The sequence below is a fragment of the Acinonyx jubatus genome, chromosome D3, assembly GCF_027475565.1.
Source record: "Acinonyx jubatus isolate Ajub_Pintada_27869175 chromosome D3, VMU_Ajub_asm_v1.0, whole genome shotgun sequence".
Lineage (NCBI taxonomy): Eukaryota > Metazoa > Chordata > Mammalia > Carnivora > Felidae > Acinonyx > Acinonyx jubatus.
The window spans coordinates 52,231,718-52,303,806 of record NC_069392.1 but is presented as its reverse complement, the minus strand read 5'-3'; the positions used below and the strand labels follow the sequence as shown (position 1 = coordinate 52,303,806).

Sequence of the window (72,089 nt, the reverse complement as noted above, 5' to 3'; positions counted from 1 at the left end):
CTTAGAGTCAGCTGGACTATTTGCTTGAAGCCATAAAAAAAGAAGAAAAACAATTGACAAATACAGAACATTTGCTGTATTTATTTGAAAGCATTAAAGAAATCAAGGAAAACTCAGAACTTTGGTGTACTTTCTTATGCTTAACTGTAAGAATAGTGTAAACAAAAAAAAAGGTCCCAAACCTGGACTTGGGAAGAACTTTCTCCTGGGGTGAAGTTAGCACTGCTGATAAAATGCACAGGCCATCTGCTGATGAAGGTTAGTGGGACTAAGATTTGTCCCCAGAATCTAGTTCTCTACCCACCCGATGGAGTATCAGGTGCCTTATACCAATGTTGTGTTGTTTTTTTTTTTAAAGACAAAGAGAGTGAGAGAGAGAGAGAGAGAGTGTGTGTGTGTGTGTGTGTGTGTGTGACTGGGGTGGGTCAGAGACAGAGGGAGACACAGAATCCAAAGCAGGCTCCAGGTTCTGAGCTGTTAGCACAGAGCCTGACACGGGGCTCAAACCCACGAACTGTGAGCTCATGACCTGAGCCAAAGTCGGATGCTTAGCCGACTGAGCCACCCAGGCACCCCAATACCAAACTTTTTTTTCTTGATGTATTTGATCTTACAGTAATTATAAAGTGTTCTTTTTTCCTAGGGGCACCTGGGTGGCTCAGTCGGTTAAGCTTTCGACTTCAGCTCAGGTCATGATCTCACGGTTCATGAGTTCAAGCCCCGTGTCTGGCTCTCTGTTGTCAGCACGGAACCTGCTTCAGATCCTCTGTCTCCCTCTCTCTCTGCCCCTTCCCCGCTCATGCTCTTTCTCTCTCAAAATAAATAAATAAATAATAAAATATTTTTTAAACGTTCTTTTTCTATAAGATACCCCTACTGAGAGTAAATCTTTGAATGAGCCTCCTAAATGCGTCTTCCTTTGTATCTGTGATATCTGCTCATGTCTGAAAAGTTGTGATATCTGTGATATCTGCTGTTTTGTCTGAAAAGTTGTCTTTACCATTAGTATTATTTTTAATTTAAGGTAAGGGGTTGGACATTATGATCTTGCCTGGGTTTAAGATATTCAAGATTGCTGGCTTCTGTATCATTGAATTGCTTTATAATCATATATGACATACATAGATTAATTCCTCCAAAGATTATAGGCAAAAGAATTCTGCTTTAATTACATTTCCCACATAGTCTGTTAAGGCACAATACTGCTTAAGTGTAATTTTCAAAAAAGTAAAATTATGACTCTTATGTAAATATAAATGTACACATGTCTGAGATTGTATTCAGTTAAGTACTAAAGAACCAGTAAGATGCAAGAACCACTTGTAAGAAGAATTTGAAGAACAGTCATTTATAGAGACAATCAGAAATGCTGAAATAAGTATGCTAATAATATTTGCAAAACTGATGGATATTATACAGGAAAATGATGTATAATATTGAAGTTATCCTTCTAAAATTGTATCTCTACTGGACAAGAGCGTTTGCACTTCTGTTGCCAAGAGCCATTTGCATGACCACCATTTTCTACCACTTCCATTTTGCCTTCATCAATAGGAGACAATCAAAGGTATGCACCCCTACAAAATCAGAGAGTGTTCTCTTGACAGTCCCCAGAGCTCTGTTAGAAGATAACCCCATAATCTCTTTAGCCAATTCCTGAATCTTAGATCATTTTGCTTGACAAGAAACCATTTCTCAACAATTGCAGGGGTGCCTGGGACTCTTGATTTTGGCTCAGGTCATGATTTCGTGGTTCAGTTCCTGAGATTGAGCCCTGCATTGGGCTCTATGCTGAGAGCTCAGAAACTGGGATTCTCTCTCTCTCTCTCTCTCTCTCTCTCTCTCTCTCTCTCTCTCCCTCCCTTCCTTTCTCCAGCTTGTCTGCACATGCTCTCTCTCTCTCTCTAAATAAATAAATAAACATTAAAAAAACAATCGCACCATATCAAAAAATAAAGTATAGAACAAATTAATGTTGGGTGGGGACTATGAGAATTATAGCGAACAATTGTTGGCCCCTCTGCTTTCCTCTTCCTGACTTTACAGTAATAACAAAACAATACTTTCTAGAATGGCTTATAATTATAGTACAATTTCAATCTAAATCCCATTTTTTGAAGAGGGAAAAATTGAAAAATGATTCTGGAGCTCACCTGGGAAAATGAGTATCTGAAAACAGTCAAGAAAATTTTGAAAATGAATTGAGAGAAGGGGATGGGTGTCAGAGGCTATGCGGGAAGAAAGTAGAGAAGCTTGCTTTCACCTGATGATGTTAGACATGAAAAGTCATTTGAAATTTACAATAATAAAAATAGGAACATATTAATAAAACAATATAAATCCCCAAACCATACGCAAGTTTAAGAATATGCTAGATGCGACATTTAAAATCAGTGGACAGATGATTCAATAGATGATATTAAGACAACTTGATCCATAGTTGCTCAAAAAAATTTTTATCTTTATTTTTTTAGAGGTTTTGTGTTTAAGTAATCTCTACATCCAATGTAAGGCTCAAACCCACAACCCCGAGATCAAGAGTCACATGCTCTACTGACTAAAAAAAACATGTTTTTAAATTATTGAAGCATCAGTTGGGGCACCTGGGTGGCTCAGTCGGTTAAGCCTCTGACTCTTGATTTTGGCTCAGGTCATGATCTCACAATTCATGAAATTGAGCCTGACATTGGGCTCTGCATTGACAGTATGGAGCCTGCTTGGGATTCTCTTCTCCCTCTCTCTCTGTCCCTGCCCACTCATTCTCTCACTCTCTCTCTCTCTCTCTCTCTCTCTCTCTCTCTCTCTCTGTTAAAACTAAATAAATAAATGTTCTTCTAAAAAACATCATTTGCAATTAGCTAGTTGGGGATGGGGAGGGAGCTCTGATATTTTAGACAGAAGGCAGCCAGAGCAAAGGAATTACAGTTCAAGCAAGGATAAAACAGTGGGTCCAGATGGAAAGCTTAATGCCCAACAGAGTAATGGTGAGCTGAGCAGAGGAGAGTGGTAGGAACCAATCACATCAGAGCTGGGGGGTGGGGGGACAGGGGCGGTGTGGCATGAAAAACAGGCTTGAACTTGATCTTCAAACGGATGGAAAGCCTGGGAAGGTTTCAAGTGGGAAATTGTGATGATCAAATTTTCATTTCAGATCGTTTACTCTGCTATTTAGAGGATAGATTCAAAAGGTTAAGAAAAACCATTTTGGATATAGTTGCACAAGGAGAAGATTTCAGAAATATTTGGGAATGGGAGACACATTGCAAAAGTTTAAAGGAGGAATACATGGAAAAAAGATGGAAGTTATCAGGACATTCCGCATGTTAGAAAATTTGGATGGTGAGAAAAAGGAGAAAGGTAGGGAGTGACTTAAGGGAGCAGCAGGTTCTAACAAAGGTTGTTAAGCAAAGAGAGACTCAAGCACGTTAGCAGCAAGAATTGAGTAATGGTGGGAAGGGGGCAGACCTGGAAAGAATCAGAAAGGAAGGGTTAGGGGAGCCATGGGAGAGCCATCTGTCCATCTATGTAGAAAAAGAGAAGGGGGCACCTGGGTGGTTCAGTCTGTTGGGCGTCAGACTCGGCTTAGGTTATGATCTCGGGGTTCCCAGGTTCGAGCTTCACATTGGGCTCTGTGTGGACAGCTCAGAGCCTGGAGCCTGCTTTGGAGTCTGTGTCTCTCTCTCTCTTTCTCTGCCCCTCTCCTGCGTGTGCGCTCTCTCTCTCTCTCTGTCAAAAATAAATGAATAAACTTAGAAAAAAAGAAGAGGAGGCTACCACGCAGTCCTAGAATCAGCTCTCTTGTTCTCGTCTTTATCAGTTTCAGATCCACCTACTGCTCCAGAAAGCTCGTAACCATCCAGTCCACAGGTTTCCCGCCCCTATTTTACACCAGTGTTATTGGCAGCACTGGGGATAAAGCAATGAACGAAACAGATCAGGTCCTGCCCTCACGGCACTTATGTACTCATGGGAGATGAGACAACCGTCAGATACGTCACCACGGAAATCCCTGCCAGGAAGTGGTACATGCCCTCAAGAACGGTATAACTGAAGGGAAGGAGGGCTAGAGTGACTGAGGGGCACTATTCACATGAGGTGGCCAAAGGACAACTCTCTGGCCAGATGACATTTTTTCTGAAGCCAGTGGGGCAGAATTTAATGAATGATGGATAGGAAGTCAAAGTTTCAAAAGTCGAGATCCTATAAAACAACACCTTCTAGGAAAATCAATAAACAAAAGTAGCCTGGTCCAGTTATCGGTTATCCTGACAGTGGTATTTCTGGACTAAAAATTTGGGCTGTAAATCAACTTTCTGTTAATCCCAAATGTGACTCGTCTCATTATACAGTACCACTTAATATTTATTTCCGATCCCCCAAACAGGCCTATATGTTAGAGAACATAAGGACAAAACTAGCATTGTAACAGTCCAATTTCTGTTAAGATTCCACGGAAAATACCTCTAAGGAAAGCCTGAGATAAATTGCTGGGATGTCTAAAATGTCTTAAATGTCTTAAATCTCCTTGTAATTTAATTTTTCATCAAATGCATGCTATGCACCTACAAGTGCTAAGTACTAGCTTGAGCACCAGGGGCACAGATTTTGAACAACAGCCGTGTCTTCGAAGAGACCTTCTGCCAGAAGGTCTGGCTGGCTGAAAACATACTGATTATATCGCGTGACTGCAACAGAAGATGGCCAAAGAGCAGAGCTTTGGGAATCTAACCTCCAGAGCAAGGAGATACTGGGGGCAGGGGAGTTTCTCAGAGAAAATCCCTTATAACTTTCCTAAGTGCCCCATTCCTCCCTCCCACGCTGCATTCCTTCATTCATTCCCTCACCCCCTCCAGTAAATACATATGGAACAGCTAGTGAGTGCGACGCCTGTTCTGAGAGCCAGAGATACAGCAGTGAACAAAAACAAGCAAAAACCCCTACCTTGATAGAGTTTACATTCCAAGCTGGGAGACAGATCACTAAAATATGTAGCATGGTAGAAGGTGATGAGAGCAACGGAAAAAATGTCAATGGGTCTATTAGACGAGGCGCAGAGTAGCAAGTGGTGGACAGAAGCTGCTAGGACTGGCCCGAGAGAGCTAATTGCTAGCATCTCTTCCCCAGTCCCCATTTACTGATATCACATCAGTAGCTTAAAATGGTCACAGTGGGCAGGGGCGCCTGGGTGGCTCAGTCGGTTGAGGGTCTGACTTTGGCTCAGGTCATGATCTCACGGCTTGTGAGTTCGAGCCCCGCATCGGGCTGTGCTGACAGCTCGGAGCCTGGAGCCTCTTCAGATTCTGTGTCTTTCTCTCTCTCTCTGTCTCTCCCCCACTCACACTCCGTGTCTCTGTTTCTCAAAAATAAGTAAACATTAAAAAAAATTACACACACACACATGCGCACATGCATTTAGTTTTTGACTGCATGCACTTGTGGAAATGGGTCTATATGTACTGTTGCTTCTGTGCCTGGCGCTGGTGCCTGAAGTCAGCAGGGTGGGTAGCCAGCAAGGAAAGGCAGATGTGAAGTAAGGGAAGAAGATGAAACCCAGAGGATGGACTAGAATGATCAACTATCTCTCTTTGCCTCCAAACCTCTGTCTTCAGTGATGTGGCAAAGTCCTACGCGAGAAGCCAGCACCCTTCATCAGGGAGCTACACACACCCTTGACCCAGGAGTCTGAGACCCTAAAGGAAGCTCCAGCGAGAGAGAGCTGTAAGAGTTGTGAGGCCAGCCACAGCCTGGTGCCAGCCAGGTGAGCCCACAGGTAAGCAACACCACAGCTGGCTGCACCAGCACTCTGCACACTGTACCCGTCCTCTACGTGTGAAACCAGTATGGCCATTCCTTCACCACCGCCTTCCACATCTCATGCAGCCTGACAACTCTGTAGGGAAGGCACTCTGGGAAACCAGTCTGGCTAAATAATTATAATAATAATAATAATAATAATAATAATAATATAAGCTAAATTGGTAATGCAAACCCACCACGGTTAGGAAAGAGAACAAAGAGTGTTGGTGGCAATTTTCAATAGGATTTTCAGGGCAAGGTTTACCAAGGAGCTGACATTTGCATAACAATCTGAAAGAAGTGAGGGAGCGAGCTTTGGGGATTGTTATGGGAAGAGAGTTCCAGGCAGAGGGGTAGCAAATGGAAGACCCTGAGTTGACGGCACACCTGATACGTTCAAAGAACAGCAGGGATTACAGTTGGCTGGACTGAATGAGGGAGAGAGTAGAAAGAGGAGGGGTCAAGAAGGCAACTCTGTGTGTGTGTGTGTGTGTGTGTGTGTGTAGAGAGAGGGGAGGGCTTGTAAGACTTCACCAAGACCTCGGCTTCTACTCTGTGTGGGATAAGCCTTCAATGGATGATTTTGAGCAAGGAAATAACAAGATCAAATCAGTCTTAGCAGGACCATTCTGGCTGCTATACTGGGAACAGCTTGAAACGTCAGCAAATGAGGATTATTAAAGGGTTATTGCAAAAATCAACAGAGAAGCAGATGACAGCTTAGACCAGGGGAGCAGCAATGGGGATGGAGCAAAGAGGTGGGATTCTGGACGTCTTTTGAAGGTCAAGTCAACAGAATTTGGACTGGGATGTGTGGTATGGGAGAGCTGGAAGAATGAAGGATGAGTCCAAGTTCTTGGGCTGAGCAACCAGAATATTAGAGGTTGCAATGAACTGAAATTGCAAGAAATGAAAGACAATCAAGTTTGGATGGGAAGAGGGAGATCAAGAGTTTAGTCTAGACGAGTTGAGTTTGAGTTTTCCTCTAGACATCAAATCGAAGATGACAGTTGGATCTGTGAATACAGAATTTAGGGAACAGGCATTGGCTAAAGATATAATTCTGAGATTAACAACATACAGAGAGTATTTAATACCATGAGGCTGGATGAGACCAACAAGACGTAAAGTAGAAGAGCGAAGATCTGGAAGGACTGCGTGCAGGGACCCTACCCACTAAATGCTCAGGGATATGAGGAGGAATAAGCAAAAGACGCTAACAAAGAGTGACCAGAGAGGTAAGAGAAGATCCAAGGGACTGTGGTAGCCTCCAAAGCAAGTAACAAAAAGAGAGAGGGAGCAATCAACTGAGTCAGATGCTGCAGATGCGTCACATTAGAGGAGAACTGAGAGCTGATCCTTGGATTTAGTGAAACAGAGGTCTTTGGCCACTTGCTAAGGACAATTTTGGCAATAAAAGTTATATGAACTGAGTTCAAATAAGAAGGAAATAGAGAAGTTAGGGACAATGCATAGAGGCAACTCTTTTGAGGTGTAAAAGGAAGAAGAAAAAGGAGACATGAGCAAGAAAGCAGAATGGGGATCAAGAGAGAGTTTTGATTTGCCTTTCTTTGAACTGGGAGAAATCACTGTGTTTGTAGGCTGGCAAGAATGATCCAGTGGAGAGGGAAATTTTTGTGATGGATGGAGAGAGGGGACAGCTGTTGAAACAGTGTCCAAAGTGAGCAAGGATGAGATCTAGTACTTAAGCGGAGGGATTGCACTCCGAGCAGAGTGACCTTCATCCACCGCAGACCAAATACTTGAAGCCAACCGACCACGTACATGAAGCAGACAGGTAGGTTTGGGGGGAGGTTATAGAAATTATTATTCCTAATCTCTCATATCTCCATAAGTAGGGTAAAAGTATCGACTGAAAATGTTTGTGGGAAGAATCAAATAAGTTAATGCATATGAACTCCCAGAAAGTGGGTAATGAATGTTAACAGCTATTCAATATTATCACACATCAGTTTGGGTGATTTAATCTGTTCTTGTGCTTTCACTGACCTCTTATCCTTAAGCTTCAGCTCCAAGATCCAAGATGTGGACATCTCTCAAAATCAACAGGTCTAGAACTCAATTCACTTTGGTCTTCTCTGGGCAACTCCACCTTCTGCAAGCTTGTCGCAGTCAAGGGCTCCTTCCACCTGGGCACATCAACCACAGTGCTAGATTTCTGAATTTCTTCTTCTTCCTCATACTCCTTCCTCAACATCTTGGAAATCCTTTCTCTCCTCCCTTCTCTCCTCTATCATCCCTCCAACTGTGTACCCTTTCACTCTCTCAAGCATGTCTTTCTTCTGGACTTTGGCCTCCTAACTGATCCTCTCGGTCAATATGGCCTCCTGTGACTCTCTCTTCCCCATGTACAGAGTGATCTGTCCGAAATGCAAACACTGTGTCACTTTCTGGAGTAAACGCTTCCATGGTCCAGTCTATACAGCATGGCACTCAAGACCTTTCATGCTATGTTTACATCTTTAGCTGTGTCTCCTGCCCCTTTTAATCTGGTACTTTATTCACCAATTATACTAAGCATATATGGCTTCCCTGCACAGCGCTCCCCAAAACTACCCCCGCAAAACTATTGAGTACCACCATGCCGATGACTGATTACCCTTCAACTCTCAGCTTCGGCACCATGTCCTCCAGGGAACTCTCTCTGATCCAGTTTGAGCCAAGTGCCATTCCTTAGGGCTTTCACAATATCACATCCAAACACCCAGCGTGTTATCGGTGCTCAATGAATTGGTTGCCATTATATTAGATGAACTACATCTGATTGATTAAACTATGTTAGATGATATCTTGAAATCCTAGGGGCACCTGGGTGGCTCAGTCGGTTGAGCATCCGACTTCGGCTCAGGTCATGATCTCACAGCTCGTGGGTTTGAGCCCTGTGTCGGGCTCTGTGCTGATGACTCAGAGCCTGGAGCCTGCTTCGGATTCTGTGTCTCCCTCTCTCTCTGCCCCTAACCCACTCACATTCTGTTTCTGTCTCTCTCAAAAAATAAATAAACATTAAAAAAATTAAAAAAAAAAAAAAAGAAAGAAAGAAATCCTTTCCAGTACCATGGTACTGCAGCAGGCATTTTTCTTTTGGTCAGTCTTTTTTTTTTTTTTTTTAATTCCAGTATAATTAACATACAGTGTTATATTCATTTTAGGTAGACAATATAGTGGTTCAATAATTTCATACATCACTTAGTGCTCATCACAGTAAATGGACTCTTAATCTCCTTCACCTATTTCACCCATTTCCCCACCCACCTCCCCTCTGGTCACCATCTGTTCTCTACAGTGAAGAGTGGTTTTTTGGTTTGTCTCTTATTTCTTTGTTTTGTTTCTTAAATTCCACATATGAGTGGATCCATATGGCATTTTATTTCTCTGATTTATGTCATTTAGCATTATACTCTCTAGATCCATCCATGTTGTTGCAAATGGCAAGAACTCACTTATTTTCATGGCTAAGTGGTACTTCATTGTATCTATCTACCACCTCTTTATCCATTCATCTATCAATAGACGCTTGGGTTGCTTCCATATCTTGGATACTGTAAATACTGTTGCAATAAACATAGGGGTGCATATATCTTTTCAAGTTAATGTTTTTGGATTCTTTGGGTAAATACCTCGTCGTGGAATATGGTAATTCTATTTTTAATTTTTTGAGGAGCCTTTATACTGTCTTCTACAGTGGCTGCCCCAGTTTGCATTCCCACCTACAATGCACAAGTGTTCCTTTTTCTTTACATCCTCACCAACACTTGTTGCTTCTTGTGTTTTTTATTTTCGCCATTCTGATAGGGGTGAGGCTGTATCTTATTGTGGTTTTGATTCGTATTTCCCCCATGATGAGTGATGTTGAGCATCTTTGCATGTGTCTGTTGCCTTTTTTGGGTTACAGTCTTACTGAGATAAAATTCGCATGCCATATAATTCACCTTTTTGAAGTCTAGAATTCAGTGGTCTTTAGTATATTCACAGAGTTGTGTAACTGACACCACAATCAATTTTACATTTTATTACCCCCAAAAGAAACCCTGTACCTTTTAGTTGTCACTCTCCTTTTCCACACGACCCACTCGACCCTTGGAGATACTGATCTCCTTTCTGTTTCTGTTGATTTGTGGATTTGCCTATTCTGGACATTTGATATCAATGGAATGTTACAATATGTGGTCTTTTGTGTCTGGCTTCTTTCAATTAACATAACATTTTCAAGATCCATCCCTATTGTAGAATGTATCAGTATTTCAGTTCTTTATTATTAAACAATATTTCATTTATATGAATATGCCACATTTTATTATTTATCCATTCATCATTTGATAGACATTTGGGTTCTGTCCAATTTTTGTCTACTATGAATAATGTTGCTATGAACATTCTTGCACAAGTTTTTAATGTGGCTATATTTTTCATTTCTTTCGGGCATATACTAGGAGTGGAATTGTTGTGTTCATAAGGTAACTCTGTATTTAATCTTTTGATGAACTGCCAGACTATAGCAGATGTATTTTTCCATTACATAAGTGAAAATGTGGATACCACTTGTCTTTACAAAAGGTTTGTGCTGCTGGGGCACCTGGGTGGCTCAGTCGGTTAAGTGTCAGACTTCAGGTCATGATCTCGCTGTTCCTGAGTTCAAGGCTCGTGTTGGGCTGTGTGCTGACAGCTCAGAGCCTGGAACCTGTTTCAGATTCTGTGTCTCCCTCTCTGTCTCTGCCCCTCCCCCAATTGTGCTCGTGCTCTCTCTCTCTCTCTCTCTCTTAAAAATAAACATTTAAAAAAAATGGTTTGTGCTGCAGTTGGCTGGAGATCTTGGACAAGAGAACTTTTGATTCAGGTTAGCTGGCCCTTTGACACCCCATAGTGTATAGCGACCCACTGCCCTGCTGGCCACAGAAAACGCCTTTCAAAACTAAGATTCTGGTCTCAGCCCTCCAGGTAAGGTTGGCAATGTGACTTCCAAATGAAGTCATAGCCATTGTTCCTCTCATTCATCATCCACTCCCCAGTAACATCTGAATTTTAAAATACTGTATTTAAAATAACATATGATTCTCCTATTTATTTTGTGACTTAGTTATAATTGTGTAATAAATCTATTGACTATAATACATTTGAACATTTACATACACATGGCAGCTACAGATTGTATTTTATGGTGTTTGGATAATTTTTAAAAAACAAAATAAAATACCATCTAAATCTCTCATCATTCCCAAATCAACATACACCGCATAATCTTTCAAGAGTTCAGCCTCCACCGGCTCACTACCCTCTTCAAAGACCTTCAGTGCCTCTAGGATAAAGAACAGACTTCGTGAGCTTGGCCCCCAGGAAGCCTCAGCTCTGCCCCATATGTATCTCTGTCTTATCTCGTGCCACACCCTCCACGAACTTCTGTTCTGTGACTCTCGTCTCCTCACCCTCCTAAGTACACCTTCCCGAGCCTGTTCCCTGGCCCTCTGCTCCAACCATGTTCCCCGTCCTGGTATTATCTATGTCTGATTCATGTTCCAAAGTCCAGGTCAATGGCAGTCTCCTCTATGAATGCTTCAACGTCAAAAAAAAAAAAAAAAAAAAAATGACCTCTCCCTCCTCTGGGATTCTACAGCATTTATTTTTGCCATACATCATTGAATTTTTTTTTTTTAATGGACACATCATCCTCTCCCACTAAGTTATAAGTTCCTTGAAGGCAGGGTGATATGGTAACCTTTACCCTCTCTATAGACATTGCTTTTAGCCTAGTGTGTGTCTGGGGAAAGGCGACTTTGCTCAAATGTGATTGTGATTTGTTGGATACTTAACAAAAGCTATGTTTGAAGGAGTATATAAATGGTTTACCATAAATAACATTTCCTTTTCAGTCCTCCAGTAATTCCCTACATTCATGTGGTTCAGTGCTTATCTCCTGAACTTCTCTTTGGAAGGGTTGGGTTTGTAATCAGTCTTTATTAAGTACTTACTCTGTGCACAGTACTGGACACATGAGTTCAAACTGCATGCTTACCCTCAAAACTTTGCCTTCCGGTAATCAGCTTCATGGTATTCTTATTTTTACTGAAGTTTCATATTCATCTTAGAAGAACTGGTGTTCAAATCACTAGAAAGACATGTAGACATGGTGACAGTTTGAATCCAAGCAGAGGAAGAGACCCTGAGTCTCATGGCCTCCTGGATGTGGTAGTTTTGCTCTGAGAAGAGGCAGAGAAGTGGGAATTCTCTTTTTCCCCTGTTGCTTGTTTACCTGTCTACACTATGTTGAAGAGTGTATGACCCTCTGTACCGTGGCCTCTGCTCTATGACATTCGATGACTTCTACATTGTGTTGAATTTTTCCTCTGCTGCTAAGTCTGTACCTTCCTTTTCCTAGACACTTTATCTCTGTTCCCCTTCAGTTCAGTTAACATACATTGAGCACCTACTGCATGCAAGGAATGATGGAAAACATTGGTTTCCCAATTTATCATTATATGTTAGATATATTTATAACACATAAGATATATTTATGTATAATCTACATACACATTTGTAAAAGTGTATTTTCATAAGCAGAGTAGAGTAACATGTTATAAGAGGGTTAAGCTCAAAAGTAAATACGTTAGGGGTGCTTGGGTGGTTCAGTCAGTTGAGCATCCGACTCGATTTTGGCTCAGGTCATGATCCCAGGGTTGTGGGATCTAGACCCTGCTTAAGATTCTCAATCTGTCTCTCTCCCTCCCTCTCTCTCTGCTCCTCTCCCCCTCTCATGCTCTCTCTCTCTCCCTCAAACTAAAAAAAAAAAAAAAAAAAGTAAATATGTTAGGTGAAAATCAAATAAAAGCACAATTTCTCTCAGGAAGTCCTTAAATAGTCTTGAAAAATCATACCCTAAATGGTACAAAGGAAGTGACGTCCACCTGAGAAAACACGTGAGGAAACAGCCAACTCATGCATGAAACATTTCAAACTCATGTAGGGCTTCTTGAGAGTGAGGCAAGTTATCACTCATATGAGGACTTTAAGACACAGGACATAACACAAGGGAAGAGAAGCAAAAATAATATAAAACAGGGAGGGGGATAAGAGACTCTTAAATATGGAGAACAATCAGAGGGTTACTGGAGGGGGTGCGGGAGGCGAGATGGGCTAAATGAGTAAGGGGCATTAAGGAATCTACTGCTGAAGTCATTGTTGCACTATATGCTAGCTAACTTGGATGTAAACGTAAAAATAATAATAATAAAATAAATAAATAAAAGAATCTCAGAGAGCGAGGCAAGTTAAGCGTGCATTCGATGAGATTTTGCCGTGTCTGGGGGTGTGTGTGTGTGTGTGTCTGGCTTTTATTCTAGGGACACAAAATTCTAAAGATGAATGTTGTAGGTACTACAATCTCTTTCTTTCTTTTCCTTTTGGATTGCCTCAATAGACCTGCTCTCCATTCTCCGCTCTGGAGAGTGTTCAAGGTGTTCGGTCTTCGAACCTTTCAGCCGTCATGTCCTAGTTCTAGGCTGCCACCTTGTGGCTATTAAGTGGATGTGCTTTAGCCGGCCTGTTCCGTGTGCCGCTTGCCTACACCCTTAATTAGACGCCATTCCTCTTACCTTCTGCATGTTCGTCGCTACAGCTAACTCCACCTGGTATTTAGGAACAAGACGTTACTTAGGTGACAGATAAAAAGTAGAAATGCGTACTTCCTTCCCCCAGAGCTGCCAGTTTTCCTGTCACAGAATCATGAAAATGTATCACAACACTTTATATCCTTCAGGATAACTGTCCCCAAAGCTTAAAATCATGGCAAGGTTGCACATTTTTTTTGGAGTCTACACATAATTAGAGTTCTCCTCTATCCCCAGTTGCCATGTAATCTTTATTTTATTTTAATGTTTATTTATTTATTTTGAGAGAGTGTGTGTGTGCATGAGTTGGGGACAGGCAGTTTCTTCTGGGTATCCTTTTTTTTTTTTTTTATAACAGGTTTTCAAAAAAAATTTTTTAAGTTTATTTATTCTGTGAGAGAGAGAGAGAGAGCAAGCACGAGTGGGGTATGGGGCAGAGAGAGAGGAAGAGAGAATCCCAAGCAGGTTCCACATCACTGCAGAGCCCAATGCTGGGCTCAAACCCACAAACTGTGAGATCATGACCTGAGCTGAAATTGAGTCGAACATTTAACTGACTGAACCACCCGTGCGCCATTGGGATATCTTTTTCTTTTGTGCAACTTCTTCTTCTGGTTTAGGAACAATCTGCCCTTCTTCAGCAAGCATCATCTCACTGTGGCATGGAGAGCTCATGTAGGGTTAATCTGACCAGGAGCCAGCCCTGTAAGTTCTACGTCTCATCGTAGGGGCTTTGTCACCTGGATGTGCTCAATGACCACAGAATCTACATCTAAACCCTTAAGTTCAGCATTACTCTCTGCATTTTTAAGCACCTGCAGTAAAAATTCTGCACTCTTTTTGGGCCACCGACCCTGTGTCCAGCCCCACTGTTTGCCTGGGCACATGTACCAACTCTACCGTTGTAGTGATGGAATGACACACAGTGCTTCTGTAAAGTGACATCCTTTGGATACTTGGTGGCTTTTCAGATATGCATACCCTTGATGGCCTGGACAGCTTCATGTGTGTTCTCAAGGTGAACATGAAGACTTGAACCTCTTGATTTGAATCATTTTGCAGGGTCTTCTGGTCAAGTGATTAGCAAACCATTTCCAGAGATGACCTCAGGCCACTTACAGGAAGAGCTGGATATTGCCTGTTAATTTTTATTGATTATGCATCGTAATCATTACCTAAAATGAATCCAATTCCTTCAAGTCCCCTTAGAGACTATTATCTCAACATCGTAGTCCCTCAGTGAAGGGAGAGCGGTGCTATTTCTCCTTACTGCCACAAAACAGTTCAACAAACACGTGTTGATTGCCCACTGTGTGTTAGGTTGGGCAATACCAAATGAGCAACATTATCATACCCTCAAAAACTTCATAGTCTCTTCTGGTGCAGTGGTTAGTTCTCAACCCCCGGCTGTATATTAGAATCATGTGGGCCTCCCCCCACCCTCCCCCGCCAAACCAAATAAATAAAAACCTCTGGAGATGGAATCTGAGTATGATTGTTTTTCCAAAGGTCCCAGGTGGTCCTAGTGAGCAGGCAGTGTTTAAAACAACTGGTCTAGTTGGGAAAGAGACTTAATACAAATTAATTGTAATGTTCTATTAGAGGTATAAATAAATTGCTATTGAGTAATAAATTCTGCCTAAAGATCAAGCAGAATATAAGGTTCATGAAGGCAGAGATTTTTGTTTTTTTCATTGATACATCGTAAGCACTAGAACATATCTAGGTTAGTCATTTAATTTATATTGTTGAGCTATGAATGAATCAAATTTCGAAATGAGGTATGGGAAAAGAATTTAAAGGAGAGATACTATAGGGGCACTTGGGTGGCTCAGTCGGTTGAGCATCCAACTTCGGCTCAGGTCATGATCTCATGGTTTATGGGTTCAAGCCCCGCCTCGGGCTCTGTGCTGACAGCTTGCTCAGAGCTTGGAGCCTGCTTCAGATTCTGTGTCTCCTTCTGTCTCTGCCCCTCCTTCACTCGCGCTCTCTCTCTGTCTCTCAAAAATAAATAAATGTAAAAAAAAAAAAAAAAACTTAAAGGAAAGGTACTATAAAGAAAAAAGAAAAGAGACTAAGTGAAGAGTATTTGGGGAGAATTTCAAACAGTTAACTTAAACCAGATTGTAGATTGTGTAATGGAGACTAGTGGAAAATTGCATTGATTTCCATGCTAAGGAATTTATTATTTTTATAGTGTGCAGAAATTGGTAAATACCAAAGAACAAAAGAACAAAACAGTACACACAATTTATAGTTTTCAAAAATAACACTCAAATTTTAAGATTATCAAATATTTCTCCTTATGTTCTTGCATTCCTATGGACAAGAAAACGGTCTGCCACCATTTTTATAGTGGAAGAAAGTTGATGAAATTAATCTTCCTGTGTTCAAAACTTCACTAATATTTGGACCAGAGAAGCTAAACTCACAAGTGACTGGCTTCATTACAGAAGCACAAGATATGAACAGAGATTCAGTTAGAGATTCAATATTGGAAGACAGTGAAAATATGTAACATTGTTGGGAATAAATATCTCCTAAAAAAAGGCAGATTGTCAAATTATCAAGGTACAACTGAAAAGAACTTTGAGTGGAATGTGTTAATAGATTGGGAAAAAAATCTTTAAAGGAAAATTACTCATGAATTAGTGGGGGACAGAATCAGATTTCAAGAGTTCAGATAAAGGTAGCATGATCCCCAGACCAAAGACATTAAAAACAAAAAAGGTATTAGAAAGGAAATTTTAATAATGTTATCATAAACCGATCTCAGTAAGAAAGGAAAGTGGGAAATAGTTAAAGAAATCAAAGTAACTGCATGTCTGAATAACATCAATTTTTTTTAATGGGATCAGTCTTGTATATGGAATGTATAGAAGAATAAAAAGCAGTGATGGTCTAAAACTCTTAAGAATCATTTCAAGATGGTTAGTGCCCCCAAATAGCTAAGATTCTTTTAAAAATTCTGAATATTATATTTTTTAACTTTTTATTTTTATTTTTTTAAAGTTATTTATTTATTTTGAGAGAGACAGAAAGAGTGCTAGTGGGGGAGGGACAGAGAGAGAGGGAGAGAGAGAGAATCCCAAGCACTGACTCCGCAGGGTCAGTGCACGGAGCCCAACGCCAGGCTTGAACTCTGAAACCATGAGATCACGATCTGAGCTAAAATCAGGAGTCAGATGTTTAACTGACTGAGCCACCCAGGCACCCCCCCCCTTTTTTTTTTAACTTTTTAGAGATATATTTGGAACAAGGAAGAAAGAGATGGGTTTTCTGTTTGGGACACAAAGTATCACTTACTCCAGTGGTTCTATACTTTGAGGTGCATGGGAATCACCTCAAGGCTTTGTTAAGACACAGATTGCTAACCCCAACTTCAGAGTTACTATATCAGAAGTCTGGGTTAAAACTTTGCTTTTCTAGGGAGCCTGGGTGGCTCAGTTGGTTAAGCATCTGACTCTTGGTTTCAGCTCAGGTCATGATCTCATGGTTCGTGGGTTCAAGCGCCCTGCATTGGGTTCTGTGTTGACGGCGTGGAGCTTGCTTGGGATTCTCTCTCTCTGTCCCTCCTCTACTCACGCTATCTCTCTCTCTCTCAAAATAAATAAATAAACTTTTAAAAAATTGTATTCCAAAAAAGAATTTGCTTTTCTAACAGATTTCCAGATAATGTTGAGACTGCGAGGCCAGGCACCACACTCTGAGACACACTGTGAGATTTATTGCATATCTTGGTTTGAGGTTCATAAGAAGTAGACGCTGATCCAAGGACTCAAGTGTAAGTATTTAGTTTAATTGGGAAGCACAGAAAACAGCTGTCAGGGAGGTGGGACGTGAGTGCTCTGAGAGCATAGGGACATCAGGACACCTGTGAACAAATAAGGTGAGAAGTGAGCTTTCAGATAATTAGATTGTATGTAGCTAGCCGGGGAAGGGCATGAGGGGGGAGGTGTCCTATGTTGAGGAAACAGCATGTGTGAAGACTGTGTTGGGGATGCATGTGGCAACTTCAGGGGATGGGAATCTGTGGCTCTCCCACCCTGGTCTCTAGTAAGGAGGGTGGTGTTAGATGAGGCTGGGAAGGTTAAAGAAAAAGCAAACCGGGGAAGTCTGTAGCCACGTTGAGAACTTTTTTTCTTTTTCTCATGAGAACACTGGATGATTTTAAGCAGCAAATGATGACCACCTGGGGGATATGTATACTAAGGGGAGCAAAAGCAGATACAGGAAGACTGATCGCGGTCCACAAGTAGGGATGATGTCTTTGGGTAGTGGGAGGAGAGTAGACAGGAAGAAAAGCAAAGAACTATTTAGGAGATAAAATAACAGTGTTTGATAATGAATTGGATATGTGAAGTAAGGAAAAGACAAGTTCCAAGGATGATTCCCAGGCTTTTTCGGCTTAGGCAAGTGATAGAAGGTACTATGATTCTGAGTTCTGGAACACAGAAACCTCGGTGTGAGGAGAAGATAGCTATCGTGAACTTAAGGTGCCTGCAAGACAATCAGAGATGCTAAGCAAATAGACATACAGGGCCGGTGCTCAGAGGAGAGGCACAGAGGAAAATTTGAGATCGGTTAACATAAAGACGGTACCTGAAACCTGCACAAATATGATCACTGATGTGCAAAGATGAGATCTCTGATTAGGGACAAAGAATGCAGCGAGAAAAGAGGAGGGGAAAGGACTGAGCCTTCCAGAACTCTAGCATGTAAGTAAGTGCCAGGTCGAAGACGGTGAGCCAGCAGGGAAGGAGTAGGAGGGGAATCTAAGGAAAACCAAGGAGAGTTGAGTGTCACATAGGCCAAGAGAAAGCAGCATTTCAACACAGTAAAATAAAACAAGTACTAACTAGCTCTGAGACCGCCATCTAGGAAATAAGGGACTTTTCAGAATTAAGATTCTCAAGATATAAACCCTGACTTCCATCTTTTCTACTAAGGAAAATAATACTTAATATACACTTAGTTACTAGAGAAATTGAAGCTCAAGATACATGAATACAAGTAAATAATATTTCATGTGTATTCATATCTCTAGTTCCAGATAACCGAGTCTCAGTATAAGAGGGACAACCCCATGACAATGGTGACAAGGACAGCTGTTCGCTGAGAGCCTCCCATGTGAAAGCTTCATATCCAACCATCAGGTGGCATGAAAACAATGAAAGGGATGCTCGTGCTCTGAGAATCCACTTCTGCTAAGGTTCACCTGAGCCAACCCCACAGCACCGCGTGCTCAGACCTCATTCCTTCTTTTCTTGCTCAGGGTCTGCTTCCGGGACTAACATGTCCATCGCCGAACCACAGCACTGCAGTTCATCTCTTCCCTCTTGGCTCGGTGCTTTTGAACTGGTCATACATGAACTGACCTCTGGCCTCACCTCAAGATTTTGATTTTTGGACCTGGGTCCACAGATAACCCAAGATAGACAACGCCGGGGGCCTAGCCCTGTCATATTCCCAAGGTGGGTTGAATATCAATCTATGATGATCATGACAATAATCACTTTTAAATTTGTGATGTTATCAAGGAACTACCACAAATAATCCTTGAGCAATGATAAGGGCAAGACAAGAGACAAGCCTGTAAGTCCCAGGTTTCTTTTATTTTCTTGTTTTTAAGTGATCTCTATGCCCAACCCATGGGGCTTAAATTTTATTTTAATGTTTTTATTTTATTTTTGAGAGAGAGAGAGAGTTATTTTATTTTGAGAGAGGGGGAGGAGCAGAAAGAGAGGGAGGCAGGAGATCCGAAGGGAGCTCTGTGCTGAGAGCAGAGAGCCTAGGGGCTTGAACTCACAAACCGTGAGATCATGACCTGCCAGACACTTAACTGACTGAGCCACCTAGGCGCCCCATGCCCAGCGTGGGGTTTGAACTCACGACCCCGAGATCAAAGGTCAAGTGCTCCAACAACTGAGGCAGCCAGGTGCCCCCAGTAAGTCCCAGGTTTAGAATAACAAAGGGACAGGCCTTGATTTCATGTGTACATTTCCATCCCTGGATTAAATAATGTGATGTCTTAAACCCAACTCAAACTGTTATGAAATAAATATAACCTTTCCTGTATTCTAGCTTTCATTAACCTCAGATCAACTTACCTCCTTAACATCATATTTGGCTACATCACATAATAAGCTGCAGGGTCATTTATCAGAAATCTGAAAGGAATAAGCCTGACATGGAACTTCACTTCTGTTTAGACATGCTTGCACTGAAAAGTGTTGTACTCATGATATCATAGGCCCTCAATAAGCACCAACCACTCAGTACCTAAGAAACCCTATCTGGATCAAACTGCTGAATTTTGTGCAAGAAATACTTCTTCAGAACCAGAATGTCCTCCCTAATATTCAAGAATATAACAAACGGAAGAAATAAAAACCTCCAGCTCTATTGAAATCATACACCTATCACTAATGAAGAGCATACAACATCCCACATGCAGACACCTTTAAGTATTCTTAATAGAACCAACTTTCCAAAGACAGAGGCAGAGTTCTCTGGAAATTACCAGTGAGAATTATGTTGCTTGGCAAAATTCTAGAGTAGCTGGCTTGTAAGCAATTAGAAAATAGTAAAATAAAGGACCCACTGTATAGTCACTAAGTCAAATTGAACTGAATACGTTTCTTTTTTGAACACATTTACTGGACCAGTAGATTGAGAACTGTTAGGCTTGTGAACAATGTGCAAGAGCTGGAGACTAGAGGATTTAAATTTATTCATAAGTGGTTTGATAACCATACTCTATTATTAATGGATGAAACCTGACTAAAGCCATCTTTAATGGTTTGCTCCTGGGCTGGTTTCGTCCTGTGCAACAAGGTCAAGGCCTCATTTATCCAATTTGCAAATACATCTTGGAGTGATAGCTAATATGTTGAATACCAAAATTAAAATTCAAAACATGTATGCAGCAACAAGGAGCCAAAACTGAAAAAGAAAATTCACTAGTCATAAATGGAAGGTCCTAAATTATGAAAAATATTTTAGAGGTTGTAACTGATATAAATTGCTATCAATGTTCGTATACCTGAGCAATTTGGTTTTCTTTAATTTATTCTTAAGTTGGCTAACATACAGTGTAGTCTTGGCTTCAGGAGTAGATTCCAGAGATTCATCACTTACATATAACACCCAGTTCTCATCCCAACAATTGCCCTCCTTAATGCTCGTCACCCATTTTCCCCACCCCCATCAACCCTCAGTTTGTTCTCTGTATTTAAGAGTCTCTTATGGTTTGCCCCACTCTCTGGGTTTTGTTTTTTTTTTTTTTTTGACATTCATTTGTTTTTGAGGAGAGAGACAGAGAGAGATCTTATGGTTCACCCCCCACTCTGGTTTTATTATTTTTGAGAGAGAGAGAGAGAGAGAGAGAGAGAGAGAGAGAGAGAGAAAGAGAACAGGGAGGGGCAGAGAGAGGGGGAGACACAGAATCCCAAGCAGATTCCAAGTTCTGAGCTGTCAGCACAGAGCTGGACACGGTGCCCCAACCCACGGACTGCGAGATCATGACCCGAGCCGAAGTCGAAAACTTAACCAACTGAGTTACCCAGGCGCCCCTCCCCTCTGTTTTTATCTTATTTTTCCTATCCTTCCCCTATGATCATCTGTTAAGTTTCTCAAATTCCACATATGAGTGAAATCATATGATATCTGTCTTTCTCTGACTTATTTTGCTTAGCATAATACCCTCCAGTTCCATCCATGCTGTTGCAAATGGCAAGATTTCATTCTTTTTCATCACCAAGTAGTATTCCATTATATATATGAATAAAATAAAATATATAAAATGGAATACTACTTGGAGATGAAAAAGAATTCCATTATATAGTATTCCATTATATATATATATATATATATGAATAAAATAAGATATATAAAATGGAATACTGCTTGATGAAAAAGAATGTGTATAAATATATATATAATGGAACACTACTATATGTATACATATATACCACATCTTCATCAGTTGATGGACATTTGGGTTCTTTCCAATTTGGCTATTGTTGATATATTGAGCAATTCTGATTAAAATATGGTTTCTAATATAATCATACAACAGTACCAAATCGTTCTGCATTGATCAGAAAAAAACTTAAGGGGCACCTAGGTGGCTCAGTCAGTTGGGCGGCCAACTCTTGGTTTCTGCTCAGGTCGTGATTCCAAGGTCATGGGATCAAGCCCCACATCAGGCTCCTTGCTGAGTGTGGAGCCTGCTTGGGATTCTTTCTCTCCCTCTCCTTGTTCCCCTCCCCAGCTCATGCTCTCCCTCTCTCTTTCTCTCAAAATAAATAAATAAACTTAAAAAGAAAAGAAAAAAGAAAAAATTTAAAGCACTATATCCCAGTCATGGAGCCAATAATTCAGAGCATTAAAAAAACTGAACTGGGATCAGCTAATGAAGACCAAAAAGGTAAGTGACAGTAAAACCAGGTCATGAGGAATGACTGAAGAAAACGATGAAGTTTTACTTGAGATGAAGTCAAAATCTTCCTGATATTGCAAGAGTTTCTTATTTTATGAATTCAAAAGCAGAGGCACCTACATACTCAATGCTATCCTTATTGAAATTCCAATGGCATTTTCCACAGAAATAGAAACAATCCTAAAACCTACATGGAATCACAAAAGAACCTGAACAGCCAAAACAATCTTAAGAAAGAACAAAGCTGGAGGCATCACACTCCAATTTCAAACTATATCACAAAACAATAGTAATCAGAATAATATAGTATTGGCATGGAAAGAGACATAGAACAATGGAACAGAATAGAAAGCCCAGAAACAAACCCACATACATGGTCAGTTAATTTACAACGAAGGAGCCAAGAATAATACATCGTGGGGGAAAGGACAGGCTCTTCAATAAATGGTGTTGGGGAGGGGCGCCTGGATGGCTCAGTCAGTGGAGCGTCTGACTTCGTCTCAGGTCATGATTTCATGGTTCATGAGTTCCAGCCTCGCATCAGGCTCTGTGCTGACCAAGTTCAGAGCCTGGAGCTTGCTTCAAATTCTGTGTCTCCCTCTCTCTGCCCCTCTCCCACTCACATTCTGTCTGTCTCTCTCAAAAAATAAACACTAAAAATAAAAAATAAAAAATACATAAATGGTGTTGGGGAAACCGGACCACTATCTTACACCATACACAAATATTAACTCAAAATTTAAAGCACTTGAACATAAGACCTGAAACCATAAGTCTCCTGCAAGAAACCGTAAATGGAAAGTTCCTTGATATTTGTCTTGGTGATTTCTTTTATTTGATACCAAATCTGCTCCTACCTTACTCATGCTCTCTCTCTCTCTCAACATAAAAAAATAAACTTAAAAGATTTTTAAAAAAATTAGACAGGTAGGTGTTGGTGAGATGTACAGAAGAGGGAACTCTTGTGCACTGTTGGTAGGAACAAAAATCAGAGCAGCCACTGTGAAAAACAGTATGGAGTTTCCTCAAAAAATTAAAATAGAACTGCCATATGACCCAGCAACTCCACTTCTGGGTATATATCCAAAGAAAATAAAATCAGGATCTCAAAGATATATCTGCACTCCCATGTCATTGCAACATTATTATAGTAGCCAAGACATGGGACAACTTAAGTGTACACACACACACACACACAGAGGAATTATTCAGCCACAAAAAAGAAGGAAATCTTGCCGTTTGTAACAGGGATGGAACTTGAGGGCATTATGCTAAGTGAAATAGGTCAGAGAGAGACAAATGCTACATAATCTCACTTCTATGTGGAATCTAAACAAAAGCCAGGGGTGCCTGGGTGGCTCAGTTGGTTAAGCATCCAACTGTTGATTTTGCCTCAAGTCATGGTCTCATGGTTCGGGAGTTCCAGTCCTGGGTCAGGCTCTGTGCTGACAGTGTGGAGCCTGCTTGGATTCTCTCTTTGCCTCTCTCCCCGTTTCTTTCTCAAAATAAACATAAACAATCAAACGAACCAAAAACCAAACTTATAAATTGAGAACAGACTGGCGTTTGCCAGAAGAGGGGGAGATGGGCAAAACAGATGAAGGTGGTCAAATAGTACAAACTTCCAATTATAAAATGAGTAAGTCGGGGCGCGCCTGGGTGGCTCAGTCAGCAAGGCGTCTGACTCCTGATTTCAGCTCAGGTCAAGACCTCACAGTTCATGGGATTGAGCCTCATGTTGGGCTCTGCACTGACAGTGTGGAGACTGCTTGGGATTCTCTCTCTCCCCCTCTGCCCCTCCCCCGCTCTCTCTCAAAATAAATAAATGCTAAAAATAAAATGGGTAATTCATGGGGATGTAATGTACAGTATGGTGACTATAGTTAATAATATTGTATTTTATGTTTGAACTTTGCTAAAAGAATTCATCTTAAAAGTTCTCATCATAAGAAAAAAACTGGCAACTGTGTGTGGTGATGGATGTTAACTAGACTTATTGTGGTGATCATTTCACAATATATACAAATATTTCATTACTACACCTGAAACTAATGTTATGTCAATTATATCTCAAAAACACATAATCACAGGTGGTGATCCTGTTACCTTTGATCAGACTAAAATATAGAATCATGAAGTTGTCTTGTGGAGATTGCTTGGATGTGATATGCCATAGCCTGAAAATATTCTGGAAAATCTCAGTAGCTCAGAAAAGTGCTCTTCCACTCAGCTCCGCAGCACTACCTTCACAGACTTAATTCCTATTTTCTTTTTGCTAAATCATCATCTCTGTTCAGCTTAGTCTTCCCCATAAACTGCTGGAGTTCTGCAGGTTGCCAACTAAAGACATAGCTTAAGTTCCAAAAGGGAGGTTGGGAGGGAGGGAGGGAGGGAGGGAGGAAGGATGGAAGGAAGGAAGGAAGGAAGGAAGGAAGGAAGGAAGGAAGGAAGGAAGGAAAGAAGGGACGGAGGGAGGAAGAAAGGAAGTTCTTGGGAACTTATATCTCCCTAATCTGGTATACAATACTTGTTTTTCTGCAGAATCCCTAAAGCACCTTCTTGAGGTATCTAAATTTCAAAAAGCTCCAGCTAGGACACAGAAATGAAGTCCCCCACAACAAACAGGTAGAGAGTGGAAGCATGTGTGGATTGATAATTAAGACTTTAAGTACAAAGTTTTTAAAAGAAACTGCATACCAAGTTGCTTAAGAATGTTACCTTAGTAGGATGTTTTTTGGAAGCTTTTTTTTTAAAGGAATAAATTAATAAATACATAAATTTGTGTTAGGAAACCTCTTGCTTAGGTGGAGGAATAGATAACAGGTAGGAAGTGTGTCAGTTCTACAAAAACATTTTCTATGAATATTTTGTTCTAAATATAAGAAAACTGTTTTCTTATATTTAGGATCATAATTATGGCAGAATTTTTTTACACCAATAATTTGAGTGTAATGGGGTCCTGTGACCAAAAAGGTTGAGAATTGTTGGTCTAATGAACCTAAAATCACTTTATAAACATAAAAAAAAAAATGCTTCAAAAGTGTATTATATCAATTGTATCTAGAAACAGAAAAACAAAGTTAGATGAAGTAATATTCTCAATACTACTGAATAACCCAAACTTATATAAGTTATTCAAGTGATTTGTTGATGTTTCAAAGTAAGTTTTCTCCTAGACAGTGGTTTCTTCAAGTTAATTGCTGGCTAAGAACCAGGTATGTTAAAAATAAAGTGGGCGATAATGCACATGAGGACTATAGTTAACACTGTAGTATGGTATCTTTGAAAGTGGGGAGAGTAAATCACAAGCATTCTCATCACAAGAGGGGAAAAAAACCCTGTTTTTTGTATCTACAGGAGATGACGGAGGTTAACTAAACTTACTGTGGTAATCATTTCACAATCTAGGTCATTTTGCTGTATACCTTAAACTTACACAGTGCTGTACATCAACTATATTTCAATAAAACTGGGGAGGAGGGTAGGGGGTTAAATTTCTCATCAATAAATAAATCCTGGACATATATCTGACTGCTCAGTAGGATTATGAGCTGATTATTCTTTATAAGGATTATACTTTAAAAAATATATATTTTTAAGTTTTATTTGAGAGACAGAGACAGCATGAGTGGGGGAGGGGTGGAGAGAGAGGGAAAGAGAGAATCCCAAGCAGGCTCTGAACTGTCAGCTAAGAGCCTGATGTGGGGCTCAAACACACGAAACCAGATCATGACCTGAGCCAAAACAGAGTGGGACACTTCACCGACTGAGCCACCCACGTGCCCCCCCCTGCCCCCCCCCCTTTTAAAGTAGGCTTCTGTCCAGCGTGAAGCCCAACACAGGACCAGAACTCACGACCCTGAGATCTGACCTGAGCTGAGATCAAGAGTCAGATGCCCAACCAACTGAGCCACCCAGGCACCCCAAAGATATTTTTACTTAGAAGTCCTCATTACCTGGAGTATTTGTACTTCTTGGAGACAAACACAAGGTCTCAGATGTTCCTGCAAAAGTTGCAGATAACAAAGACTAATCATAACCTTTAGAACCTGTATGCTAAAAGGAAAGAAACATTATCCCAGACTTTCCTAGTAGGATTTGAGAGAACCTGACAGATATAAACATAATTGGTAGAAGTGTACTGAATACACAGTAAGATAACAGGCTGTGTTCCAAGAATTTTGTGTATAAACTCACTCAATCCTCAGAACCACAAATGTGAGAGGCTAAGTAATTTGTCCAAAACCATGGATCAGCCTGCAGAATCATCAAAACCAGGCTAACCTGAGAAACTAGTCTTGGTTGTTTTAAACACTTTCAGTATCTCTTCTTGTGTATTCACAGTAACTCTGTTGGTAGCATTAGACTCAATTCCCAGGGAAAATAGTCCCTACACTTATTAGAATCCACTGCCTACAAAATGCCCTGGAAAAAGAACATCCCACACATAGCTTATGAGAAAGGTCAGGCAAAAGCTGTGGAAGGTCATTGGTTACACTGTCCACCTGTCTTTCCGCAGCTTCATGAGGGGAAGGCCAGCCAGTTTTCAGCTTTTACCTAGATCTGGCACCTACAAGTGCCAGCATACATCAAAGAACCACTTGCAATGCATCTAACATTCACACATATTAAAAAGTAGCTTGAGAAGCTACTTTCTAGCTTTTTTGTTCTGGACAAAAGACAAGTTACTGTAGGCTGCTTTTGACTAAATTAAAACCTACATATAAAAATCTCAAAACAATGTTGAGCAAAAGCAGCCAGATTTTTACTGTGTGCGTCCTTTCCTATAAAGCATAAAAGCAGGCAGAATCTGTGGTATTAGAAGTTAGTGGCGGTGGCCAGTTGTGACTGCAAGTAGAAATTAGGGGATTTCTGGGATTCTAGTAATGTTTTCTCTTGATCTAAGCTCCAATTACAACAGGCAATTGTTCACTTTGTGCACATTATCATGCGTTGTTTTGCATTTGACAGGAAATGTCTTCATTCACGTTTCAGGTGTTTCTTCTTCCCTTGCACAGAGTGGCTGTAACTCATCTGATTAGGTCTCCTCCACATTCACTCCCTTTCCCTGATCATCTTGAATTCTGTAATGGTAGATCCCTCACCTATACTCTCAAGGGTTCTTATTAATACAGGAAACTGTATAGTATAGTTTAATGCAAGTTTGTAAGTTAACGTACATAATGCAATACACTTTTTTTTTAATTTCAGGGATGTGAGTGCGGTGACTGTCCCTTCTCTCAGCCCCAGGATTGGACAACTGATGTTGGATTAGGAGGGAATCAGGTGGTAATACCCATTTTCTTGAGGCTCCTGTATTCTAATTGCTTAACTCCTCTCCATTCCACACCTTTTTTCAAAATTGTATTGCATAATAGAAAATTATATTGACACTAAGTGGTATCATGGAATGAGTACTTTATTCAAATTTCTATTATGAGTTTTATACTACATGTATTTACATGTTTTCTGGGTCACACCTTCTACAAAGGCTAAAATGTCATCACCTCCTCAAAGGGTTTATTCTTTGAGTAGCAGCCCTATTGGATTTCTATAAAAGTTAAGATTCAATGAAGATAACTGATACTTGTTAAGCAGCCCAAAAGATACCTGACATTGTACTTGGCAATATGTTCTTACAGCCCTGATATCTTACTTAAGGGTAATTTCTCCATATAAAAGTGTTTATTAACCAGTTAACTAGCTTTCTGCCTGGTTGCTAACAGGGCTTGGAAATCTTGCTGCATAAACACTTGACAGAATAGCCTTCTAAATTGACTTACCATTTGAAGTAAAATGGGGTTATCAAGTTAAATCCAACATACTGCATCAGCATAGCCTTCTCCTAGCCACTTTTTTAAGTGCAAAATGGTGGGTTATCTCCTACATGTCTTCTAGGGTGAGTTATGAGAATTAAATGTTATCATGTTTGCCTCTAGACAAAATTTTAATTAGACACACAAGTAGGAGAAAACCACTTTTAATTGAAAAATAAAGTAATACATCTCAAATAAGACTCTGTTTAACATAAACTGTAATTTGCTGAGGGAAATATAAGTGGTATTGTGAAATTTAAGGTATCAGAGTATCAAGAGTTTCCCTCCTTGAATTTAAGCTGTAAATCTGTAAAGCCTGTCCCTATTTCTAAACCACTGACAAAAGGTGAGATTTTAAACAAACATTTCCATACTGAGGAGTTCCCAGATAATAGCAGTCAATATTTTCCTTCTGAAAATGCTTATAGGAAAGACACACAAGACTATTATTGATATTTTAACTAATCCACAAACTTCAAAACACAATTTCATCAAGGTGATCTCTATTACAATTGTCCTTTAAAGAAGTTCTCAAATCTCAGAACGGTTTAACTTGATATACTGGAAGTATTAACTTTGAAAGAAAGTACTAAAGTTATTGCTTTAAACTGGAAAAACCTATGGTCAAAAATCTTTTTAAAAGAGTTCATTAAACAGCTATTCTTCCAATTACACTCTTGTAACTTCAGAGAAAATGTTCAAGCACATAGTAAACATCACTCTTTCGAATGACAGAACAAAGGCATATGTTATTAAGATGTATGGCTTTTTTTGGTGATTGTTATTACTACCCATAGTCATTACTGTTTGACTGAAAAAGGTTTTTACAAAACTCCACTTCCAAAATTAACATTTTTATTAAATCAAGTTTAAAAAAAATGTTCACTGTAGAAAAGTCAACAAGGGTTTTAACAAAACCAAAATATACCCTTTCATACAATATATGTATATATTAGCAGCAAACTACTTCTGAGATTTTCTTTTATGTTCTTTTAGTTATTTTAAAGAGAGCATAAACAATGCATGTTAGTATGGAATGTCAACTAATAACACTCTTTATCTTTCATTCTGTGGTTTAGGCCTTCTAGTACAAGTTATTTTATGATTCTCATTAATAAATATGAAGAACAAACCCAGTTTTGACTAAAAAGTAGTGAAACAGAATAGCTGGTAGCATCCATCTCATTACTTCATAGTCATGCATTATCTTTGAGAATAACAAATGAGCACCATATAAACAAGGTAATTATGTACGTGTGTAAATTCAATTTTAAGGTGTAATAGTAGCCAACTAGACCACTTAGCGTTTGACTGTTACCTTTTAAAAGTTGGGTGATATACAAAATTTTAATCAAATCAGATAAATACGTCAATCCCATATTGCTTGTATATTTAAAAAACCTTAATAGAAATTCTGTAGATAACCTGACAAACTGCATGCATATGTGTGTATATATACATACAAAAGCGTATGCATATATACATACACATCTTTAGCTTTGAATGAATTTCTAAACTGAGATGAAGCCAAACCTCATAGACGTAGAATATGATATCACCAACTGAAAGTTTCTAACGAAAGTTTCATCTTAGCTAAAGAGAAATACTGGCAATTGAAAACTCTGAGGCCAAAGAGCTGTACTTCAGCTTAATATACTTTAGGTTTACAAATTAGTCAGCCAAACAAACAGGATTTGAAATTACCAACTGCTCACCAAAGAAATTTTTCTCTTAATATTTCCTTCTAGAGCAAAAAGGAAATATCTTTACAATGAACTTTCACTTTTTAAAGAGTTATAATTATTAAAGAAATCTCACTAGTCTTCAAAAATACTAAACATTATATAAATACAATTTTCTTATAGTTGAATTCTTCAGCTAGAATCTGTATTAAAAAAGTTTCCTTTGGATTGTTTCATTTAGCACTTCAAGTCTCCATTCTGCAACTCTGATAACTGGCTCAGATTTGGTAGGTTTATATCAATCACATCTTTCAGGATGTGCTACTGTGTGTTACCTGTGTACAAGAACATCAATGGGAAACTGCACCAAATTCCAAAAGCAACATAAGGAAAAAGTCAAGAATGTATAATATAAAAAAGTTAAGTACAACAGGGAATCCCTTTTTTCCATTAATGAAATATAATCCTTTCAATATTTTTAAAGAATATGTCCTAACTTTCACTTTTAGATGGTTCACCTTTATTTTTTAATTGAAAAACTAAATCAAAAGACTGAATTACTTTTATTAATACACACATCAAGTTACTGAAACGGTGACTTCATGTAGTTTTCCCCTTAAAGATGGCACTTGCAGGCACAAAGATGCAGAGATGTCTACAGGTTTCAGATGTTTACTTGAAAAGATTCCTCAACAGCAGTTTGATATTGGGTTTCCTCATCTAGCTGAAGATTCTAAAAACAATGACATTAACATGTCAAAAGGAAAAACATACTTACTACTCAATACTTTGCCCAATACATTACACATACTTGAAATGGTTTATGTTTATACTATAATATATACTCTCCTTTAAAATATAAGATTTAAATACCTGAACTTTAATAAGTAATTAATTTCAGTTGTAATTACTTAAGAATAATTGATAAATACATAGGATCAGCAGAGAATGAAATTTCAAAGTTATAATGACCTTATGATAAGGCCATTAATTAAAAGTACAGTTAAAGGTAACCCACAATCATAAGTGATAAATTCTGTCATCTCTAGAAAAGAATGCCAAATGTCTAAAAATAAATTCATTTTAAAGAAAATGAGCATTTACTGAATTAAGAGCACTGAATGGCAGTTTTTTTTGTTTGTTTGTTTGTTTTAAGTTTATTTATTTTGAGAGAGAGACAAAGTGTGAGTCCGGGAGGGGCAGAGAGAGAGATAGAGAGCGAGAGCCAGAGAGAATCCCAAGCAGGCTCTGCACTGTCAGCACAGAGCCTGACACGAGGCATGAACCCACAAACTGTGAGATCATGACCTGAGCTGAAGTCAGATGTTTAACCGACTGAGCTACCCAGGCACCCCGAATAGCAGCTTCTTAATAATAACACAAAGCTAAAAACTATTGCTCAATCTTAGTTATATCGCTACTTTCACTTAAACAATTCTGCTTACTATCAATTATGTCCTATCGGTTTGCTTTAATAGGCTTCCACTTGACAGTCCTAATAATTAAAATTACATACTCTTCTGTGGCAAAAAAAAAAAAAACCCAATCTGACAATTAGATCAAAAGTGGTTCACAAGATAGATTTTTGTTTTTTCAAATCATAGTTCTCCACAGTAAACATTTATTTAAAATGAGAATTTAAGAATCTATAATTATTTCATAAAAATGCTAAAATTATAAGTACATCTGAATTTTATATACATTTGAGTTATTTTAAAACAATATGACTAAATATGCAAATTCCACAAAATAAAGAAACATTTATCAAGAATGATATAACTGCAACATTGGAGAGCAAAGTGTAAATTCTGTTCATTCCATTGTCAGAACTGCACATACCTGTGCTTATTTCCTAAACTGGAAAACAAGTATCAGCCATTCTTTGTCAGGATCAATATTGAATTAGATAAGGTTTTAATTCACTGAAGTTGAATAAAATGTAATTTCACAATACAATAAATCATCTAATTTTTTAAAAAAATTATGACACATTTAGAAGGTAGAAAGTAACCACATGTTTTGCTTTAGGGATGCATTTTTACATTATGTAACTTCCCTTGTGCACCCTGTTAAAAGCGATCAACTAAGACCAGAATCTACTCAACCTGGCTCTACTTAATAATTAAGCTCCCTCACTTTTAAAAAAGACTGTACCTCATGTGGATACAAGAAATCTATTATAATAAGCAACTTAGTATAAGTTGAGAAATACACTCTCCATCTGTTGAACCATTTTTACTTCTCTAAGCAGGTACAGTTATCCCTTAAATCTAGACAGTTTTCATATAAGTCATCATCTGGACAATCTGGGAGTCTGCTCTTCTTCTATTAATTATCTCTCTAGTATAGGATGTGAATAGTAAATTCACCTTTTATCACTTCCACAAACCAAAGTTCACCTAGATTACAAAAACAACAGAACCTGCTCTATAACCATCCAGTATGATACAACAGCTGGTCTCAAAACTCAAGTCTAGATCGAAAAAGTTAATTTAACTTGAATATTTAAGCAGTATTTTCTTAAGCTTAAAGAATTTCACTTACCACAAATTCTCCATAATCAAACTGATGTCTCTGATTTAGATGACTAACGAAATTTCTAGTAATCTGGCTAGGATCTCCCCAAGGAAGAGACACACAAATAGGACACGTCTATAAGAAACAGAATGTTTTAAATAAAAAATAATGAAAATAACCAAACATACAAATTATTGAAAGTATTAAAATAACACAGGCTTATGTTACCGAAAACATTTATATGAAAACCATTTCTAAGATCCAAATTTTGGGAAAAGATCACTTCTGGACCAAATTACCTCAGATAAATTATAGTAATATAATTCAACACAATAAAAAGATCTTATACATTTTATTAGTTTAAACTCTGATTACACAACTGTTTGAATTGAAACAACACACCCAATCATAATTGCTAATTAATAACAATCATAGTTGCTATCATTAACAAGTACGTAATCTCATTTGAGCCACAAAGAACTATAATTATTATGACTTTTTTATAAGTAAAATGAAAGTGAAGTAAACTTTAAATTGTATCCTTAAGGTTTTAATGAGGACATACTAAAAAGTGAATGTATGATATACTGAAATGAAATAAGAAGAAACTTTTGGTAATTGGACTCTAGTCAAAGTCTGTGCTGTGTTAAATACAACGCAGAAACAAAAATCTGCTAGTGTGATATAAAACAAATGAAATCTCTTAAATGTGAGATTTCTCCTGGAGATATCTTTGGCAATTGTATGTTTATTTAACAGTAACTGACCCTCTCCTAATGAGCAAAGTAGGTGGTATCTCCCTTAGTGCTATGTGAGAGTTTAAGGGCGGCCTCAACAGTTACTGAGGTGTATTCTTTCTCACTTTTTTCTAGTACATCCACTAAAACTGCTTAGAAATATCTATAATCCTTAATTTATAAAATTTTCCTTCTACTCTTATTTCTGAAGAAAATATTTATGTATCAAAATGTACAGCTGAAAAGGAAGTATCTCTTCCAGTTCAGTTCAGTTTCTCCTGTTCCATCCACAGGTGAAATCACTTACCTATGTAACTCATGTTCCAAAAGAGGACTTGTAGGACCATTACCACAATCTTGGAATCCCGCACTCCACTCTGTCTCCCTCATTCATCAAAAAGGTCTCACCCCTTTCTTACACAGCCTCAAAATGGCATCAAAAAGATATGTATGCATCAAAAAGAAAGTACAATTCTTTTCCTTCCTTACTTTATGCATTCATACACTAGATTCTGCAAGGATACAATTAAAAATACCTACTGACTTTATACTTATTTATAAGCGTTTTCACCTGCAGCAGATCCACCAGATCAGACCCAGTCGTTTGCATTCTCTAGACTAAGAAACCGAGAAGCCCCAATAAAGTTTGGGTCTGCCACTCCTCAAATGAATCCCCAGCTCACCTTTCATTATTTCACTCTCCTCCGGGCTATTCTCCTACATTACCCTTACAATAAGCATCTCCCTTTTTATAAGTGAGTTACTGGAATTTTAAATATCTCGTTTTGCTTCACAGTCATCAATTTTTTGTTGACCTAAACCTACCTTAATGATAATGCCCCATCCAAATTTAAATCAACTCCTTTCCCTTGTACACATGAAATGAAATAAATGAAACAGTGTATTTAAAAATGCAGAAGAACATCTTAAACATATGTACTTACCACAGGAACTATCTGAAATAAGTGATTACTGTTACAGTGATCCAGTAAACGCTGCCTGGTAAAATTGGATTCTTGACACAAGGGACACTTAAAGGTAGGATGCCCAGAAGAGCTATAAAACAATTTTAAATGAATTGTACTTAATTTGAAATTGTAACATAAAAATTATGCTTTCCTATTCTGACCAATTACTGTAAGTTTCTTTTTTAAAAAGTTATACTTATTAGACTATTTAAAATTTTGAAAAAACTATCTTCAATAAATCATCTACAACAGATGTTCCCAAACAATCTCAGTTTACGTACCCTTAAAATGTCTCAGTACATTTTTTTCATGGTGCCTCAAGGCCTAAAACAAAACAAATCTAGCTGTCCCACTTATGAAGCAGTTAGGTCCAAACAACTTAAATTTAATCATTTGTGTAAGGCCAACAGATGTCACTATAACTCCCCTGAAAGTTGTACATATCCTGTGGTGTCCCAGTTTGGACACCCCCGTTATCTAAGAACTCAAAACTTTTAAAAGACTCCCATCAAGATCATATCTTTAGCTTATCCCAGTCTCTAGCAATCAAACATACAAAACTCATAAGAAAAGTGAAAAACAAAAGAATCAATCATCAGAATGATCAACATTTCAAAACATTTTGAGGATCACACATCAATGATGTTTAATACCTCAGAATTTCAACAAGAGACAGTTCAATATTGACAACTCTACCTAAATTATGCATGGAAGAAACCTGACCACAGTGAAAAAGGAGAGCTAAAAAGGAGAGCTATTCTAATTTAATGTGATCTGTAAAAGCATCTGCAGCATTTATTTCTAAATTCCCAACTTCTAGCATTGTCTGATGAATTCACTAAGAAAGTTTAATTTAAAAAATCTATTTTTATAAAGTGATAGATGTAATTTACTAAAGTAGCAGAATTTTCAAAAGCTTACCTTGTATTCTCTTGATAAGTTTCTGTGTTATCAGACGTAGATGTTTCACTCCTATTACTTAAGAAACATAGAGGGGGAATAGTTAATACTTCAAGTAATAAAGCACATTACACATTCATTAACTTGAATTGCTAATGAAAATGACTAGTCTGAATTTGTTTTAAAGCCTGAACTTTAAATAGTTCTGAACTATGAAACAATTATGGCATCATTTACTTTTTAAATAAGTTTGAGTAAGACGACTGTTTATTAAGTCCTTATGTCCTTTAAAATTAATTTATGCAATTGCAAATAAATAATATAGAATTTTTCAGGATTATCTTAAATCCATAGCATGATAATATTTCCCCAGGTCCTTCAGACTTTCACAGTAAGAGACTCTTCTACCTAATCTACTAAGTTACTGAATGCTGGGGCTGAGGCAAGAATTTGTGAACTTTTTGACTTGTAACTAGGATACGGTTTAAAGCTATGGCCTCCAACGTGGAGTAGGTGTAAGAAAATATTTTTGAAAATATTTAAGAAAATCATTATGTTCATATTTTCCAAAAAGGAACTAGGCTTTCCAACATTTAATATACAGAACCATTTGACATCCTCACTTGGACCCTGGGCCAGAGCCAAATGTCATATGCAGCATTAGAGAAATCCAGAGGAAAGAGTGGGTATATTCTAAATGGGAACTGTCACTTAGGCATTACAGAACTTCATCAGTGTGGTCAATTTTATAGAAACAAGGCCTTTCAATAGCAGAAACATTAAAACAGAAATGAAAAAAGAAGTGGGCAAGAAAACTGTACCCTATAGAGATTTTCTCTTATATCTCAACACCAGAGTTAAAAGAGTTGTTAAACTTAGAAAACTGGTTATTCATATTTTTACAAAAACAAAAACAAAAAACAAGCAGTACCACTATACCATCTCAATAACAGATGTAATTTTCTTTTTGATTTTTTAAAATTTGTTTTTCATAATAAAGCTATATACAAGAAAGTTGTATATATACTGTAGACACCCTTCCAATGACAGCTCCTTCTATGAAGATAAACCATGTTAGCTCTCCACACAGATCTTATGCTGAGCGAGCAAGCAAGCTTCCCAGTTTCTACACCCAAAGACTATTAAACCACTATTTTCTGCACCTTACCAGCAGATCTCATCTGTCTCTTCAGGTAAAGGTGGTATTTTAACAATGTGGAGACTAAACACCTTTTTAAAATAACTCAGTCAGAGACTGCATTTATTAAAGAGATGTTATGATTTTGTCACCAAAAACAGTATGTATCACTTATTTTAAAAAATCTCCTATCAATGTTTTTAAACTTTGTAACAGATTTTTCTAATTGCTTTAAAAATCTTCCAAATAAGGGCACCTAGCTGGCTCAGTCAGTACAGCATGCATCTTGATCTCAGGGTTATGAGTTCAAGCCCCACAGTGGGCACTGAGTTTATTTTTTTAAAAATTTAAAAATTAAAAAGTAAACAAAATCTTCCAAATAAAGGGGCTCCTGCATGGCTCAGTCAGGTGTGCATCTGACTTCAGCTCACATCATGATTTCACGGTTCATGAGTTCAAACTCCACATGGGGCTCGCTGCTGTCAACCTGTCAGCACAGAGCCCACTTCGGATCCTCTGTTTCCCTCCTCTTTCTGCCCCTCCCCAACTTGGGATCTCTCTCACATAAAATTAAAAAATAAAATAAGAACATTAAAAATATCTTCCAAATCAACACAATCACTGGGTTTTGAAGGTGCCCTTTAGAAACATTTTAACAGGGGCGCCTGGGTGGCTCAGTCAGTTAAGTGTCCAACTCTTGGTTTCAGCTCAGGTCACGATCTCACAGTTTTGTGAGTTCAAGCCCTGTCTCGGGTTCTGTGCTGGCAGCACAGAGCCTGCTTGGGATCCTCTTTCTCTCCTCTCTCTTCCCCTCCCCTACTCGTGTTGTCTCTATTTCTTTCGAAATAAATAAACAAACTTAAAAAAATAAAAACATTGTTACAACTTCTGATTGCTTTGTAATAACTATAACATCATTAAGGAAGATGAAAATTTCAACAAAAGCTCTTTTGACATTTAGTGAGTGAAACTGAAAATTTTAGTAATCTCAACCTATGACATACTCCTTCCATTCATTCAGATCTGTATCTTTTTTGTATGGTAGGTATATTTTTCAGCTATGACAGTCATCAAAATCAAGTATCAACGTAAAGTGAACATAGTTCCAAATCTCTGATTATGTCACAGTGTTTAAGATTAAAAAAAATTTTAGGAAGTACAGTCAACAACACTGGTTTTAGTGAAAGTATTAATAAAACTTTAAGAATAAAATATTTTATACCATTAAATAAAGCAAAACTTATTTTAAAGTAACGATTTCGTCTTTATCTCACTTAAATTTTGCATGCTTTATAACATAAAGTATCAGTACTGTAAAAATACATGCGTAGTTTTTAAATAAACATACACACAGTAGGAATGCATGCCTGATTTTTTTCACTGATGAGATATGAAATCACAAAAGTGATTTAAAACATTTTAATATCAAATTTAACGCTCTTTTAAAATGCTTTCTCTCTCTTCCATTGCCCACATAGTTCTGTTTTCCATTACAACTCTCATTATCATCATTCCAGCCCTTTCTAGTCATTTGTATCATGTCTATTACTGGTAGCCTACTCATTTACTCCAGAAATACATCAATGGGTTCAATAACAGAAAATCTATCACTGACAGCATATTAACAATTAAAATTAAAAAAGATAATTTCATTTGATGCAGAAAAATATCATCCAATAAAATTCAATCTCCATAATGTAAACAAAAACAAAAAAAAAAACCCTCTGATCATTCACAAAGCTTTTAAAAGTACAAACGCCTAAGGGAAACTGGGTGGCTCAATCAGTTAAGCATCCAACTCCTGATTTCGGCTCAGTTCATGATTTCATGGTTCGTGGGTTGGAACCCCACGCAGGCCTCGGCCCTGGCAGCCTGGAGCCTACTTGGGATTCCTCTCTCTCTCCCTCTTTCCCCTCATACTCTCTCTGTCCTTTCCCCTGCTTGCACTCTCTCTCTCAAAATAAATAAACATTAAAAAATAAATACAAATGCCTAGACTCTAGATATCACAGTATCTTGGAATGGAACCAGATATATATATATATATTTTTTTTTAATTCCATTAATGATTCTGATTTGAATAGAACCATTTAAGGAGGAAATCTTAAGTTGAGAGTGATAGCATCATGACACAGATAAAGAATAACTATGTTAGGTTAAAAATAAAACATTGTAAACATAATAGAAAATTCTAGATGCATTCCCACTTAAAATGAAGAACAAGAAAAAGGTGCCTCCTATTTAATACCAGATAGAGATCTTAGTTAATGCAATAAATTATGACATGAAGCACTAAGAGACAAAACTGTATAAAAAACAAAATAATTTTCCATTTAATAAATCTAAAAACATCTACCATTAATTGGAACTCTTAGAACTAATAAATCAACAGTTGCAAAATACAACCTTAATGTATAAATCTGTACTAATCCTAATCACTAGGAATAACCACTTAGATTATGAAACAGGAAACAAATCCATTTGTATATTAATAAAACCTATACACTTTTCGGAAAAGATACAATAAAACATTTACACATGCTCTAAACGGATTTCTTTTAGCATATTTTTTAAATGTTTGTTTATTTTTGAGAGAGCGCATACACAATGCGGGGAGGTGCAGAAAGAGAGACACAATGTGCAGCAGGCTCCAGGCTTAGAGCTGTGGGCTCAAAGCCCAACCCAGGGCTCGAACCCAAGAACTGTGAGATCATGACCTGAGCCAAAGTCGGACGCACAACCAACTGAGCCACTCAGGCGCCCCTCTTCCAGCATATTTTTTTAAAAATGGGAGAGAGAGGTGGGAAAAATCAGTACCATATGATGTCAATTCTCTCCAAATTAATGTATTTTCAATAAATTCAACCTCTATATCGCCTCTGATCAAAATCTCTACAGAGATTTTCAGGAGACTCAAAATTCATATGGAATAGCAAAGGATCAGTAACAGCAGAGAGTGTTTTGTAAGTAAAACAAGGTGGGAAATTTTCTTTATCTGACATTAAGACTCACTGTTAAAGTCATAGTGATTAAGATAGCCTGATACTAGACAATAAACAAATAGACCAATAGAACAGAATACAGAGATGTGTAGGACTGAAATGGCATTGTAAATTAGTGAGAAAAAAATGGACCCAATGAATGGTACTGGGACAAATGACTAATCACGTGAGGAAAAATTTTCCTGTCACATTATACATCCAAAATAAATGTGAAAAGCAAAACTTTAAAATGTTAAAGAAAAAAATATCTTATAACCTGATGTAGGAAAAGATTTCTCAAGCATGACACAAAAAGCAAAAATCATGAAGAAAATAATTATATTTCTATATATACATAGAGAAATATAATATATATTTTAGTATGTCAAAAGACACCATAACAAGACTAGCCAAAAACTGAACAAATGCATTTGCAATCAGGAAACAAAAGCAAAAACAGACAAGCAGGACTGTCTCAAATTAAAAAGCTTCTGCACAGCAAAGGAAACAAGAAGTGAAAACATGACCTACAGAATGGAAGAAAATATTTGTAAACCATGCACCTGATAAACAGTGAATTTACAAAATATATAAGAAACTCCTACAACTCAACAGCAGACACTACCAACCCAATTACAAAATGGGCTAAAAACTTGAATAAATAATTCTCCAAAGATAATCTACAAATGGCCAACAGGTATAATGTTCAAGGTCACTAATCATCAGGGAAATGCAAATCAAAACCACAATGAGCTATCACTTCATACCTGTTATGCTAGCTATTATCAAAAGAACAAAAGACAAGTGTTAGTGAGAGTGTGGAGAAACTGGAACCCTTGTATATTGTAGGTGGGAATGCAAAAATGGTGCAGCCACTATAGAAAACAGTACGGAGGTTCCCCCACAAAAAAAACAAGCAAAACTACCATATGATTCAGCAATCTCACCTGTGGGTCTTTATCCAAAACAACTGAAATCAGGACAGTAAAGAAATATTAGCATTCCCATGTTCACTGTAGTGCTATTCATAATAGCCAAAAGGCAGAAACAATCTTGTGAATGCATAAAGAAACAAAGATGTGAATGGATAAAGAAAATGTGGTATATACATACAATGGATTATTCACCCTTAAAAGGAAATCCTGCAAGTGAATGAATCCTGCAGATGACAACATGAATGTACCTCATGTTATGCTAAGTTAAATAAGGCCAGTCACAGTACAATTTCAGTTGCATGATTTCAGTTACATGAAGTTAAGTAGACTAGCCAAACTCATAAAAGCAAAGAATAGAATGGTGGTTGCCAGAGGCTACAAGAGGATGAAATAGGGAGTTACTAATCAACATGTATAAAACATAAGTTACGCAAGGCAGGTTCTAGAGATTTGGGGTACAACGTTGTGCCTACAGATAACAATACTATTTTATACACTTAAAAATCAGTTAAGAGGATAGCTAGCTAGCTCATATTAAGTTTGTTTTCCAAATTTTAAAAAAAGGTAAGGGGGTGCCTGACTGGTTCAGTAAGAAGAGCGTGCGATTACTGATCTCAGGGTTGTGAGTTTGAGCCCCATGTTGGGAGTAGAGATTACTTAAATAAAACTTTTTTTAAAAAGGAAAAAAAAGAATTAAAATTATGTATAACTATGCTATTTAATGCTAAATTAAACTGTGATAGTCCTTAAAGCAAAGTTTTCAAAATACTACAGTATTCCATTTCTAGTCTTTTAAAAATATAAAGAAAAACCTCAAGTTCTATGTTTATGTGTTTTACAAAATGGCAAAAAAATATTTAGTTCTGAGTAAAAAATATATATATATATAAATATTTGTAATGCATGTAATAAAGGATTATCATCCATATTATATAAAGGCTTATGAATAATGAAAACCCATTTTATATAATACTTGTACCAGATTCCTTAATAAAGATTTAGCCACTAAAAATGTTCAACATCTTGGAGAAAAGATGACAATGTAAGATTGCCTTCAACTTTAATTCAGTCTTTGTGAAGAGCTATATTTGGACTAAACTGTATGAATCCACTGATACCTACTTATTAATGTTTACAAGGAGTCAAAATTAGTAGGAAAAGCCTACAAACAGACCAAACAATTTCCAAGGAAGATAAAATGTGTCTGGTATCTTAATGATTACATTCATCTTCCTTCCCACTCCTCCTCATCCTCACTTCTAGAGGCTAAAGAAAACAGAAAGCATGCAGTCTTATACATTAAAACGAGAATTTTATTGTTGTGAGCTACAAATGGACTTAACTAGCACTGCTACATATTTATTATGATGAACTACCCCATACTAATGCAATAATTTTGTTAAACATCCTCCAATATTTATTACTCCATAGTACATAGTTCTACCCTGAATGATTTGACTGAAACTCGTGGGCTAGTTTATTTTGAATTACTCAACTGGAAGTTATACTACTACATACACAGAAAAGGGGACTGTGTCTGTTTTGCTCATCCCTGTACATTCTATAACATGTAGAGTGTGCCCAGTAGTTCAGAAAGTATAATAAATCTATGTTGAACTAATAAAATGATCTATGGATTTATTTTGAAATTTTGTTACTACTGAGATATGTACATGCAAACACCACTTTAAGAATTTCCAGTCAAGGGGCACCTGGGTGGCTCAGTCAGTTAAGCATCCGACTTCAGCTCAGGTCATGATCTCACGGTCTATGAGTTCGAGCCCCACATCGGGCTCTGTGCTGTCAGTTCAGAGCCTGGAGCTTGCATCGGATTCTATGTCTCCCTCTCTCTCTGCCCCTCCCCCACTCGCACTCTGTCTTTCAAAAAATGAATAAATGCAAAAACAAAAATATTAAAATTTAAAAAAAAAATTTCCACAGTCATGGAGTCAGAGTTTAAATCATCCATTTGTACTTATGAAGGAATACTGTGAACTGTACCCTGAGAAAACATATGTGCTCTACTCTTAGGGAGTCCCTTGACTTTGCCATGGAGAAGTCTTTATTAATAAAGTAATGAATTTTCAGGGTGCCTGGTGGCCCAGTCGGTTAAATATCTGACTCTTTTTTTTTTTTTAATGTTTACTTATTTATTTTGAGAGAGAGAGAGAGAGAGAGAGAGAGAGAGCATGCACACACACACACGTGGGGGAAGGGCAGAGAGAGAGAGGGAGAGAGAGAATTCCAAGCAGGCACCAAGCTATCAGCACAGAGCCAGATGTAGAGCTCAAACTCACAAACCATGAGATCATGGCCTGAGCCAAAATCAAGAGTAGGATGCTTAACCAAGTGAGTCACCCAGGCACCCCACACATCCGACTCTTGATTTTGGCTCAGGTCATGATGTCATGGTTTGTGAGATGGAGCCCTGCATTGAGCTCTGTGCTGAGCTCAGAGCCTGCTTGGGATTCTCTCTCTCTTTCTGTGTCCCTCCCTGCTCTCTCCCAAAGGTGCATTTTCTCTCTCTCAAATAAACTTAAAAAAAAAAAAGGCAATGAATTTTCATAAAATGCCACCAAATCCTCAGCTATTAATTACATGGCTCTGCTCTTTATCAGCAATATAAAATGTATCCTCTCTCCAGTTACTTGACAGAGAGTAAGACCTTAAATTCTCCAAACTGAGATGTTTATTAAAAACTTAGCAGCTAGCAAATAATCTTCATGGAGAACTGCATGAATATATAGATCCTGTCCATTCGACCACCACCCCTAGATTAAGCCAGAATATCAGAAATTCAGAGAAAAGCCCCTGGAAGGAAAGTTTTAATACACTGCAATAAGGCATTATCATATGCTACAATGAAGGTCTTTAAATTAGAGTCCTATGTAACGTGTTTTGTATTTACCACAGGAAAGATGATATTTAACTGCATAGTTTCTTCTTTTGAGGATGCTATGGGCAAAATCATTTCAGTATCACTTTTTTAGTATCAGAAATAGCTGTGTTTCTTATTAGAAACTACTTTGTTTACAATATCATTGATAATGTCAATAACTTAATGGATGTTTTCTTCTTTGTCCTAGCTACTTGGAAGCTGAGAAATATAGTGTATAGGATATTACAATATATTTGGCTACTAACTGAAATCCTTATATACTGGGTATCTTTTGCCCCTCCAGATCTTCTCTCCATTGTGCACCATGCTTTGTGTACTGAGAGACTAACCTGCATCAACAGGCTCCCCTCTCTGCTTCCCAGTTGGGTTCAGCCCAGCAGGCAACTGGGAAGGTAAAACAGGAGAGCTAGGACACTTATTTCCCAGACTCCTTCCCAGCAAAACTGCCTCAGCTGGCTGCATCCTCACTAACTGTCCTCTCCATATAGCTTTATAGCTTTCTGTCTCCGAGTTCTGGTATTTACTTCCTCCCCTCCCCTGAGCCAGAGTATATCACTCACCACTCCTTGTGATTTAGCTGCTCACCCAACACCCTACTCTTTGAAAACAGTCCCTTTACTAAATTCTCCTCAAACTACCTAATTTGAACATACTGTTTCTTTCCTCCCAAGACCTTTACTATATCCTGGCATCATATCTTCTATTCCCTGCCATTAAAAACAAACAAAAAACCCCCCAAAACAAAAAAAAACCTTCTTTTCCTTCCATCACCACTTTCCTTACTAACAATCCATACACAAACCCAATTTTTCCATTGCAATTAGAATTTGCACAGGATATAAAAATGAATAATACCAAGAAGCCCATTCTAGATTTTAAAAAGACAGACTAAACAAATAAATAAAGTGTTAGAGGGTCTAGTTGGAGAACAAAGAAAGGAAGAAATTCTAGAGGTCAGAAAGATTCTACAGATCTAACACTTGGTCTAAATCTTCAAAGAGAAGAAAAAGTCCATTGACTGGCAAAGTGTGAGTTGGAGTGGTGGGAAAAGGGACTACTGGTAAAACTATGTAGATGAGGGAATAATGAGGGTGATATTTAAAAACTAACATTTACCGTACTATTCGATATGCTTTGCCTTTATTGACCTATTTATTGGCTTCCAACCCAACAAGGTACTAATAGTATCATTACCATCCACTTTTTTAAAACAGATGAGAAAACTGAAGTATAGTTTCCTGCCAAAATCATACAATTACTAAGTGACAGAGCCTGGGACCCAGGCAGTCTCTCCAAGGGTTCATTTTTTTTTTAAAATCACTAACTTATACTGCTTCTCAAGGATGACAAGGATATGGTACGAATAATTCAACATGGCTAAGGCATATGATGCAATGATGGGTAACCAAGAAAGAGAAAGGCCAAAAGGGGCAAGGCAAGTGCCAGATCAAAAAGGGCTTTAGAATGAAGAATTCTGTCTTATAAACCAGTTGTTGGATTTTAGATCATGGAACTTCTTAAGAATCTCAACATCCTTTCTCCAGAACAATGCACATACACAAAACATTTGGTAGTTTAGGTAGTTCACAGAATCCTTGGTGGCCCTTGGAACCCAGGATGAGAAACAATGCTATCAGGTCATGCATGGCTAAGTTACTGACAAGGTACAAGGAGGCAGGTTTAAGGACAGGGAGAAAGAGATCAGAATTGCACTTCTGAAATAACAATTTGGCAATGTAAAACACATTCGAGTAGGACCACCCACAAAAAGACTGTTGCAATAGTTCAAGTGAGAGATGATGAGGGCTTGAGCTAGGGAAGTGACACTACTTTTAGAAGAAAGGCACAGAAGAGGAACACTGCTATCAGGAATCAAACTGGATCTGAGAAGTAAGACAGAAGGCAAGACTCCTGAGAAGAAACTTTGGTTTTTTAACAAGCAGTGACTGCAAAAATCATACATACTAGGAACTTTGCTAAGCACTGGAGAGACAATGTTAAACAAGACAAACCACCTCACACTTAAGAATAATCTATTAGGTTAATAACAAATTGTTGAGTAATTTCAATATAGCAGAGGTACAATAACAAAGAAAGCACAGGGATGAAGGAACCTGGGACTTTTTTAAAAAATTGTAAATAGGAGTGACCCATTTCATCTAATGACACTAAGTCAAGTAAAATAAGAATCTAAAAAGAATCTTGCAAGGGCACCTGGCTGGCTCAGTCAGTGGAGCTTTGAGCATGTGACTCTTGATCTCAAGGTCAAGAGTTCAAGGCCCACATTGGGCATGGAGCCTACTTAAAAAACGGGTGGGGGGGTGCCGTCTGGGTGGCTTAGTCATTTAAGCATCTGACTCCCGATTTGGGCTCAGGTCATGATCTCACAGTTCATGGGATTGAGTCCCATGTCAGGCTCTGTCTGCACTGACAGTGGGGAGGTGTGGAGTCTGCTTGGTATTCTCTCTCACCCTCTCTTTCTCTGCCCCTCCTCCGCTTGCTCTCTCAAAATAAATAAGTAAACTTAAAAAAAAATTAAAAAAATTGTCGAGTAGGCAATCAGAAAATTACTAAACACTAGAACAGTTTCAAATAAGGAGTAGAGAAGGCTACATACAGTATGAGTGCTTAAGAGTAGTTAATCACTGAAAATTAGCAACACATGAAATGAAATGCTACTCAAATAAAATCTTGAGAGAGACTGCTTAACACATTGTCTCCTGGGAGCCTTTCTAGACTACTGCCAATACTGCCTTTCCTTACACAAGGATATATGCATAGGTGGTAATATTATAAAGAAAAGCAAGGGAATAAACAACCTAAAAAAGAGGAGAGTGGTTACGTCGGGGAATATGCAGTTCAAAAGGACATGGGGTCCCAAGAAGATTCTAAGACCCTGAAGAATGTTCTATTTTTTAATTTGTGTTAGGAGTAACTGGATATTTGTCTTAATGCTATTAAAATCACACATGTACATTTCAGCCATTATTCTGTGTAAAATACATTTCATAAAAATGTTTAATATACACACATCACAGACAATAAAACATAAATAAAAACAAAATCTACTTTAAAAAAAGAGGGGAACTAAAATAGGGCTAAGAATTTAATAGTACCAAGTTTCACTTTTATATGACATTTTACTATGAAAATTAAAATTTCAAACAACTCTATTGCTCAATAGCAAATAAAAAAGATTTTAGTTGAAAGGGATTTTTAGTTTTCAAGTAATTTCAATTGCAAAGAAAACAGCCTTCAACCCTCATGTTTGTTTTTTATTCAAAGAAATGTAGATTTTTTTTTTTAAGAATTATTTTTGAATAACATAAGCTTAAGTATACCATGAAGTCACTCTCCCCGATGCAATCTTAGACATGAAGTCACTCTCCCCGATGCACTCTTAGAGAAGTTAAACAAGCTTGAAGGCAAATATATTTCTGTTACTTGGGAATTTAAACACACACACCCCCCAAAACAAAAAACACCTTATCACACAGTTACCCCAAACAATCCCATTTTAACTATAAAAATTCTCTTTTTAAGAATAAATATTGCTTACCTGTTCCCTACTGAATCTTGAGAGATCTGAAAGTTTGGAATGATAGAGGAAACACCATATTCATCTTGATACTTCTTACAAGATTTGTAATGATGTCTCATGCGATAGAATTTAATCTGTAAATTATTGATCAAAATGTAATGTGACTTTTAATTTTAAATGAAGACATAAATTTGAGATATTATCAATAGCCAAAAACCAAAATATAACATTACCAACTTAGTATTCCATTTAAACAAGATTTTGTTAGTAAATTATTTAATTCTTAAGTAGAAGCTGAAAATAAGTAATAAGTTTGTTAGATGCAGATGTGAACTTACTGCAAAAAATGTTAGCAAATAAATTTATATTTGAAACTCTACTACTAATAATAGACAAAAAAAATACATTAAAAGCAGTAATACACTGCCTGAAAGTATTGGGCATATCTTTATTCTTCACTGCAACTTAGCAGAGTTAGAAAGTGCTTTAAAAAAAAATTAGGTTCCCAGGTTAACACTTGGAACATTTTTCAGTTTCTCACTGAGGAGTAGAGCCAGAATCTCTCAAGTGTATTTTCCAGCTTCGCTTCATTGCCCTGTCAGTTAACACCTCCCTCAAAGAGATGGAAAAGCAGATCTGACTTGTGTGAATGCATGAAATAGCAACTGGTTTTGCTCACTGACTTTATTAGCTGTTTGAAAAAGTGGCTGCAATAAATCCATAGACACATGGATATACTCAAAACCTAACCACCCCTATTTCACTCCCTCTCCAAGTGATAGAATAAAATCCAGACTGGGGAATTAATGCCAGTTATTTGCCAACACCTGATGTTCTCAACTGTTCCTTAAAAATTAATTAGTCTTTGCAAAATATTTTGTAATTTCTTACACACATAAATACACAAGTAAAGTGGGCAACCAGAGACTTCCTCTATTTGGCCCATTTCTATGTACAAAATTGCAATAACGATGCTACCATCACAATTTGTACCAGAATGGGGTTTAAATGAGTTAAATGCCAGTTTGTTCATTTAGTTTACTTAATAGGTAATCAATAAGCAATTACTTTGAGAAAGATGCCATGCTAAAAATTAATGACAAATTCACAGATTGTATCTCTCAGTCTCTGTTCTCAATACATTTATAATCTAGTAAAATCTATAATCAGGTGGTTTTTTCACCTTTCTACCTAATTTAAGTAACTTCTTTCTCTTCAAACCAGCACCTACCAAGAAAACTCAAACAAGAATTTCATTTTCAAAGTAGAGTAGAACCTTCATTTTCAAAGAGCTACGTCACAGTTACTCTACCTGTTTTGCACAGCATCTGCAGCTACCAGAAAACTTCCTCATGATATTTTCAAGGTCTAAGGCCCGTTCAGGACATGCTCTCTCTCTTCTAGTCACATTTCCACGACAGAGGGGACAATGTATTCCGCTTTCTCTCATTGCAGTCAGGAAACATTTTCTACAGAAACTAAACCAAACATTTGTGACATGTTAACTACAGAAAAAAGACTCTTTCCATTTCTATGATTAAACACAAGCAAGTGGTTATGGATATATATTCATGCTAAATGAGTTAGGTTATTCATATGTACATAAACGGCAGAATTTTAAAAACTGTACATGTATTTCTCAGAGTATAAGGCTAACAACTGAATTAGATGGAAATATAAAAGAAACTACACTCAATTATGCTTTAAACTTTTTAACATAATATATGAAAAATAAGTATTAACATTATATTAATTATTAAAGGAAGCATGGTACAAAGGAATGACTGGCTTATCCTAACTGTGTCATTTACTAGCAGTGTGATCTCAAGCAACATGTTTGGCCACAATGGATTTCCATTTCCTCCCCTAATAAAATGAAAGAATAGACTACATCAACTTTTATCTCAAGTTGATGTATTTCAAGATATTCCATAAGACATGAATATGAATAGGTCTACCAGAAAACAGTGCACAAATTTGGGAAATTCTAGGATAAACAAAGTTAAAGTTTCTCTGCTTGGGAAAACGTATTACCCAAACTTGTATTGTCAGGAAATAGGAAAACTTCCCACAGTAGTGAGCAATGAAACATAGTTTGAGAAATATTTAAGGACCCATCCTGCTCTAACCATCTCTCAACATTCTAATTAGAACCAAACTCACTAAAATTTTTATTTCTTCTCTCCTAACCTAGCCAAATACCCAACTTGATCATTTTGCTTTTAAAAAAACTAGATAAATCATAGCCATCATATATGGGGTCCAAAGTCCATATACATTTAATCCAATCCCCTGTAAGTACAAATATTCAATCTTCCTCATCTAACTAAAGTTGAGAGCGACTAGTGTAACAGATCATAGGAAATAAGTTTCCTAACTATGCAGCATTGAACAAGTCACTTTTCTCCCCCACAATCTGTTCCCTCACCCAGAAAATGAAAAGTATCTACAGTTGATACAGTTATTCAGAGGATTAAAACAGATAATACAATAAAATGCTTATCACAGTATTTTTGACAGTTATGAAAGTACTCCATAAATAGTAGCTAATATCACTAACATAGCATTTGATATGATTACCAATTAAGACCATAAATTATTAAAAATATTCATTATAACCTGGAGTCAAAAAATGCAAAGTAAACACGACCAAGATACCATCTTTCAGCCGTCAAACTAAAAACTAGTTTTAGAAATAATAACCAGTGTTAGAAGATAAAAGGGAATGAGTGCTCTACATTTCTGGGTAACAATTTGTCAATACTTATCAAAATCATTTTTAAAGAAAGGGCATCCCAAAAGCCTGAGTGCTGTTTCAAGCTTTAGTAGTTTCAGAAAGTATAAAAACTACAAAGTTACAAAACCATCATTTGTAAATTCAATTGTTTAAAAACTAAAATTTAATGGTCTATATATTTTGTAAATTTTTAATAAACTTTTAACTTAAATTCTTTGTTTCAGTGTTTGCACTCTTTAATCAAAGGGACCATAAAAGAGAAAAAAAAGAAGGGAGGATGAATCAGAAACAAACCAAAAAAGCAAGACTAGAAAAACAAAAAACAAAACAAAACAAAAAAACAAGACTAACTGGAGCCACAGTCTACACCATGATAAGGTCTGCACTAAGGCAGGAATAGGAGAAATGGGATTTCTATTTTAGAGACACAGTTATCAGGGAGCTTCCTATGTTAACAAATAAAATCAACAGAATTTTTTGAGAATAACTTGTGGGAGAATGAGAAAAATAAGCATTTATAACCAGAAGACTTGAGTAAAAGGTGACTATATTAACCAAGTTAAAAAATATTGTAAGAGTTGGTTTGACAGAGGAAAGGTACAAAGTGCCTACAAATATCTCAATGCATGATATCCAGTAAAGACCTGGAAATATGGATCTGGAAATTAGGGAGAAAAATATGGAGAGCAGATAAAGTGCAAAAGAGCACTAAAGAAACAATCTAGAGAAATATAAACATTTAAAGGAGTGTTCAGAGAAAAAGAGAGAAAAAGAAGAGACTGATAAGTAATATTAGAGAAGCCAAGTCTAATAAGCTATCAAAGAGAAATAATAAAAAGATGAAAGCAAAACTGTCACCAAACTATTAAGCTAACTTTCTAAATAAACAATTGAAAACTGTCAAAGTTCATACCAGCAAAATTCATTACAAGAGATAATCATGTATCATCATTGAATGATGATGCTTGAATGAAATAAATCAAGTAGAACAGTTAACAATTAAAGGTAAATTAGTCAATATGCTAATTTAACAATTATAAATAAAATACAAACACAGAACATTAGAAGATCTTAACCAAGATGCAAAAATGCTATATTTAGAGGGAGGGGATAAAATAAAGTAAAATTTCAAAGCCCACTTATTAACTAAATAACTAAAATAATAAAAATGTGATAACATTACATACATAACAGAATAACTAAAATTTTAGGAGAAGATGAAAGATACCAAGTGTTGGGGAAGATGTGAGCCAACCTAAACTCCCATTCAATCTGTAAGAGTGTAAACTGATAGAATACAACCATTTGGAAAACTGACGGTACCCACTAGAAATTCCATTCCAAAGTTTATCCCCAACAGAGCTGCAAATATGATCTGAAGAAATTTCCTAGAAAGTTCATAGCCACACTACTGGTAATAACCAAAAGCTGAAAATTACACAAATGTCCATCAACAGAAGAATGAATAAACAAATTATAGCATATTCAGAAAATTAAAACTATAGGATACTGTAATAAGAATGAATATGGATGAACATAATGTTCAGCTCAAGAAGCCAGATGCAAGAGAGTACAACTGCATGATTCTATTTTTATAAAGTATAAAACATGTTTCAATGCTGAATGAAGTTTTACTAAAAAGTAGAAACAAATACAGTAATTACTACTTTCAAAAATATGGACATGGCTACAAATACAAGATTTAAAGGCATAAAATACAGAAAAGCAAGAAATAAAAATCACTTTGGATGACAAAATGTTTGGTTAGAAAATCTTCAATTAACCTCCAAAATTACAACACATAACAACTGTACAATATAAACTCTCCAAATAGTAAGAACATTATTAAAGATTACTGATAGTGTCAAAAACAGTGAAAAATATTCATATAAAAAATTAAACAAAGTAATCAGGTTTAAAATTAACTTAGAACTTTATTCAAAATATAGACATAAATAAAGATTTTTAGTAGAAATACACATTATAAAGTAATAAAGGCAAAACAGAGTTTTATTAAATAAATACTGAAACTTCTTAAAGACTGGCAAAAATAGATCTTAAAAAGCAAAAATGACTGGGGCTCCTGGCTGGCTCAGTAGGCAGAGCATGTGTCTCTTGATTTCGGGGTTGTGAGTACAAGGCCCATGTGTGTGTGGGTGGCATAGAGTTTATTTAAAATTAAAAAAAAAAAAAAAAAAGCAAAAGTGTTTTAACAAAGGTGCAACAAGTGAATGATGTTAGAGCAACTGGACATCCATAGGCACAGAAATGAACCCCAATCTAAGTCTGCCACCTTATACAAAAATTAAAACAGATCCTGGATTGTAGTAAACTGGGAAATTGCCATATAAAGATATATTCACTTTAGGGGTGCCTGGGTGGTTCAGTCGGCTAAACGTCCAACTTCGGCTCAGGTCATGATCTCACAGCTCGTGGGTTTGACCCCGTGTTAGGCTCTGTGCTGATAGCTCAGAGGCTCTGTGCTGACAGGCCTGGAGCCTGCTTCGGATTCTGTGTCTCCTTCTCTGCCCCTCACCCACTCACAATCTGTCTCTCTCTCTGTTTCTCTCTTAAAAATAAATAAAACATTAAGAAAAAAGAAACTTTTAAAGATATATTCACTTTCTAATGCCCAGAACAAGTGAATATTACCTTATATTACAACAGACCTGATTAAAGTTAAGGATTTGGGGATGGGGAAATTAGCTGGGCTTATCCAGGTGGGTCCTAAATGCCATTACAAGCATCTCTGTAAGAGAGGCAAAGAGAGATCTGGCACAGACATACATACAGAGTTCAGATGAGCAGAGACTGGAGCAGTGTCTCTGAAGGGCCTCAGGCCTTAGCCAGCACCTTGACTGTGGTCCACAGAAATTGGTTTCAGACTTCTAGCCTCCAAAACTACGTGAAAATAAATGTTATTATAAGCCACCAAGGTTGTGGAATGTGTTACAGCAGCCCTAGGAAACTAATATACAGAAGTAAATGCAAAATAGTAAACTACAAAACTCTTAGGGAAAAAAAGAGGAGAAAATATTCACAATACAGAGCTACACAGATTTGATGTTAAAAGCACATTCTAAATAGAAAAAAATGATATAGTGGACTTCATAAAAATTATAAAACATTTGCTATGCAAAAGACTCTAGAGTGGCCATCTTCTGTGAGTGACTGAGCTGACAAATTCCCTTGTATTTACACTTTGACCCAGCAATTTCATTTGTGAGAATTGATCTTACAGAAAAACTTTCACATGTGAAATGGCATTTATACAAATTTAATCACTGCAGCATTATTTAAAACAGTAAAAGATTAGAAACAACCTAAATGTTCATCAATATGAAATTGGTTAAATAATGATACATCAAACAATGGAATACTAGAACACTAAATATGTTCCATGAGGTCAGGGATTTTTATCTGGTTTGTTGAATATTACAGACCTAGTATCTATAATACTACTAGCACATAATGGATACTTAATGTTGGTTGAATAAATGAAGAAAACTCTACAACCATAATATGTATACATGTACTGATATAGAATGATCTCCAGGGGTGCCTGGGTGGCTCAGTCCGACTTTAGCACAGGTCACAATCTTATGGTTTGTGAGTTCGAGCCCTGCACGGGGCTTGCTGCTATCAGGGCAGAGCCTACTTCGGATCCTCTGTGCCCTTCCTCCCTGCTCATGTGCGCTCTCTCTCAAGAAAAGAAAAGAAAAGAAAAGAAAAGAAAAGAAAAGAAAAGAAAAGAAAAAAGAAAAGAAAAGAAAAGAAAAGAAAAGAAGAGAGAAAAGAAAGATCCTCAAAATAGTAACATGAAAACAGTACGACACAAAAAATTGCATATAGAATGCTCTGTGAACAACAAAAAATAATATTTGTAACCTTGTTTATATACATATCTCTGAAAGAATGTATAAAGTAATAGTGATTTGGGAAGACATATTTCCTTTCGTACCTTTAGAATTGTGAATTAGGGGTGCCTGGGTGGCTCAATCCATTGGGCGTCTGACTTTGGCTCAGGTCTGATAGGACCGTTTGTGAGTTCAAGCCCCATACTGGGATCTGTGCTGACAGCTCAGAGCCTGGAGCCCATTCGTTCCTTTACTCAATAGTGAATGTGTATAGTAGGCTTCAGTAAGTAAAAGGAGACTTAGGTTGCTGCCTTTAAAACAGAGCTTACAGTGAGGACATTAGTCAAATCAGCTGATTCCAAAAATGTTCTAAGTACAAAGTTATTCAAGTCTTTTATATCCAATTCTACTGTTCCTTCTTCTGTACCACCAAGCACCAAGCTTCCTCAGATACAAAACTTCCTTATTCTTGGGGCACCCGGGTGGCTCAGTTAAGCGTCTAACTTCAGCTCAGGTCACGATTTTGGGTTTCGTGAGTTCCAGCCCTGCATCCAGCTCAGCATTGACAGTGAGGAGCCTGCTTGGGACTCTCTATCTGTTCTTTCCTCTCTCTTTCTCTCTCTCTCAAAATAAATAAACCAACTAAATAAATAAGTAAATAGAACTTGTTTGCTTATTCCTCATCTCCCTTTGGCTGGACTATTTGAATTTGCTAAATAGAAATGGTTTCAAAACAAAGTAGAAGAGGGAGGGAAAAAGATGCAAATCTAAATTATTAAATCACTAAATCCCATTTAGTCAATCAAATATTAACAGATAGATGACAGAAAGATAAAGATACATAAATCAGTTAAAGCCATCAGTTAGCCAGCCACCCTTTGGAACAGATACAGCATACTGTTCTCAACTACAATCAGGGTGCTGGCACTGTGAGTTTCACTTCATTCCTTGTATCTTTTTGCACTATAAATTATGTCACTTTTATAAACAGAAAAATAAAACTATTTTAATTTTCAAAAGAAATAAAGCTGCAATTGTCAAAGTAAGTTTTTGGTATTCTTGAGAATGGATTTTTTATTTTTACTACTGAAGTATAGCTGACGTACAATGCTATATTAATTTAAGGTGTACAATATCATGACTGGACAATTCTATACATTAGTCAATGCCTACCTCAGTAAGAAGAGTCACCATCAGTCACCATGGGATGTTATTACCTTATTATTGACTTCCCTATGCTGTACTTTTCATCCTCATGACTTATATTGTAACTGGAAGTTTATTCCTCTTAAATCCCTCTTCACTTTTTAGCCCATCCCCTAACCCTTCCCCTCTGGCAACAAGGAGTTTATTCTCTGTATTTATGAGTTGTTTTGCATTTGTTCATCATTTATTTGTTCATTTGTTTTGTTTTTTAGATTGTACATGTTAAGTAAAATCATATGGTATTTGTCTTTCTCTGACTTATTTCACTTAGCATAATACCCTCTAGATCCATCCATGTTGTAGCAAATGGCAAGATCTCATCCTTTTTTATGGCTGAGTAGTATTCCATGTATGTGTGTGTACTTTTTATATACATATATATATATACACACATATACACACACATTGCAGTATCTATGCATATATACACATCTTATTTAAAAATCTAGTACCCTGTATCTTCCTAGTCTATAGTCAAAATCATTCCCCATAACAACTTAAACTAAAAAAAAATCACACATTTTAAGTTAGTCTTCAGGACTTTAAATTAAGTCAATCTTCTGTTACACAATTAAATAGCATAGTTGTTTTCTAATTATGTCATTTTATAAATACAGTTGGTAGAGCATGTGACTATTGATCTTGGGGGTTGTAAATTCAAGCCCCACGCTGGGTAGAGAGATTACCTAAAAATAAAATCTTTAAAAAAATAAAGAAAAAAGATGGTTTACAGCAGCATTCATTAAGTCAGCAAAAACCTATACAAGTCTACCTTTCAGAATTATAATAAGTCTGTAGGAAAGAAGAAAAGTTTAAAGTATATATTTAGAGTATGACTGCTCAAACAAAATAAAGTTGTTAAAATTATGAGAAATATAAACTGAAAATTCAGGAACTGGACAATACAAAGCAGGTCAATAAGGAATCATACAAGTATGTGCTTAATGAGAAGTAAAAGCTGATACATTAACTCATTTTTTAAAAGTTTATTTATTTTGAGGGGAAAGAGAGCAGGGGAGGGGCAGGGAGTGGGAGACAGAATCCCAAGCAGGCTCCTCACTGTCAGCACAGAGCCCAGCGTGTGACTGGAGCCCACGAACCATGAAGACAGTGACCTGAGCCAAAATCAAGAGTCAGACACTTAACCCACTAAACCACCAGGTGCCCCTATATTACCATTTTTTATAAGTTTATTTATTTTGAGAGAGAGCCTCTCTGATGCATGGCTCAAACCCACAAACTGCAAGATCATGACCTGAGCCAAAGTCAAATGCTTAACCAACTGAGCCATCTAAGCTCCCCTTATCTCAGTTTTAGAGATGCCTCCTTACAGAGATGCACAAAAACAAACATTAGATTTCCAACTTCAAGAGTATGGCAAGGCATCAACGTATTATATGTAATTTTCACCACAATGAAGCTTACTTTCTAACCATGCACAAACGTTATTCCCTTGACCATTCAAAACAGGAAAGAAGAGAGGTTTGGTTCAAAGAGCCTTTGAAGATTACAAATGAAAACACCAAAAGAAATACCTTACTACTATGCCAGTCTGTGCCTTCTTAATTTTAGTATATGTGCGGCCGGAGCGAGCACGGTACCTTCTTCTTAAACCTTACTTTGAATACCTGCTCAACTTTAATGTTCTTAATTTATGTTTACTTGCTTTTTAAAATATTGCATCTGACCACTCTAAGGCCACTAACACTGCTAACTACTGTCTCCTTGTATTTCTTCTCAGCTTCCATGTCACACTCTATCCTGGTTTTCTCCCTATCCTGTCCATTCCTTCTCAAGCTGCACTTTTCTCTACTCCAGATTTAAATACATAGTCTCTAGCACTTTGTCGTATCTAGGTCCTCAGCTATCTTCCAACTTACAGACCTCCCTCAGTGGCTACCATCCATACTCATAGCTTTAGTTCCATGTATTCCACATTCACATACATACACTTAACTATGGGACATCACGAAATCTTACATGGGTTTCCTTAAAATGTCAGGAATCTCTTCTGTCCATTCCTACTATCATTACCTTGGTTCAGGTTCTAACCATTTTTTTTCTCTGACACATCAGTAATTGACCTCTTCACTAGTCTCACCACTACACCAAAGCTGGATCCTGCTACTAAAGTAATCATGTGAAATGTGATCATGCTGCTCCTCTGCCAAAAATTATTGAACAGATCTCTTTGGCTTTCAGGAAAAAGTTCGAATTGGCTTATACAGAAAGTTCCTGCCAATACCTCTAAACTCTATCTACTACACTCATCCTTTGACTCCAGCCAAAATTTGTAGTCTGGAAATAGTCATTCTCTAGAACTCCTCCTTGCCTCTGAATATACCATAAACCTAATCAGGGTATTCCCCAATAAGCCCTGAATAATCAATTCTGACCTAAAATACTGCTTCATCGAGGAAATCTCTCCTTTAGTCATAGGCTGATTTTGACACCTGCTCTCAATGCTCACATAAAATTTTCCTCTTAAATCGCTTCCAGATCATATTCATGCTTAGGTCTTCTCCACTAGTCTATTAACAGTCCCCAGGAAAAGAGCACTTTGTATTCTTTCTACCTGACATACAGAAAACATTCAACATCTCCTGTTTGAAGAAACTAAAGAGGATTATACAGGAATTTATATTTTGGTGCAATTATTCTAATGATAATGAACCTGCTCCTTTGATTAGAATAGGCAGTGTGCAAATCCTTTGCTGTCACTGGAATGGCAGTGACAATTTTTTACTTTCTAACAGATCCACAGTGATCCAAAATTCTTATCACTCATTTCTTACTATCAATGAATCAAAAACTGATTTTGTGGCTAAATATAATAAGCACTTTTAAAGGCATAGGTTTGCCTTTTGTGAAAAGGGAAGAGCAAATGACATGGTAAACTAGATTATTTAAAACAATTGCATTTCCCCACCAAACTCCTAGTCAATCAAGGCCCTGTTCCACCATTACCATCCTTTCCAAATAAAACTCCCCCCCCCCCCCACCACCACCTACTTTAATTCACTGTTCAGGCAGAACCTTAGAGCATGTGTGTCTGTGGGCAGGGAGGGAGGAGATGGGGTGATAAAGCAGTAAATGTTCATTCTTCTTACCAATAAAATCTACCCTACATTTCATTTTTACGTTTAGTCTAGTAAATGTAACATTTAGTCATCTCCAAGTTCAATGAAATGATTAGAAAAAGATCCTCAACAACCATCTCCACTCTCTTTTCCATACCCTAGATGTCAAGCCAAATTAGTCTGATTTAAAATGTCCCACAAGGAGGGGCGCCTGGGTGTCTCAATCTGTTGGGCGTCCGACTTCAGCTCAGGTCATGATCTCACGGTTCCTGAGTTCGAGCCCCACGTGGGGATCTGTGCTGACAGCTCAGAGCCTGGAGCCTGTTTCAGATTCTGTGTCTCCCTCTCTCTCTGACCCCCCCCCCCCCACGCTCTGTCTCTGTCTCTCTCAAAACTAAATAAACATTAAAAAGTATTTTTTTAAATGTCCCACAAGGGAAGCAAACTAGAGCAAACTGCATGGAATTTTGAGGAGAGCTGCAGATTACAATGAGTTCTATGAGGTCAATGACCCAAAGGGTAAGGATTCTGTCCAGAAACACTTCCTCTTTGACCTCCTACCTTCCCTTTTGTCCACCCACTGCCAGCACAAGCATAGGAAAGGCATCAAATTATAATAATGAACACTGACAGATTAAAGGCAATAAAGCATACATTGTGCTCTTAACATAACATCTCAAAATATTTCTCCAACAATCTGCATTTGTTGCACCAAATAAAGCAATTTCAGACAGTCATTCATGTCCCATAACAACAAAACTTAACTGGCACAACTCCTATAAAGTCACATACTCCTGGCTCACACAATGACCGCATAATAGGAGTAAGGTAGACAGTGCAGTCAAGGTTGAGGATCAGAGTGAGAAAAATGGGTATCAAATAACTGTAATAAAATCTCTGATTAAGAACCCAAAATTCATTCCATTCTTTATGAAATTACAAAACCTATCTCTCAAAATTAAAAAAAAAAAAGGGTTGAAGGAAAAAGAAATATATTTATAAATAAATGTGTCCCATTCTTTTCAGCTATTTGCAAGCACACAGAACTTTCAAATCTGAGTGTCTTTCTTCAAATAAAGATTTCCAAGCTTCACCTGCCAGAAATTCTTTTGTAAATTTGGAATGGAGCCTAGGTATTGGTATGTTTACTTACAAAGTTCCTCAAGGACTCTGATCAGCAGCCAGCTTTGTCAGATGTGCTACATATCTTTACAAGAAGGGCTTCTTCCAACTCTTACTGACACTCTACCAAAATTATCTGTAGGATGATCGAAGTTCTTCCTGTAAGTATGCCAAATCGAACAGCACCATGCCACCTCATCTAATCCCTTTGTGTTCTCCCTCACTCCTGGAGTTACTGCCTTATCTTCAGTTCATTCCACGAAACAGCAATCTTCCTTTCCTATCTCCACCTTCATAGTAACCAAGTAATAAGCAGAAGGGTAAAACAAAAGGAAACTATCACTTCAATACCCGGAAATCCTGTCAGTTCTAACGTGAGAGAAGAAAACCCGTTCTAGACCATTCTAACATGTACTGAATTTTAAAGGAGAGGGAACATTTTCAAGAGTGGTCTGTGAAGCAGGGTGGAAAGGTTAAGTTAGATAAGCGTTCTTGGATCTGGGAAGAATGGACCAAGGTTCCCAAAGAAGGAAAAACTTTAAAGCAAGGCAGGTCATAGAGTGGGGGGTAGTGGGGCGAGGAAGGCGAGCGCGCCGGTGCAGGCACCTTCGGCCGGTTTTGACACTCGACACCCCAGCCCTCACTCGGGTTGCTAGGAAACAAAAAGGCTCCACGTTCCCTGCAATTCCTCCCGGGCCTGGAGGAGAGGGGGCCTCCGGGGCCTGAAGACACGACCGAGACAAACTTGGCCACTACCCCGGGGGCGCGAAAGCAAGGGATGGATACCCGGGGGCCGGGGGCTCGGGCACCGGGGCGGGCGCAGGAAGCTGGCCCGGAGCTCGGGAGGAGGGCGGGAGGCAACAGGCCCTCCGCGCCGAGGGGAGCTCGGCCAGGTCGCAGTGGGCTCCGCTCCTGCCAGGCCGCAGCCGAGGGTCCGGGGCTGGATGCCGGGCCTAAACGACCACCCGGCTCCCCGCGGGGGAGGAGGCGTCTACTCACACGTGCTGACAGGCCGCGGTCCTCACGGGCGTTTTGAGCACCTCCTGACAGACAGGGCAGTAGAAATCATCTTCGGTGTAGGAGGTGGCCGCAGAGAGCTCCTCGGCCATGGCGGGGGATGGGGGAATCAAGGCGATGGCGGCAGCGGCGGCGACAGCGGCCGAGCTGGCGGTGGCGGCCCGGGGCCCGACTCCCTACGCGAACCCGAAGGGGGAGGGGAATCGCGTCAGGAAGCGGCGCGCGCCAGGAAGGGGGCGGGGCAGGGCGGGACCGGGCGGGGCCGAACGCTAAGACGCTACGGCCGCACGCGCCGGGCGAGGGCCGGCCTTTAGGGCTGCTCCTCCCGGCGGAATGGTGGGGCGAGGTGCTTGGCTGGAGGCCACGGTGGAGAAACCGGTCAGCGGCTTCACTTTCGCTTCCACCCTGGCTCGGAGTACGCGGGACGCCGCCCCTCCGCGCGAGAACGAAGGCCGCCCCCAGGCAGCTGCCTCCCGCCCGAGGCCGCTCCCTTACCTGGCTCCACGAGGCGGCCGCGGTTCCGCCCCCGCCCTCTTCTCCGCCTCCTGACTCCTTTTTCCCCCACCCCCACCCCCTGGCCCCGCCCGCACAGCCGTCTAGCTGCGCCCCGCTACCTAGCCAGTTCCAAGGCTGCCTGCCCCGCCCACACCGCCCCCGCCCCGCCCCGCTCCGCTCCGCCCCTCCACTCTGCTTGCGTAGCCGCTCACTTAGGAGCCCGGGAGACGCGCGGGGATTGGAGCTGCTTTCCCCGCGCGGGTCCGTGGAGAAGTGGCCCTGCGCCGTCCTCGGTCTTCTAGTCCGGCCGCTGCTGCCTTGGCAGCCGAGGCCGGGAGGGGACTGGAGAGAAGAGTGCTTAGCATTTATCGGCCCGAAAGGGGGCCGGGCCCGAGGCTCATGGTGCACCGGGATCCCACCGCCCCCTCCAGCAGCCTTCCCGTGGCATTGCTCTGCCTGCAGCCAGCCGGGCGGGTTGCCGAACACCAGGGGGCGGCGAACACCTGACCGAGGAGTGGGGAGAGGCCTGGGTGGGTAGAGCGGCCTCCATAGCAACCGGCGCGTCGCGCCCGCCGCTGGTTGTGACATAAACAGCTGGGTGCCCACCTGTACACCGCTCCTCCCCCCGCCACGTCTCCCCCTAGCGGGGACACCATTTCTCGCCGCTTCTATCAAATATATTGGGTTTTCCAGGAATTTTTCCTCAAAAAATATTCCCTAATGTTAAAGGTATGGACCTTACTATTTGTCCCTGACAAAATGTTTTGATCATGTCGAGATGTGTTACGAAACAAGTAAATATCCGTTCTGCAATTTCGATCCTTTGAGGAGGAAAAATTAAATAATAAGCTCCCCTGAGAGGGTTTGAACTTTCCCCCTTAACACAGCCTGACGGGTTACTCTCGCAGATGCATTCTTCCACCACCCAACACCTTGTTTTCTGATGCCTTTGAAGAAAAGTGAGGTAGAAACATGGATCTAAACATTTCATCATTATTCACTAGTTTAAATGTTTATATTTTTGTTTATGGGCCAGATACATCTGGATGGGATCACAACCGCATGAAAGGAGCTAAGAAAATCTGGAACATTATAGAGCATCCTCAATTAGTTTCAGAAAAGAAAAGATTATCCTTACCCTGCTTTGTTAAGGCTCTCCACTACAGTCTAAGTGAATCATAAACTGAAGCCATTGTCCTTGGAACTGTTAGATGTTATTATGCTGGTGGCTTGAACTTTGCTCTTGACTAGTTTACACTCTTGGGTGTCTGATGAAATAAAAGGACAAAAAAAAATGGTATTTGCCGAAGTATTGTTTTTCATAAACAGTGACTATAATGAGGATAGAAAGTGGGATGACTGGATGTGTATGGACTTAGAGAAAACCTTATGGAGGAAGTGGGTCTCACTATGCATCTTAAAATGACAATTCATAGAATAATATTTACTGAATTGTCCAATGAACAGCTAATTCCCTTTACCAAACTACAACATTTTCCTCCCTAGCAGGAACAGTGGAAGCAGAGCAGGAAAGCTAATTTTAGCTTCAGATTTCCTGGGAGGAGAAACACCAAACAGGTGTTGACAGGAGAGACACCAAATAGCATTAGTCCAGGTACTTTTCAGATTTACTTATAAAATGGTTCTTGGATTTCAAACTTCACGTTTTTGATGTATTTCCAATCATATTTTGCTCATTTTGACCACTTTAGGAAGTAAAGTGTATTTTCTTTTTCGTTTTTTAAAATTTTTTAATGTTTGTTTATTTTAGAGAGAGAGAGACAGAGTGAGAGCAGGGAAGGGACAGAGAGAGGGAGACACAGATCCTGAAGCAGGCTCCAAGCTCTGAGCTGTCAGTTCAGAGCCCGATGCGGGGCCCAAACTCACAAACTGTGAGATCATGACCTGAGCCGAAGTCAGATGCTTGACTGACTGAGCCACCCAGGCACCCAGGAAAGCGTATTTTCTATTAAAAAGAATGTTTCCCTTTACTCACTGAGAATCTTTAACCAGAACATTAATTTTGTGAGTTTAATTTTATTTGCTTCATTCTTCCTCTACAATGTCAGCTTTACCCATGCCCTAATCCAAACGTGTTTGCATTGTTTCTCATATTCTAAGAAGTCATTATACCCACATTTTTGGTGAATTTCTACATACTATTTGGTGGATTTCTACATACATATAGTTGATAGTATATAGAAATCCTCCACAAATGTGGGTATAAGGAAAATGTAGTTACCCTCTGAGTGTTAAGCTTAGACAAATAAACCATAATGGCCAAAAGACATAATTTTCTCTCTTGGTAGCATTACACATGAAAAATTACATGATATTTTTATGGCAGTGTCACAGATTTACTCAAAATACATTCAGCTGTGTAAATAAAATACAGCCTTTGGGCAGTAAGGGAAAAACTCTAAATGTTTTTTAGTTTAGTTTAAACTCTGTTGCCATAATTTAATCAGTTTCTTTACATTTAGGTTAAAACACTTAAGCTTTTAATATCCCATCTCTCTCAGTCTGCTCCCCTCAAAATGGCATCTGGGAGGATAAGACGGAGGACAAGGGGTAGCTGACATGAACTTGAGACACTATTGGAGAACCCGGGTCCTGACATCTGCAAGGTCTCCTTTGAATTCTTGCTGGACTATTCTGCAGGGAGGCTAATTTTGGCTCTACTCTGAGATGCGTTGTGTTCCGGACATTCTGCTGCTGGTAGCTGTTGGTAAAGGCTACTTCTGCCTGATTCAGCTGGGCGAAGGCGCGGTCTTGTGTACCCTGGTTGACTCAGCCTCGCCAACACCGTAGAGCCCTCTGTAGCTCTGTCACAATTCTCTTCTAATTCCTTGACCCTCAACACGGAAGGCCCCTCAGGCTCTGCTCTCAACATAGCCACCATCCGTGGCATCCCTTGGGGCCCTCTTCTCTCCCAGCCTGGGAGGGAGAATCATTTCATCTAGCCATTCTGTGTCCCTGACTTTGAATGTAGTGCTGACCCCTAGTTTGCTTCTGCACAACCTATAAGGTAATGTGCTTTCAGCTCCCAGGCCCCCAGCACTCCCCTCAACCTAACCTTTTCCCTACTTCTCCTTTCTTTTCCAACCACAATCCCTTGGACTGGATGTGGACCTTTCCCCCTTGCCACTTACTGCCTTTTGGGCCCTCCCATATGCAAAACTCTCCAACCAAGTCCACTAGGCCAGGCAATTAATGTACTAAAAGGAGGAGATAAGTGAATTCAGAAAATTAATTTCTGTCTTCACAAAGCCTCGCTTTGTCTTACCACAGAGCCTCAACAGTCTGTTTTTCTGGTAAGAGTGGTTGCTTTTGGGGAAGTGAACTGGGAAGCTGGGGGATGGAATGGGAGTGAGGCTCACATTTCACTGTCCACCCTTTGGTATCTTTTTTAATAGTCGACCGTGTCAACATTCAGCTGGTTTGCACCAGCGCAGCTCTGGTGCCCATTCTCAGCTTGCCCATTCTGATTGGGCAATAAATAGTCTGTCCTGAATGTCCAATGCCCATTTGGTTCTAGTGGCTAAATATTTTTAACATTAGTCCTGATCATGTACATAAATAACCTATCTGCTGAAGGCATATCATTTAATTATTAAGCCTGTTTTGGAAATGTTCTTTTAAAACAAAAAAAACCAACATTCTTTACATTCCTGATGCATTAATCCTAATTTCTTCTTTTCCCCACCTCATCCCACACTCAGGCTGAGTAAGAAGGAGGTCAAGTGAATAAAAATGTGGAAGGGAAACCATACAGGGCACCATGTTCCCATCAACAAACATTTATAAACCCTATTTCCATCCCCCACTGTAACAAATCATAAGTTTTGTTCGGGGACCTTTTCTTTTTCCTGGCTATGCCCTTCAGGAGGACATTTCCAGCTCAAGGGGAAATACCATGATTGAGATGAGCCAGTCTGGATGGGTCCTTTCTTCTTACCATTGGTTTAAGCCTGGGCATGTGATGCAGTTATGACCAAGGAGGTGTGAGAGGGATTCTTCTGAGGTGCTTCAACAAGTGCCTTTCTTTGCTGACTGAAAAACAAACAAATAGGAATAAACAATACCATGCTACATCTGAATGTTTTCTTGTCAACCTGTGCTGCCTGGGACTCTGCAACCATGATGAAACTGTGAAAAGGACAAGACAAAGAATAAGCCAATATGCTGACCAATGGCAGAGCTGAAAGATGGAAGGGATGTAGATCCTTAGGTAGTTGAGCCATTCTAATAATCTAATCAACCCTGAAACTGTCCTGTCTCCTGTTAAGACCTTCTAGTTTAAACCATTGTCAGTTGGCTGTTTCGTTACTTGTAGTAGAAAGCGTCTACGCCAGACATTTGCTTGGTGACTATCAGATCTGCCTCCCTACCTGTCACCCATTTTGGTCTATATTGCTAGAGCTGACCCTTGCAGATTTTCTCATTCTCCCTTGCCAGCTAAGTGACTTCTGTCTATATTCAGCCAATGGGAGACACTGATGAGAGACTGGAAGGAAGAAGCCAAAACATTTCTCGTCTCTGCTTCTGGCTGTGGCTTTGTTTCTGCCATGGTTTTAACTTCTGGAAGACCACCCTTTGCTCTACGGTTCAGGAGCCTCAAGCCAGCTGGGCAGTCCCTGCCTTTTCTCAGCAGCTTCTGTGTTTGCCTCACTGTCGCACATGGTCTTTCAGCTCTCCTGACATCTTTGTAATTGTTTTCCATATTAAACATCCTCTTTTGAACTACTTATTGAGAGCTCTCTTTCCTGACTGGATTCCAACCCATTTTCCTAATTGAATCAACACTTTAGGAGGAAATAGGAAGGCAGAGGAGAATGAAACACTGCAAAAGTGGTTCCTCTTCCCCAAAGAGAAGGAACTGAGTTACCTGTCATTGTGAGTTTAGAGTGTCTCTTCATAACTCTGCAAATTAGCACAAATGGAAACACAAAAGTGAGATTAAATTAAGTATAGAAAATAAAAGAATTTACCCTTTTTTAGTCCACCCTAGTTTGGGACAGTTAAGTTTCAACTCTTTCATAAATGTCACTATGAATATGCATTTTTCGTGCTATTTAATAATGTTTAATTTCCTATCAGCAGTATTTTATGTGCTATTGTACAGCTGTCATTTTTTACTAATATTCCTACCAGTAGCCCTAGTGGCTCTATTTTGAATCGAGCTTCCATGTTAAAATTGATTAAAATAGAGGGGATATAGACCCAACTTGTGCCAGTTATACTCTCTCAAGAAGGTAGAATTGAGATCCCGATAGTTTAGTCAGTGTCTATTAGTGCCTAACTTGGAAGGTATGTTAACATCATCTAAGGGACAGTAGCCTCTTCCTTTGCCCGAAAAGAGAAAGCCAATCAGTAGAGAGACCAAACCAAAAATGAAACAGACATTTTGAATGCAGCTGAAATTGTTTCAGGAATCAAATATGCCATCCTAAAAAGCAGAACCATAAATTAGACCAGAAATGGCAATAGATTCCAACAAATTAACTCACATTTCAACTTTTCTTTGGTGTTTTTTTTAATCTTTGAGAGAAATATGTAAATTTAAAGCTAAAGCATCTAAACATCTTTCTTTTCTCCTCCACCTTTTTTTCTTTTTCCTTCCCGGGCCCCCTTTACTTCACACATGTATCGACATTCTCTGGGCACATGGCTTAGATAAAGACAACCATAACAAGATTAGTTCCACTATAACAATAGAGGCAAAAGCCTGACACCAGTTTTAAAAAGCAAACAAAGCCTAAATTTTAAAGAAGTAGAAGAACCCTCCAGCAGAAATACACACCCTTCTTTCTATACATAAATTTCAGTTATTCCACCCATTCCCCCTCAATACATATTGCATATATTGCTTCTAAAGAAGACAATCCAAAGTACCTTCCAGCTGTGCTCCAAGAGGCAATGTCACAAGACTGCTATTTTTCCAGTCTCCACATAATTTATCCCTTTAGTTGAATCTTAATCTGATCTAGTTTTAATATCTCATGATCCTACAGCCTTAGACTAAATCATAAATGTAGTCCCTATCAACCACCTTTTGTGTACCACAATGTAGAACAAATACAACTATTATGAAAACTTAACATTTAAAACATGAAGAGAAGGGAAGAAATCACAGGATATGTACCATTTGCTGCTGGACAGAGTTAATGAAGCAAAGCAGAAAACCACTGAGTCTCATGGGTCTCATTCGGTTGACTTGGCAGTGGTGAGAATTCTATTGTCAACTAATGTGGCAGTCTAGTGTTGCCTTCTGGAATCATTCCTATTGCCAAGGGAACACCAAAATGGACATTAAAATAAATAACCTTTTTTAGGGAGAAGGAAGGGGTATATTTCATTTGCAATTCACTTGTTAATGGTACCGGGTACAAGAATGGCCTGAGGCTGTCTAAAGAATTAGAACATTCTATCCTATCCCATTGATTTCAGTGAATCACAGGCCTGTTATACAGACGGGATTTTGCTGGTGCTACAATTTTAATAAAACCATAGTCACCTATCAGTTTCATTTTATGGCAATTTCCTAAGATTAAACACCAAAAACTTTATCAGGTCAGCATGGTTGCTAAGTTGAAGACCCAAGGCTGGGCTATCGTCATAGATTTTCTGTTTGTTAGCAGCAGCTCTGGGGTCAACATGTACCCAGTTTGACAAACTTTGTCTTAGGACAGTGTGGGTGAAGAACTGGCAGAGCCAGCAGAGGAGTCTTCTTTCTCTTCTATAATAGCACCCTGCCCCCAGACTGAATTCCAGTCCAGTGTAGTTTGCAACAGCAATGTCATCCTGTTTGTCAGGAGGGGAGCCAGTGTGAGGTGCTGTGGTGTGGCCCAGGGTATCAGGGTAACTCACATCCTTCATTCGTTCCTCCCTGTTGTAGGTGACAGGATACTCACTTTCTCAATCAGCATTTTAATCTTACACAGAGAAAGTAAAGTGAGTCAGAGCACTTGACCTTTGTACTTTGGACTGTTTTGATTTGGACCTCAGAGGAGTTCCCAGCTCCTCTTTTTTTCTGCTCACATCCAGGAAAACGTTGCAAATTTGTTGTTATGCCTTACTGAAGGTACTCAGGAAAAATCAGTCTGATTTATCAGTCTGGGTGCAATCAGGGGAGGGAAATCACAGTAACTTGAACAGAGAAAGTTTAATATAAAAACCTTTTTAACTCTAATAGGGGATTGGTATAAGTACAGAGGACTGTAAAGAATATAGGCTTGAATGCTTGTTTTAGTAACACATGTACTAAAATTGGAACCATACAGAGAGAAGATTCGCATGGCCCCTGCACAAGGATGACACACAAATTCATGAAGCATTCCATATTAAACAACAAAACGTTGAAACGGAGTACCCAGAGAAGGGCCCCACCCCTCTCCACAGCTGGAGAGGACCCAGCTGTGGTTCACTGGATGGCAGAGAAGTCTCTGTGGCATCATGCTGGTAGAAGCATGCAGGGTGCAAGGGAAAGCTGTTTACAGAGACGTGTCCCCTGGAGGCATTCTGTCACAAACCATCCAGCGGGGTGTTGGAGGCAGATGCTGCCTGCTGGGTGCTGCTGGCCACTGTGCACTGCAGAAGCTGGGGTTGGCTCTGTGCACTATGGGAAGCAAGGATCTACCAGAATGGGGAACAAAACGCCTTTCCTCCTGCATATTCTCTCTAGTGCCCTCTGTTGGAAAAAAGTATTATCGTGTGTTGGCAAAGGAAAAATATTTAAGGGCCCAGATCTGTTTTCACACAGCAAGCAAAAATAATAAATCTGGAACTTAGAATTAATAGACTGATAACTGGAATACTGACCCACTAATGATTTGCTACTAAGTTTTCTAAGGCTTTACCCTTCATAGCCATATGCTTTAGGCCCAATAAACTTAAGGATATAGTGTAGGCAATTGCTTTGTATCTACCTACAAAATCTTAAGTTTCTCAACCTACAGTGCAGGAATATTTACTACCCCAACCCTCAACCTAGCCACAGCTCAGCTAGTTCTGCATTTTCTCTGATGATCTGAAATAGTAATCCCACTTCTGGTATTGATGTCTATATCACTTAGAACTCTAAGGTTGTACATTACCAATTTGAACTAGGTAATGGGGGAGATGCATTTTTAAATTTTTTTAAAGTGTTTATTTATTTTTGAGAGAGAGAGAGAGAGAGAGAGAGAACATGAGCGGGAGAGGGGCAGAGAGAGAGGGAGATACAGAATCCAAAGCAGGCTGCAGGCTCTAAGCTGTCAGCACAGAGCACAATGTGGGGCTCACACCCACGGACCCTGAGATCATGACCTGAGCCGAAGTCAGACACTTAACCGACTGAGCCACCCAGCACCCTTGGGAGAAATGCATTTTAAGAATGCAGAAATATTGGGGCAGCTGAGTGACTCAGTCGGTTAAGCATCCGACTTTGGCACAGGTCACGATCTCACGGTGTGAGTTCGAGCCCTATGTCGGGCTCTGTGCTGACAGCTCAAAGCCTGGAGCTTGCTTCAGATTCTTCTCCTCTCTCTCTGCTCCTCCCCAGCTCGCTTGCTCTCTCCCTCTCAAAAATAAATAAACATTAAAAAATAATTAAAAAAAAAAGAATGCAGAAATATTGCATGGAATCCCTATTGGTCAAGTTTCTTTGCCCTGCAAGTAATAGAAAACCAAGTATTAAAATGGCTTAAGCTGGGGCACGTGAGTGGCTCAGTCAGTGAAGCATCTGACTCTTGGTTTCGGCTCAGGTCATGACCTCATGGCTTATAAGTTCGAGCCCTGAGTTGGGCTCCACGCTGACAGCATGGAGCCTGCTTGGGATTCTCTCCCTCTCTGTCTGTCCCTCCTCTGCTCTCTCTGTCTCTCTAAATAAATAAATAAATAAATAAATAAATATTTCTTTTAATGGCTTAAGCAATAAATAGAATTCTCTAGTTCACATGATTCCATGGTAAAGCTGAGATGATGCATATTTGAAACCAGAGGCTCAAAAGGTACCTCATGATTTAGTTTTTTCACTTTCTCTTGGCTCTGCTTTCCTTGGATTCCTTTTGGTCTCAGGCAGATTCTTCCCTTATAGTGGTCCCCAAATGCTAAATAATTTGAGCTGAAGATACTCAGTGTGAGAAACAACAATAACAACAGCACAACAACAACAACAAAAACTGTCTTCTTAAGAATTCCATCAAAAGTCTTATAATTAAGTGATACTAATCCAGATTGGTGGCTCAAAACAATAAATATCTAAGAGAATGTACAACCATTACTAATAGGGGAAAACAGAAGCAAGCAAAGTTTCTTCTAAAAGCTTTCTAAAGCTTCTTAAAACCTTAAACTTTATCCCAAGTCTGGAGAGAGACCAGTGGGTGGAAAAAATAGCAACAGGGAGGAGAGTTGTTCAGTCTCTATATTTAAATACTTTATTTTTGAAATCTCAAGAACGTTACCAGTGAGATGATACCTCTTTCCTAAATTTCACTGACAATTATGATTTCCCAAACTGGCATAGAATTATATTTACACCATGGTATTTGGTTTACCCACATACCAATTTTGTTTGTTTGTTTGTTTGTTGTGATAAAAAAATATATAAAATTTACCATTTTAACCATTTTTTTAAGATTTTATTTTTAAGTAATCTCTACACCCAACATGGGGCTCAAACTCATGACCCCACGATCCAGAGTTGCATACTCCACCAACTGAGCCAGCCAGGGGCCCCTCATTTTAACCATCTTCAAGTGCATAGTCTAGTGTTGACTATATGCGCCTTGTTATGTAACAAGTGAACTTTTTCATCTTTTGAAACTGAAGTTCTATATTTGTTGACCGACAACTCCCCTTTTCCCCTTCCCTCTTGCCCTGACGACCACCATTCTATTTTCTGTTCCTAAGAGTTTGACTACATTATTAAAAACTTTTTATTAGAAATTATTATTTCTCTTTAAGATCGTTTTCCAACCAGTGTGCCTTAAGACTGAATATTTGGAGAACACATTTTTGAAATACAGTCAAAGGACAGTATGATTTTACTTACAGAATTTTGACCTTCTTCCATACATTGTTTAAGAATGTGCCAAAGGAACAAGGTTAAATACACTTAGAGGTATAGTAAAATATATATATTATATGTCAAGACATATAATAGTCTTTTAAACATTTTCTTCATTTTATCTGATTACCTGGGCTAGGCAATTTTATTTGGTTACCTAAGTGAACTCTAGCAAATTACTACACTGTATAATGTGGAGCAAATTAAAATCAGCAACTGTAATATATAACATACAATGGTCTCTCAGAATTAGCACCATACCTCCAATCGTACTGAATGAAGGCGAAATAATACTGCTTCTCCTATAAGAGCTATACCAGTGGCCTGAATTGCTGCTTTAGAATCCTGTCTATGAGAGAATCTGTATAGTAGATTGGCTCACTTGACCGGCAGTTGTACATCTAGAGAAAAGAGATGCATCTAGGTCAAAGGCTTTACTCATTAAAGGAATATCTTGCCTATAGTCCTCAAACTAGAATTTACTTACCAATTTTTCCCCAGATATTTATTGAGTGCCTAAAGATGCATGGCACTGTGCTAAGTTCTAGGGAAAAATATTGAGCAAATTCAGAGATAATGCTGCTCTCTTTATTATAATTTCGCTCCCCATATATACTTTACTAGTAAGAAAAAAATATGCTAAGGAGCTAACATGAGTATTCTGATCAATTTATCAGCTATTCATTTTTCCATCCAACAAACATGTTACAATAAACTATCTTCCCCCCCCCCCCCAGATTCATGTATTGAAACCCTAACCTCCCATGTGATAGTGTTTGGAGATAGGGCCTGCGGGAGGTAATTAGGATCAGATGAGATCATGAAGGTGCCCTCATGATGGGATTAATGCCCTTACAAGAGAGAGTTTTCTTATGTTGTCTCTGTCATGTGAGGACACGGCAAGAAGGTGGCCATCTGAAAGCCAGAGAGCTCTCACTAGAAACCAAACCCTGATGGACCTTGATGTTGGACTTTGCAGCCTACAGAACTATGACAAGGTAAGTTTCTGTTGTGTAACCCACTCAGTATGTGGTATTTTATTACGACAGCCCTAGCAGACTAAGACACATGTATTGAGTTTATAGTAAGCCTCTGTGAAGGTAAAGATAAATGCCATGCCTTGCCCTCAAGGAAATTCCAGTCTCATGAGAATCAGGTATATAAACAAAGAAATATGATAAATGTAGCAAGGGAGGTGTGGTCGAGGGATAGTGATGATATAAAGGATGGTGTTGTTGACTCTACTTTGGATGGCTGAAAAAAGTCTTTTCAGAGAAATCATGAAACTTATTTTAGGCTAAGGAAGTATACAAAATTGCAGAGGCATGAAACAATATGATTTATTGGGGGTAGGAGGACTAGACCAACAATAAAATATTTCGTAAGAATTTGGAAATAGTGAATAGGATTGCCCTCTGGGAGTTAAATTAAAACTAACCATAAATGCCAGAGTTTAAATGTGATAATTTAGAGATAAAATTATTTCCAGGCTGACCTGACAGTAAACTGAAAAATGTATTAACGTATTTAATAACCGTGTCAACCAAAAGGCCACATTTTACAAAGTATTGGACTTGGGATGTCTGGCTGGCTCAGTTGGTAGGGCCTGCAACTCTTGACATCTGGGTCATGAGTTTGAGCCCCATACTTGGCATAGTGATTACTTTAAAAAAAAATAGGGGCTCCTGGGTGGCTTAGTTGGTTAAGCATCTGACTTCAGCTCAGGTCGTGATCTCGCAGTTCATGAGTTCGAGCCCTGCATCGGGCTCTGTGCTGGCAGCTCAGAGCCTGGAGCCTGCTTTGGATTCTGTGTCTCCCCCTCTCTCTGCCCTCCCCTGCTCACGCTCTGTCTCTCTCTGTCTCAAAAATAAATAAACATTTAAAAAAACAACAACAAAGAAAAAGAGGTCTTTAAAAAAATAAAAAAAATTGGACTCTAATTTATGTCCTCCCTTTTTTTGTTAATATGAATGGCAGTGCAATAAATATAATCCTGCACATAGGTTCCATTTTGGATTAGAGTGCCAGGAAATATTTCCAGAAGTAGAATATTGTGTCCAGAGGTAAAATGCCACCACCAAATTGCTTTGGAATGTGTAAATTATACCATTAATGCTACTACAAAGTGCCAGTTCCACCACATCTTTGTGTGAAGAACTATTAATTGAGAAATTTTGCTGATAGACTGCTTGAAAAAAGTATCTATTGAGAGATCACACTATGCCAGACATTGTGTTAAGAGAGAAAAATGGTTATCATTATAATTTTTTTTGTTTAATATCTTTGATAAATAGTAATAGTTTCATGTTTTATATATATGTGCTTTACGATGTTTCTTCATTGTTAACTATATTTTTACATTCATTGCATATTTATTGTTATGGCTGAATGTTATCTCCCAAAATTCATGTTGAAGTCCTAACCCCCAATGTGATGGCATTTGGAGTTACTACTTTGAGAAGTAACTAGGTTTAGATGAGTTCATAAGGGTGGACCCCCCCATGATATGATTAATTCTTTTATAGAAAGAGGAAGAGAACAGAGTTTGCTGTGCC

The 72,089-nt window shown here is 38.6% G+C and overlaps 1 protein-coding gene, 1 non-coding gene and 1 pseudogene across 6 annotated transcripts; 1 reads left to right on the top strand and 2 right to left on the bottom strand.

Annotated features, from left to right (window-relative positions):
• Window positions 1-13,912: 13,912 nt before the first annotated feature.
• LOC128312328 (60S ribosomal protein L17-like) lies at window positions 13,913-14,839 on the bottom strand (annotated as a pseudogene).
• A 15,061-nt stretch (window positions 14,840-29,900) lies between these two features.
• RNF138 (ring finger protein 138) lies at window positions 29,901-59,921 on the bottom strand. Of its 5 annotated transcripts, none has more exons than XM_027068709.2 (8): window positions 59,699-59,921; window positions 58,974-59,167; window positions 47,285-47,450; window positions 45,991-46,106; window positions 34,500-34,556; window positions 33,555-33,666; window positions 31,901-32,008; window positions 29,901-30,089 (listed from the first exon to the last, which is right to left on the bottom strand). In XM_027068709.2, exons 2-8 carry the CDS (start codon window positions 59,081-59,083, stop codon window positions 30,021-30,023), a joined length of 738 nt encoding a protein of 245 aa, XP_026924510.1. In that variant the 5' UTR covers window positions 59,084-59,167; window positions 59,699-59,921; the 3' UTR covers window positions 29,901-30,020. The 5 variants fall into 5 exon arrangements, with proteins under 5 accessions (XP_026924510.1, XP_026924511.1, XP_026924514.1 ...); XM_027068710.2 differs by lacking the exon at window positions 59,699-59,921 and adding an exon at window positions 59,487-59,605; XM_027068713.2 differs by lacking the exon at window positions 59,699-59,921 and adding an exon at window positions 59,487-59,605 and having other exon boundaries at window positions 34,500-34,550.
• A 6,808-nt stretch (window positions 59,922-66,729) lies between these two features.
• LOC113602379 (U6 spliceosomal RNA) lies at window positions 66,730-66,834 on the top strand. The gene has a single exon (XR_003423806.2). It is a non-coding gene; the product is annotated as a U6 spliceosomal RNA (small nuclear RNA).
• The last annotated feature ends 5,255 nt before the right edge of the window (window positions 66,835-72,089 follow it).

Bases quoted from the DNA above. Each gene is read 5' to 3' on its own strand.
- RNF138 (XM_027068709.2), bottom strand. From the start codon at position 59,083: ATGGCCGAGGAGCTCTCTGCGGCCACCTCCTACACCGAAGATGATTTC. The intron at 47,451-58,973 runs GTGAGTAGACGC...TGTTTGGTTTAG, and splicing joins ACCGCGGCCTGTCAGCACGT to TTTCTGTAGAAAATGTTTCC. The intron at 46,107-47,284 runs GTAGAGTAACTG...AATAATTTACAG, and splicing joins GCAGATGCTGTGCAAAACAG to ATTAAATTCTATCGCATGAG.